At 37.7% G+C, this 72,089-nt stretch overlaps 1 protein-coding gene across 1 annotated transcript; it reads right to left on the bottom strand.

Moving 5' to 3' along the window:
• Nucleotides 1-35,087: 35,087 nt before the first annotated feature.
• Rpe65 (retinoid isomerohydrolase RPE65) lies at nucleotides 35,088-55,929 on the bottom strand. Its single transcript, XM_006996780.4, has 14 exons — nucleotides 55,800-55,929; nucleotides 54,704-54,786; nucleotides 52,563-52,713; nucleotides 49,462-49,569; nucleotides 49,229-49,370; nucleotides 47,593-47,740; nucleotides 45,708-45,789; nucleotides 45,373-45,505; nucleotides 45,137-45,276; nucleotides 44,249-44,378; nucleotides 37,922-38,036; nucleotides 37,736-37,830; nucleotides 37,521-37,632; nucleotides 35,088-35,831 (listed from the first exon to the last, which is right to left on the bottom strand). The coding sequence occupies exons 1-14, from the start codon at nucleotides 55,808-55,810 to the stop codon at nucleotides 35,680-35,682; spliced, it is 1,602 nt and encodes a 533-aa protein (XP_006996842.1). The 5' UTR covers nucleotides 55,811-55,929; the 3' UTR covers nucleotides 35,088-35,679.
• Between the last annotated feature and the right edge of the window lie 16,160 nt (nucleotides 55,930-72,089).

Below are 72,089 nucleotides of genomic sequence, written 5' to 3'. Positions count from 1 at the left end.
TGGAGCATTGTCCGTTTTAATTTATGCAGGTATACCCATGATGGCCATAACATCTAGCAAATATGTGATTATTGAATCAGCTTTTTCAGAACTCAGAGCAATTGCCCATTGAAATCCTGAATAAGTATCAATGGTGTGGTGTACATATTTCAAATTTACAAATTCTGCAAAGTGAAACACATCCAATTGCCAGATTTCATTCCTCTGAGTATTCTTTGGGTTACATCCTGCTGGTAGTGCAGTCTGATTGTAAAAAGAACAAACGGACATTTTCTTATAATTTCCTTGGCTTGTTGCCAGGTTATGGAAAAATCATTTTTTAAACCATTACTATTCACATGAAGGTTTTTTTAAAGTGAAATTCTGAGGCCTTCAGCACATTTCTTATCAATATTTTATCAATCTCATCATTACTTTGTGCTAGAGGTCCTGACAGACCCATATGGGATCAGATATTAGTTATATATAAGGGATGCTTTCTATTCCTGATTATATGCTGTAACTGAATAAATAACAAAGTTAATTCTGACTCATGTGGGACAAATTCTGCAGTCTCAATATGTAAGACCACTCTTTCAGCATACTGAGAGTCAGTAACTTTGTTGAGAGGTTCTGAAATATCCATTAATACCATCAGAATAGCATATATTTATGATTTTTGCACCGAATTATAAGGGCATTGAAGCACTTTACTTAATGTTTCTGATTTGTAACCTGCCTTTCCTTGTTTGTTGGCATCTGTATAAAATGTAGGGGCTCCAGATACTGGTGTTTCCCATACAATGAGAGGCGGATCCAATCAGTTCTCTTTAAGAGTTGAATTCTATTGCTTTGGGGATATTTTCTGTTACTCTCTCCCAAAAATTACTGCAAACTCTTTGCCAAGGTTCACTTTCTGCTCACAATTTGTCAATGCCATCCTCAGTTAAAGATACTACAATTTCTGCTGAGTCTATTCCTGCTAATTGATGAAGTCTCATTTTCTTTTTAAAATTAAGTCAGAGATCTTTTCCTCATAAGTTTTTAATTTTTTACTGTGTTTATCTGGTAAAAATATCCATTCCAATATAATATCTTCCCTCTGCATTAAAATTCCTATAGGAGAATGCTTAGAGGTTGAAACAACCAACATGCAATCAAGCTTTGGATCCACACAGTCCACATGTGCATCCTATATATTCTTTTCCACCAAGGTCAATTCTCTCTCAGCTTCAGCTGGTAATTCTCTTGCACTATTTATGTCCTTGTCACCCTCTAAGGTTTTGAACAAATTACTCAGTTCATCATTTTTAACCCTAACAACAGTCTGTTGATGGAAAATGTCTCTGAATAATCTTTGAAAGTCATTAAGAGGCTGTAATCAATCTCTCCTAATTTGCATCTTTTCGGATCTAATTTTTTGTAGACCTATTATATATCCTAAATAATTAATAGAATCTCCTCTTTGAATCTTTTCAGGAGCAATTTGTAATCCCCAACAAGGCCAAATTTTCTTTACTTCTTCAAACACTCTTTCTAAGGTATCTGCATTTGAGTCAGCTAGTAAAATATCATTAATGTAATGAAAAATTATAGATTTAAGAAATTGTTTACATATTGCTTCTAATGGCTTTCATACAAAATATTGGCACTGGTTGGGGCTATTTAACATTCCCTGTGGGAGGAACCTCCCTTGATATCTCTTAACCGGCTGAGAATTATTATAAGTAGGTACCATGAAGGCAAATCTTTCTCTTTTTCTTATAAGGGTATTGAAAAAAAAAGCCTTTCAAAATTGATAACTATAAGGGGCCATCATTTAGGTAAGAGAATAGGCAAAGGAATTCCAGATTGTAGAGAGCCCGTTGGCTGAATTAACTTGTTAATTGCTCTTAGGTCTGTTACCAATCTCCATTCACCAGATTTCTTTTTAATAACAAACATAGAATTCCAAGGATTGGTTGATTCTTCAATATGCTGAACATATAACTGCTCTTGTACCAGTTCTTCTAAAGCCTGCAATTTCTCTGTTGTTAAAGGCCATTGCTGAACCCATACAGGCTTCTCTGTTAACCATTTTAAAGGTAGAGCTTTTGGTGTCTTTGAAAGATTAGCAGTTGTTGTGCCCTGTTCTTGTACAATCTGGATGGCTGGTGACTGTTCTTTATAACAATATCTCCTAATATTTCTCTCAGAAACATGTGTTAGTTTATGGTTTGTTTCTGAGGTTTGAGGAATGTTAATTTGGTATTCCATTGTTGTAATAGATCACAGCCACATAAATTCATAGCTATATTAGCCACATATGGCTTTCATTTTCCTTTTTGTCCTTCTGTCTCTATACATTCAAACTCCCTTGCACTCTGTTTCACTTGAGATAATGTTCAACCCCTAACAGCTGAACATTTACCTCTTGAAGAGGCCAATTTGGATGCCAGGATTCTGATACAATTTTTATTATATCTGCACCTGTGTCTATAAGACCCTTCATGAGTACATGATTTGTTTGTATTTTTAATTTTGGTCTTTGTTCATTTATAGAAGTTTGTAAAAAATATGTTTTATGGTTTCTCCTGAATTTTCTGTTCTCTTTGCTATAGATGTTCTATCACCCTGAGCAGTATGGTTTATTACAATAGGCATTTGGTTATTTAATTGTTCTGAGAAGGGGTTTCTTCTACAGTAGCAGGAAAGGATTGAACTAAATTTGCCATTCAGGCCTGCAAGAGGCCCCTCAGAGAATTTCTTGATGGCAAAGGCAAAAATACCTTGTCTGTCTCTTGTTGATTTACATTTTTTAGTTCAATATTTGCCTTTACCACACCTTCTGCACAATCCAGAAGGGAGGGGTATAACTGTGTGTCACGTTGGGTGCCAAATGTAGCTGTGAGGTTATGACATGAGTGTGTGGGTTTATGCAGGTCCATGGAATGAAGACTCAGAGGCATCTTAAGAATGTATCTAGCCTTTCATGGCTGCAGGGGGTCCAGCCTCAAAGGATTGAAGCACTATCCCTTTGCCTAGGGCAGTTTTATTTCTCACCAACACAGTTTAGCCAGTTAATTTCCATATTTTCAAAAGAACCCAAAAGGGGGCTCCCAACAATACAATGTCAAGTGCAAATTCCTCGATTTGTCAGATATCATGCTTTTTCAGGTTTCCTGAATCAATTTTCACATAGGCTTTTGTATCCTTGGGAAACTCAGAGAGAAGATTCACACAGAGGTAAACAAGGGAAACAAAAGATGGATTAGGGCTAGGTGCTACTCTCTGGAGCAAGGCCAGGTGCAGCTCAGCAGGAATGCCACCACAGAAGGGTGTTCTGTTGTCATTGTTCCTTGAAGAAACATTGTTTCTAGGAATGCCCTGTTTACAGTCCCTTTTTAGGTGGCCTTGTTTACCACAATTAGAGCATCTGACATTATTATTTGTCTTCAAACCTTTTTAAATCACCTCTCCTATTCATTTATCATCATGGTCATGAGATTTAATATTAATTGTATCTCCAATCCAATCCTCCAAGGGTGCTGATCTTGCCTTGAATGGCCTACTCACCCTTTTGCATGCTTCATTAGTGTTCTCAAAAGCCAGAGATTCAGTTATTATCTATCTAGCTTCTGAATTTGGTAACATTCTATTTCCTGTTGAAGACAGCTTTTGTAAGAAATCCATGAAGGTTTCTTTTGGTCCCTGTATAACTTCCATAAATGACTCAATTATCTTCCCTGCTTCCTCAGTTATGTTCCATGCATTCATGGCTTCCATGCAGCATGAATTAGGGTGTGGCCATTGCCGAGGACAATTTTAAGAGCCATGCCATATTGCCTGCCTGAGTTAAGTTTCTGTTGTCCCGTATTGAGCCACTAACCATAAACTTTTGACATGCCTGGATAAGTCCTGAGTTATTAGAAAATAACTTAACATTTCCTTATTTTTCCTGTACAGTGACCATTAGTAACAATGTTTTGTGGTTAGGTTGCTTGGTTGTGTTGCATGGCAACTCAACAGTCCCCTGTTCTTTTCCCAAAGAAAGTTTCCTGGTCTGCTTCTATAAAACTCACCTGAGAAAAATAAAATTTTGCAGCTTGATCAGAATGCTGTCTTGCTGTCAATTCTTTGTGTCTCCTGTCCCTTCATTCACCATTCCCCCTTCTAGGGTCTCTGCTGAAGATCCCGCTGGCTGGGACAGGCCATCATATAAAGATTGTCTTTGTATATCAGCATAATCTCCTCCAAGAAGTTGATCCTGTGAAATTTCCATACCTCTAGTCCTACATTGTTGTCCTATAGTTTTAGCTCCCTCTTTCCATCAAGTTCTACATTGTATCTGTGGCCCAGCCTCTAGGACTGCTGTAACAAAATCTTTCCAGTCCTGAGGGATAATTCTATTACAAGTTGACCACAAGTTTAACATCTGCTTTACAAATGGAGAATGTATACCATATGAGACTATAGCTTCTTTAAATTTTCTCAAATCTAACAGTTCCACTGGAGTTCAGTTAGCTTGTACACAGGCTGGAGCATTTGAGTGTTCCTGTAAGGTTACTGGGTAGATTAATGTTTGTTGTCTGATAACCTTAGGCTATTTCTCTTTTACTGTATACTTCAATGCTGAGATAGGTTCACCTTTAAATTCTTTTGTCTGGGTCTAAATTTCTCTATAATTCATTTTAACAAGTTGTTTCTAAAACTTTTATCTTGGCACAAACCTTTATAATGCTAAAATAAAAATGATCAAACAAATAATATTCATAATTGACATTATGCAAATTCAACCAATATTAATTATTCTCTCATTTAATTGTTCTATTTTCTGACTGCCTGATGTGTTGTCAAACAGAGATCAAATTACCTCCATTGTAAAGATGTTTTCCATTTTTTGATGTGGGAAAAAAAACTCTTTTAGCTAATTTCCTCCCTTTAAGATATCTTAGTTGACTCACCAAGTCTGCTAACTGCGTACAACAGTCAAGTCTGAGGGAATTTCAAGGCAGCTACCTAGAGTGGTAGTAATCTGAGATGGAAATCTAGAGAGAGTCCACCACCCACCAGCAGAGAAAAAGCCAAGAGACTCCTGACCATGTGGTGTGGAGATCTGGCCACATGCAGCTCCAGCATGAGTGGGGCCCTGCAATGCCACAACTGGCTTTTTAGTGAATTCTTGCCACAAATGTTGGGCTGCCAGATGTAAGATAAATTACTAAATGGTATTATTAATAAAAACCCAGATCCAGATATTGGGGTTAAAACTGAGAGATCAGAGCAACAGGACAAGCCACAGCCAACCTTTCCTTACCAACAACTCAGTCTCCATAGAAAACTACTTCCTGTATACCCACACTTATATACCTTTCTGTTCTGCCATCTCACTTCCTCTCTGTCCAGCTCTGTCACTTCCTGTCTCTCTATGCAGACCTCCAGTCCTTTATGGTTAACTAGTGTAGAATTTAAGGCATGTGCTACCATGCCTGGCTCTGTTCCCAGTGTAGTCTTGAACTCACAGAAATCCAGATGGATCTCTGCCTCATGAATGCTAGGATTAAAGGCATGTGCTACCATTGCCTGACTTCTATGTTTAATATAGTAGTTGGATTTTCCCTCTGATCCTCAGAAAAGCTTTATTAACATGTACAATATATTGGGGGAAACAATATATCACCACACATTTTAAATGTCGTATGATGAAGATCTCTAAGAGATTAAAGGATCACAGTCTGTTAAATACAGACACAATGGAGAACACACACTTAATTCCTAGTTGCCTGATTCAGACTCAAACCCAAAAACACACATAGGAAACTAGAGGATGAAGCATATTTCTAGTATTAGTTTGTACTCTATATGACCACTAATATCACAACAGAAAGTTTATATATACATAATAATCTCATAGATTTTGAGATAATATTTATATCTTAAAAAATGTTTAAAGAGTCAAATGAAAACCAAAGGATGCTGAGATTAGTGGCAATAGAACAGTCCTTTAATTTTTATATTCTGTCCCATACCAGGTGTCTTTTCTGACATGAGACAGAGATTTGGGATTTCCTTTTAGCAAACATGCATAGGTTTAGAGAGGAAGAGAACTACACTCCAGCTCCAAAGCCAGCTTTAATTTTAATTAAATTGGGACCACAAAATACCATTTGATTTTATGTCTGTGGAGAACAGCAGAAACAAGTATTTAGAAAAATGTATGAAATTCTGTCCTGTTGGACATGGGCTATACCATTTGGCCAATTTATTCTTTTTCTTGGGACATTTTCTTTTTATGATTCATTGTTATTCTTCAGATGTCTCATGTGTCCAGTGGTCTTTACATTCCTTAGCTGGATGCCTTTATTATCCTGGAAAGAAAAAAAAAACCAAATCCCTGACCCAACCCTAACTTTGGGGAGTTCCTTTTTCAGCAGATTTTTTTGTTGTGGTTGAATAAATAACAAATTTAATTCTGAATCAACATATGCAAAACAACTGTTTCTGCATATTGAGGTTCAGTAACTCTATTAAGAGGTTCTCAAAAACCTAATAATGCCATGAGAATAGCATATAATTCTGATTTTTAAATGAATCATAAGGGCTTTAAGCCACTCAACTTATTTTTCCTGACTTATAATCTGACTTTCCTGATTTGTTTCCATCAGTATAGAATATAGGGCCTTCAGAAATTGGTTGTCCTCTCACTATATGAGGGAGCATTCAATTAGTTCTATTTTTAAAACGAAGTCTCTTGCTTTTGGAATATTTTGTTGCTAATCTCTCCCAAAAATTACTCCAAGCACTTTGTCACTGTTCATTTTCTGCTCATAATGAGGCAATGTCAGCATTAGTAAAAGGCACTGCAATTTCAGCTGAGTCTATTCCTGCTAAATGATGAAGTTTCATTTTTCTTTTTAGAATCATTTCAGAAAACATTTCTATATAGGACCTTAATGTTTACTCTGTTTGTTTGCAAAAAAAAATATCCATTCTAAGAGATTATCTTCTATCTGCATAAGAATTCCTATGGGAGCGTGAATAGAGGTAAGATAACCAGAAAATAATCAAGCTCTGGATCTAAGAAATCTACATGTGCATCCTGTAATTTCTTGTCTTCCAGAACCAATTCTCTCTCAACCTCAACTGATAATTTTCTTGTATTGTTTAAGTTCTTATCACCTTGTAAGGTTTGAAATAAATTACTTAGCTCTTTAGTAGTTATTCCAGTTGGGGGACGTAGCCAGTTAATATCTCCCAGCAATTTTTGAAAATCATTAAGAGTATATAACTGATCTGTCCTGATTTGTACTTTGTGTGGTTGAATTTTCTGTAAACTTATCTCATATCCCAGATAATTAATAGAATCTCCTCATTCTATTTTTTTCAGGAGCTATTTGTAATTCCTAACAAGATAAAATTCTCATTACTTCATCAAACATTTTTCTAAGGTATCTGTGTCTGAATCAGCCAGTAAGATATCATCCATATAGTGGTGAATTATAGATTGAGAAAACTGCTTACAAATTATTTCTAATGGCTGTTGTTCAAAATATTGATACAAAGTGGGCTGATTAACATTCCTTGTGGCAAGACCTTCCACTGGTACCTTCTAACAGGTTGAGAATTATTGTAAGTGGGCACTGTGAGGGCAATTTTTTTCTCTATCCTGTTTCTGTAAAATTATAGAAAAACATTCTTTTAAATCAATCACTACAATAGACCTTCCTTTAGGTAAAAAAGAAGGTAGAGGAATTCCAAGTTGTAAAGAACCCACTGGCTTGATCTCCTTATTTACAGCTCTCAAATTTGCTACCATTCTCCATTTTCCAGATATCTTTTTAATGACAAATATAAGAGAATTCCAAGGATTGGATGATTCCTAAATATGTTGAACATTTAGTTATTCCTGCACAAGCTGTTCTAGTGTCTGTAATTTTTCTGATGTCAGAAGTGTTGTTCCACTCACACAGGTTTGTCTGTTAACCATTTTAAAGGAAGGGCTGTTGGTATCTTTAAAAGACTAACAGCTGCTGTGCTATGCTTATGTATAGCCTGAATGGTCTGTGACTGTTCCTGATAATACCTTTTAATACTTTTGTCAGAAGCATTCTTTATTTACTTGTTTGTTTCTGAGATTGGAGGAATGTTAATCTGTATTTTCCATTGCTGCAACAAATCACATTCCCACAAATTCATTGCTATGTCAGCCACGTATGGCTTTAATTTTCCTATCTGTCCTTCTTGCCATATAAATTCAATCTACTTTGTACTTTGTTTCATGTGAGATGAAGTTCCAATCTCTAAAAGTTGAATATTTACCCCCTGAAGAGGCCAATCTTGATGCCAAAGTTTTGGTGAAATTATTCTTACATCTGTTCCTGTGTCCAGTTAATCTTCAATTACAATGCTGTTGATTTGCATTTTTAGCTTTGGTTTTTGATCATTTATAGAAGTTTGCCAAAATACTTGTCTTATGGTCTCTCCTGAATTTTTGTTTTATCTACTGAAGCTGTTCTGTCCTTGATTACTTCCAGGACACTTTCTTCTTTTTCTTTTTTTCTTTCTTTCTTTCTTTCTTTCTTTCTTTCTTTCTTTCTTTCTTTCTTTCTTTCTTTCTTTCTTTCTTTCTTTCTTTCTTTCTTTCTTTCTCTCTCTCTTTCTCTCTCTCTCTCTCTCTTTCTTTCTTTCTTTTTCCTTCCTTCCTTCCTTCCTTCCTTCCTTCCTTCCTTCCTTCCTTCCTTCCTTCCTTCCTTCCTTCTTTTCTTCTTCTTCTTCTTCTTCTCCTCCTCCTCCTCTTCTTCTTCTTCCTTCTTCTTCCTCTCCCTCTCCTCCTCTGGATAAGAGCCCTGGATGTCCTGGAACTCACTTTGTATACCAGGCTGGGCTTGAACTCAGAGAGATCTGCCTGCCTCTGCCTCCCAAGTACTGGGATTAAATGTGTATGCAACCAACTTCAGGAATACAGGAGCAGTGTTTTTCTTAACAATTAAATATTTTAATTACTTTGTGGATGAGTTTTTCTCATGCTAACAGGGAATGACTGAACCAAATTTAGTATTAGGTCCTAAGGAAGGCCCCCAAAGGTATTTCCCAATAGTGAAGGGTTACCTTGCCTGTCCGTTATTGATCTGTATTCATGAATCCAATGAAGGCCTTTGCCACACGTTCTACATACTCCAGAAGGTAGGGGCCTTCTGTCTGTATTATCTCTAGAAAAAATATTATTTCTAGGAATGCTTTGCCTATAATCCCTTTTAAAATGGCCTTGCTTGCCACAATTGAAACATCTAACATTTTAATTAAAAAAATCTTAGATGCTACTTCTCCTATTAGAGTAGCATCATAAGCATCAGATCTAATATCAGTTGTATTTCTAATCCAGCTATCAATTGGTGCTGATCTTGCCTTTAAAGGCCTAATCACCCTTTTGCATTCTGAACTAGCATTTTCAAAGGGCAAAGATTCAATTAATATTTGTCTGACTCCTGGGTCTGATACTATTCTATTTACAGCTGATGCCAATCTTTGCAAAAAAACAAAAAAACAAAAAACAGTGAGGGCTTCTTTTGGGCCTTGTGTAATTTTAGCAAGTGACTCAGGCCTCTTTCCTGCTTCTTCAACCATGCCTCATGCATTCAAACTGCTAAATGACATAGGGCCAACATATGATCATCAAAATCAATCTTCCTTTACAATTTAGATTACTGGCCTTCACCTAGTAACTGATCTCGGGAAATATCAATACATCTAGTCCTATTTCATTGTTCTATGTCCCTAACTTACTCTTTCTACCATGTTCTCAAATGTAACTGAGGACCAGCTTCCAATATTGCTGTGACTAAATTTTACCAGTCTTGAGGGATAATTCTGTTCTGAATTGCCCATGAATTTAACATCTATATCATGTAGAGTGAACATATACCATATGGAATGACCATTTTCTTAAATCTCTTCAAACCTAATATTTCCATAGGATTCCATTTAACTTGTAGGTACCTGCCATATTCTGGTACCTGCCATATTCTGGTACCTACAAGTTAAATGGAATCCTATTGAAATAAATGGAGAAACTAATGTTGGTTTTATAACAACCTTGGGCCACCGTACTTCAGTTTCATCATGAGGTTGTAGAATGAATCCTAATTGATTTTAGTAAAAATCCAAAGTGAAATTGATTTCACTGAAATTAGATTTCAGTGAAAGCTGAAGCAGCCAGCACTGGAGTTCTTACCTCTACCAAATCCTCAGCCTGAAAGAGATCTGAGATCCTATCTCTACCCACCTTATATTCCTGTCTTCACCTTCCTAGTGCTGGGATTAAAGGTGTGGGATACTACCAACACCTGGATCCATTTCTCTTTCAGACTGGATCAATCTTGTGTAGCTTAGAGTATTCTTGAACTCACAGAGATCCATCTGCCTCTGTCTCCTGAGTGCTAGGATTAAAGATATGTGCCACCACTCCCTGGCCTCTATGGCTAACTAGTGGCTTAGCTCCACACTCTAATCTTCAGGTAAGCTTTATTTGTTAGATCACAAAGAAAATATTACCACATGTGGTGATATGGAAGATTCTTATCTAAATTTCTCTGTCTGTATCTGCATATTTTCCTTAATAGGTCTTTCTAAGGCTTATATCTTATCAGTCAACTTTCCATATTTGGTACAATTATCAGACCATTTTTTATATTTGGCACAAGAAATCACTATGGCTATTAAGGATAAAATGAGAATTATCAGACTGATAGTATTTAAAATTGGCATTATATCAATCCCAGATATGTCTCTCCCCTTATTTATTGTTTCCATGTTCAAGCCATTCATAATAACACTGTATGGGGTCCTAGAGAAATATCACAAAAAATTGTCATATTTCCCATTCTTAATGTGAAGAATATTCTTTTTATTATTACTTAAACTCTCTCAAGGACTTCCCAGATGTCCCTCATCAAATATGCTGACTTTTCAGTTTTTCTGCAGCTACACTGGTAGATGAGAAGGCTAGCTGCCCCTGGCTCAGGACTTTCTGGTGCTCTGGGCCAGGGTGCATGGCAGCTATACACAGGGCTAGGGTGCATTGCAGGAGGTAGGCTAGAGCAGTGGCAGCACTCTGAACAGAGTCTCCTATTTGCATATGTGGAGGAGTGGCAGCAGCAGAAGCCACAGTGCTGCCTGGCAAAAGCTCATGCCATGAGTGCCAAATATTTTTTTTAATCTAAATTTATACCTTATGATTTTACCAATAAAGACTCAGGAGTTAGAGGCTGGGGTAAAAACCTGCTAAATCAGAGGTTGAGAAGCAACTCACTGACCTTCCTCCTTAACCAGTGTCTCAGCAAGAGGTCCTTTTCCACCATTCCAGTCCAAAAGGGACTGTCAAACTCTTAGTCCCTCCCATCTACTCCCTGTGCACTTCTGTATCCATCTTCCCGACTCCTTCTTTACTCTCTATGGCTACTTCTTGTCTACTAGTGACTGTCTCTACCTCCTGGTATAGGTGAAATTATTATGGCCACTCCACGTAGTTAAAAGGATATTTATTTAATGTTGTAACTCACAAATTAAGTGATAGGTAGGTCGCAGGGTCTGAGAAAGTTGTATTGCAGTCCAGCAGTGTTCTCTGGAGCACTGCTCGGTTCACCTCCACAGCTCAGGGTCCCGGCACAGAGAGCACACAGAGAGAGGGCTGGCCCATCCAGCTCACAGGTCTCCAGGCACCTCCCCTGGCCCTACCTCGTAGACATGACAGTTGCCAGAGTCTCAATGGGGGTTGGAACTTCCAGATACAAGCTGGAATGGCTACCCACTACATCTCCCCTTTTTTGTCTAAATAAGAAGGTTCTAAACTAATACAAGACGATATACAAAGGAATGGTTATCACATATTGTCCAGGAATAATGGGGGATAATGACCTAGATAAGATGGAATTACAACTGATGCAAAAAATATCAAGCAAGAAACACATACTAAAATCTAGAGAAGTATAGAGCATAGGTAAATGGCGTGTTATAAAGATCATTCAAAGGTGTCCTATCCTAAAGAACCTGAATCTAATACTTAATATGTTCTATCTAAGATATTATATATACTAAGTTCTAACTATAACTGCTAGTCTTCAATCCCATCAAAGACCTGAGAAGGAACATAATGGTACCTAAGAAATGGTAGATGGATACAAGCAACTTTTGGGAATCTTGCAAGAGTAGAACAAGTCACCTGGCAGCTTGGACAGTCACCTAATGTTTCTCAGCATTGTTGGTGCATTCAAATTGGCTACAGGCCTAGAGTATCTGACAGACCATTTTCAGAAGCAGGAATTCTGAAAGACCATCTTACCCTGTCTTGGCAGAGTACAGTGGTTGCTTTCCTTGTGTCCTGCTTGTCCAGAAAGGACAGCATTGCATTTGTACTGTCAGCCATCAAGGCAAGGGCAGTTCTTTGCCCAGTAGGCCATTTTGTGCCAAGAAGACAAACTTCCAAATGGAAATGTCTTAGAAGCCCAACATTCTCTCGGGATCAAATTGGTGCAGCCAGGAGCAATTGTGTCTCACATCAGCAGAATTCTAAGTTATTTAAATGCCATATTCTCAAGGTCTATGAAGTGTTTGAAGATTACCTGTCCATCTGACCTATGTATCTGTAAATCCGGATAACCTAACTAATGTAACTATAGAGATGACAGGCATAGGTGACTATAAATCTATAAGTCTTATTTACCGAAATAACCTAAGGACTAAGGCTTCACATAAACAAGGTAAACAGTCTATAAGCAAATGTATGGTGAAGAACAATGACTTCAAAATTGTGACAATACACAAGAAATTTGTAACAGAGGTAGGAATATATAGTGCGATATGCAATATGACAATAATCTTAAATATATATCAATATACTGAATATCCTAAACAGAAGTAGAACATACATAAAGTATGACAGATATAAATTTACATTTGTATCAATATAAAAATGTTTCAAATAAGAGTAGAAATATATGTACATTATAACAAATATAGTTCTGTATTTGTATCAATATACAAATTACCTTAAACAGGAGTATAAAAATAGTTTACACTTGTATTAACATATAAGAATCCATAACAGTACAAATTACAGTGCACATTATCTAAGGTTGCTATTTTACTAAATTTGTTTACTAGTATATACAATGATTTACCATCATATCTTATACCTATCTATTCCATTTCTTCTCCCCACCCCCCCTTTTTTTTTTTACAATACTGAGTCTAATATTTTCTTCCACCCCCAACCCTATAACCATCATCCATAACCCTGAGAATTATGAAACATTAGGGAGAAGGGGCGTCATTTTCTTAGAATTGCTTCCTGCCGTTTAGGGGGTGATGTTATCTCTGTTGGGTACTGTGAGAAAGCTCAGATAGTTAAATCTCAGACTAACTGTAGATTCTGCAGCAAGTTTTAGAGTAATGGGTAAGATTGTCTGAAATTCTGGCATGGAATGTAGTATGATGATGATTACCATGGCATCCTTCTGGATTGGGTAGAGTTGTTGTTCTTGGGGCCCCATCTTCCTTCTGGAGACTTCTGAGATTGCTATTGGAAAAACTTATTTGTTATGGAAAATGGGAGGTTTGGATTTAAAGAGGACATAGCATGTAAGAAGGGATTCTGAGAAATCATGAGTAAGCATAGAGATAATTAGAATTTTGAAGACAATGGTCCCTTTTTATTGGTTTCCTTCTGTCTCACACCAGAGGGCTCTTCTGATACGGGACTGAAGAATCTCTCAAACTTTTCTTTTAGCAATGGGCTTGGGTTTAGAGAGGGAGTGAGCCAATTCCATCTCCAAAGCCAGCTTGGCTTATAATTGAATTGGAACCACAACTTTTCTAGATTGATAGAGAGATAGATGTTAGACAGTGAGATTTTACCATGTGTAGATTGGTACCAATAGATTCTTTCTTTCTGCTGTAAACATCTGGATATCCAAGGCCTTATGAGTTTTGGAAGATGGGTATTTCCATTATCCTGGAAAGACAAAAACCGAACCCTACCCCACCCTTTGATTGTTAAATTTTTCTTACAACTAGTAGAGATGTCACACTGGTGGATGATCTTTTACTTCTCTTCATCAAGGGGTTTTTCCTGTTGGAATCAAATTTTTATTAATTTTGTTGGTATCCATAGCTTTTCTTCTCCTGCAGAAACAAAGGCAAAACCCCTTCCCCAATGTAGAACATTTCCAGGTTTCCATTCTGAGGTCAGAACATCCTTGAAATAAACCGGTGTTTAAGCTCAGGATTTTTGTCTGTCGTCCAATGTCTCTCCGCAGCTGTCATTCCTTTGTCATCAGCATTGAGAAAATTCAAGGTTAATAAAGCACTATGCAGTCTATTTCTAGGAGTCATTGCTACCTGTTGCTGTTTATTTAGCATATCCTTTAAAGTTCGATTGGATCGCTCTATGACTGCTTGGCCTGTGGGATTGTGTGGTATACCTGTAACACGCTTTATATTGTAATAAGCAAAGAATTATCTCATTTTATTGGAGACATATGCTGGGGCATTGTCTGTCTTAATTTGTACAGGTATTCTCATGATGGCCATAACTTCTAATAGGTGTGTAATCACAGAATCAGCCTTTTCAAAACTCATAGAAGTTGCCCATTGAAATCCTGAATAGGTGTCAATGGTATGATGTACATACTTTAATCTTCCAAATTCTGCAAAATGAAACACATCCATCTGCCAAATTTCATTTCTTTGTATACCTTTGGATTACTCCCTGCAGGTAATGGAGTTTGGTTATAGATGGAACAAGTAGGACATTTTTTTTTTTTTACAATATCCTTAGCCTGTTGCCAAGTGATGGAGAAATCCTTCATCAAACCCTTGCTATTTACATGGTATTTCTTATGAAATTCTGAGGCTTCTAGCACATTACCTATTAGTAACTGATCAATCTCATCATTACCTTGTGCTAGAGGTCCTCGCAGATCTGTATGGGATCTGATATGTGTTATATATATAGGATGCTCCCTTTTTTGATGATTTCCTGCAATTGTATGAATAATGAAGTCAATTCTGTATTATCAGGAATAAATTTAGCAGTTTCAATATGTAAAACAACTCTCTCTGCATATTGAGAGTCAGTGACTATATTGAGGGGTTCTGTGAAGTCCATCAGTACCATAAGAATGGCATACAGTTCTGCCTTTTGTACAGAGCTATATGGACTTTGTACCACTTTATTTAATTCTCCTGATTTATATCCTGCTTTCCCTGATTTATTTGCATCAGTATAGAATGTGAGGACTCCAGAAATTGGCTTTTGTTGTACAATGTGAGGAAGGACCCATTCAGTCTTCTTTATAAATTCTATTCTCTTGCTTTTGGGATAGTGGTTGTTAATCTCTCCCAAAAAGTTACTGCAGGCTCTCTGCCAGTATTCATTATCTTTCCATAATGACGAAATTTCCTCATTAGTTAATGGTACTACAATTTCTGCTGGGTCCATTCCTGTCAACTGGTGAAGTCTTAATTTACCCTTTTGAATCAAATCAGAGATCTTTTCTATATAAGTCTTTAATTTCTTATTTGGTTTACGTGGTAGGAATATCCATTCCAATATAATATCTTCCCTCTGCATCAAAATACCTGTTGGGGAATGTCTGGAGGGGAATATGACAAGAATGCATTTAAGTTCTGGATCCACACAATCCACATGTGCTTCTTGAATTATCTTTTCTACTAGAGCCAATTCCTTCTCAGCTTCAGCTGATAATTTTCTTGGACTATTTAATTCTTTGTCCCCTTCTAGAGTATTAGTCAAATTTTGTAGTCCATCTTTGGGTATTCCCATGATACCCAGCAAGTTGGAAATGCTTCCTAATAACTTTTGAAAATCATTAAGAGTCTTCAATCTATCTCTCTTTAGTTGTACCTTTTGGGGCCTAATTCTTTGTAGCTCTATCTTTTATCCTAAGTAATTAATAGAATCTCCTCTTTGTATTTTTTTCAGGAGCAATTTGCAGTCCCCAGCGAGGCAAAACTTTTTTTACTTCTTCAAACATGCTTTTTAATGTATCTAACTTTGGATCAGCTAATAGGATATCATCCATATAGTGATAAATTATGGATTGTGGAAACTTTACACGAATTATCTCTAATGGTTTCTGCACAAAGTATTGGCACAAAGTAGGGCTGTTTAACATTCCCCGTGGGAGGACCTTCCATTGATTTCTCTTGACTGGCTGAGAATTATTATAATTAGGTACTGTGAAGGCAAATTTTTCTCTATCATTTTCTTGTAAGGGTATGGTAAAGAAACAGTCTTTTAAGTCAATAACAATTATAGACCATTCTTTGGGTAGCAGAGAGGGCAAGGGCATCCCAGTCTGTAGAGAGCCCATTGGCTGAATTACTTTATTAATAGCTCTCAGATCTGTCAGCATTCTCCAATTACCAGTTGTTGTTTTTTTTTTTAATAATAAACACAGGAGAATTCCACGGGCTGGTAGATTCTTCAATGTGTTGAGCATTTAACTGCTCTTGAACCAGCTGTTCTAAAGCTTGTAGCTTCTCTTTTGTTAAAGGCCATTGTCAAACCAAGACAGGTTTATTAGTTAGCCACTTTAAAGGTAAGGCAGGTGGTACTTCTGAGAGTTCAACAACAGTCATGCTCTGTTTGTGAACAGCCTAAATAGTTGGTGACTGATTTTTATAGCATGTTATGATATTATTCCTAGAAACATGCATTGGTCTGTATTCCTTTTCTGAAAGTGTAGGAATTTTAATCTGGGTATTCCACTGTTGTAACAGATCTCGGCCCCAAAGATTTACTGCTACATTTGCTACATTTGGCTTCAACCTTCCTCTCTATCCTTCTGGCCCTATGCATTCAACCCATCTCGAACTCTGTTTTATCTGAGATAGGGTGCCAATCCCTAGAAGTTGGACATCCATCTCTTGAAGAGGCCAATTCGGATGCCACGAATTTGGTGCAATTATAGTCACATCTGCACCTGTGTCTACCAGGCCCTCCAGAACCAGGCCATTAATTCTAATTCTAAGCTTTGGTCTTTGTTCATTTATGGAAGTCTGACAAAATATTTGTTTTATAGTGTTCTTTGTAAACTGTGATCCATCTATCAAAGCTGTTTTATCATCCATTGCAGTATCGGATTTTACATTAGGCATTGGTTTATTCAGTTGTCTTGGAGAGGAATTTCTTCCACAGTGGCTGGGAATGTTCGTACTATGTTTGATTTGGGGGCCTGCAAGAGACCCCCTGAGGCGTTTCCCGCCAGTAAAGGGTTGCCTTGTATATCTATTTTTGATCTGCACTCACTGGTCCAATGTCGGCCTTTGCCACATCTTCTACATAATCCAGGAGGTGGTTGGGGTCTCCTGTTAAGGCTCTTCCTAGAAGAAGTATTACTTCTAGGAGTACCCCATATATAGTTTTTGCTTATATGACCTGGTGTACCACATTTAAAACATTTGGTACTATGGGGCCATCTTTCACCTCTGGGATTTGTCTCTCCTATCCAAGCCTCATTACTGTAGTTAAGAGACTCAACACCATTAGTATATTGAATCCATTCTTCCAAAGGAGCTGATCTGATCTTTAATGGCGTAAGTATTCTCTTACATTCTGCTTTAGCATTGTCGAATGCCAAGGACTCAGTTAATACTTTTCTTAATTCTTTGTCTGACACAGCTCTTTTATAGCTGTGTTCAGTCTTTGTAAAACAGCAGTGAAGGGTTCGTGCGGTCCCTGAAATATCTTTGTGTATACCTCAGTTGGTTTTCCAGGTTCTGGAATTTTTTCCTAAGCATTTAGAGCTGCTGTACAGCATAGGGATATTGTATGCTCATCATAATTGGCTTGTACATTCCTGTTAGCGAAACATCCCTCACCAAGTATTTGATCTTGGGAGATCACAAAACCTCTGATTTTACCTTGTTGTTCTAAATTTCTTGCCTCTTCTCTCAACCAGATTTTCCACTGTAACTGCTGGCTATATTCTAGAACAGGCGAAATTAACTGATGCCAGTCATCTGGAATGATTCTATGTGAAGTAGACCACGAATTTAACATCTGTTTTACGTATGTGGAGTGTATCCCATATGTAACTACTGCTTCCTTTATATTTTTAAAGTCCCTTGTTGAAATTGGTTGTAATGTATATGTCATATATGGCCCGGGGTTTGTGTCATCTGTTGGCTTCTCATGGACGATAACAGGATAAGCCATTGTATGAGAGCCATTTGGAGATGTTACAACCTCTCTGGTCTTGACCTTCTGCTTATTATTTCCCTTGTCATGTTTACTGAGAGTTTCTTCTAGGGCTTGCAAACGAGCACCTACGGTCTGTTCTAGGGAGTGAACCTCCTCTCTTGCAAGGGACTCCAGATTTCTCATGGAATCACAGAAGTTTTTATTTTCCTCAGAAACACATGATTCCATGGACCTTATCTTATCAATTAACAATAATCTTTCTTCCTTATATACTGTCTGAGTAGCCACAACTTCACTCTGGAAAGTGAGTGTTCTATCCATTAAATATTCATATTTTTTATCAATAAAATCAATTTTGGGTACAAGCCTGTTTGATAAATCCTGATTAGCAAATTCTAGAGAAAGAATCTTTTTCTGTAAGCCTTCATTGCTATCTTTTAAAGCAGATTCCAGAGAGAGAATCTTTTTCTGTAAACCTTCATTGCTATCTTTGAAAGCCTGTAAATCCTGGTTAGCAGATTCCAAAGAGAGAATCTTTTTCTATAAGCCTTCATTGCTATCTTTTAAAGCCCGTATCAGTCTCAATAATGACTCATCTTTGTTATTAAACCAGTTTTTGAACACTGTGTGAATTATTATGATGAATGCCAAAATGGTACAGGCCAGATATGCCTTAGGAATGTCATATATTTCCAGGAAGATGTCATTCATCATACAGGCAAAAAGGTTTTTAAATTCTTGTGAGGTAATGTTGTCAGCCATATTACACGAGTTACTCAAAATTTTTTAGTCAATTTTAAGGTGTAAAATTATCAAGTACCTTTACTTGAAACAATATTTCGTGATTTTGGGGGCATGTAGTAGCACTTTTCAGCCAGCAGGTGGCATTGGTACAGCTCCAAAACAGGGCCTGCTGGTGATCTTGGCTGGAGTCGGAGATGGTGGAAATCGGAGTCAGCATTCCCCTGCCTCTTTCACTGGTCTCGGGGCTAAGCTGGGGAACTGAGATTCGACTAGCTGTTCCTTTTTTCAGGAATGGAACCATGTAGGCGTTCCCTGGCTATATGGAACTTTGCAGGTGGATTTAGGTACCTGCCAGCTAGGGAGAAAAGGGCAGGAGCCACCCAGGCCTTTGGAATTTGCCCCACGTGAGTGCTAGATATTGGTGAAATTATTATGGCCACTCCACGTAGTTAAAAGGGTATTTATTTAATGGTATAACTCACAAATTAAGTGATAGGTAGGTCGCAGGGTCTGGGGAAGATGTATCACAGTCCAGTGGTGTTCTCTGGAGCTCTGATCAGCCCACCTCCACGGCTCAGGGTCCCGGAACAGAGAGAGCGCTGGCCCATCCAGCTCTTGGGTCTCCAGGTGCCTCCCCTGGCCCTGTCTCGTAGGCGTGACAGTTGCGTGAGTCTCAATGGGGGTTGGAACTTCCAGATCCTAGCTGGAATGGCTACCCACTACATCGTGGCCTCAGGTTTTTATTTGATTAATCTTGGTGTTTACAGAATGATCAAATATCCTTCAACACACCTCCTCCAGCAAGGTCACACCTCATATTTCTTCCTAAATGGTCCACCAATTGAGAACCAGGCATTCAAATATATGAGCACATGGGCCATTCTCATTCAAAGCATCACTCTGGTACAATTGTTTTGTGATCAACTAACCACTTTATCATTGTATTTAAAGCCTTGTCTCCAGGAAGAATTACATACCAAGTACTGTAAACCTGGTAAAAACTGAAAGCTGTGGATGTCACAGGTTTTTGGAGATGGTAGAACTTATTACTGATATTAAGGTAAGTAGATATATAGCCAAAGTGCCCTCTAAATATTTATATTTGTATCCTTAGACTGGTGCTACTATCTGCCTTGGCCAAAGACTTTTTTTGCAGTGAGCAATACAGTACAGAGACTCACAACTAGTCAAAATGATGAGAACAAATGGCTGTTAAGTATTCAACTCTAAATAGGACATCTGTATCACCTTCTTCAAAATACAGGGAACAATATAGAAAATTGGACAGAAATATTTTACGAGTAGTGGATTGGAAATAGTCCTATGAAACACTGTCTTCTGGAAATGATAAGGCTGATTTAATTAACAAATATAACACAACTTCGGAGGGGCCGGGCGGTGGTGGCGCACGCCTTTAATCCCAGCACTCGGGAGGCAGAGGCAGGCGGATCTCTGTGAGTTCGAGGCCAGCCTGGGCTACCAAGTGAGCTCCAGGAAAGGCGCAAAGCTACACAAGAGAAACCCTGTTTCGAAAAAACCAAAAAAAAAAAAAATAACATAACTTCTACACCTAAGGCTGAGGGAACATCACAGAAAAGGGGGTAGAAAGACTGTAAGTGTTAGAAAACCAAGATGTCTCCCATAAGATATTGTCATAGCGATCTTACCGCTGTGTAATAAAATCTCAACAATGTGATCACTTAAACAAGATCTGCACAATGGCAGCACCAGTTGACATATCAACGTGGATAGGAAAAATTTCACTGGGCCTCCCCTATAGATAAAGAACTGCAGGCAATTAATGATTGCTGGAAGATAGGGATTCAACTTTCTTTAGGGATAAGCTCCACAAAAGATTATATAATCCAAAGTGGTCAGCTTTAAAAACACAACCCTGAACAGATTTAGCAGGATACATATTCAATAAAAAAGTCATTTGAGAGGGACTGGAGAGGGCATACAGGAGTTGGAGGGGAGAATAGGAGGAGTAGAAATGGTGTGCATACAGTAAACATGTAAGAAATTCTCAAGCTAGTTAACAAGGAAGACCCAAAGAGGGATGCATGGATCACCCTGGGAAGGGGAGATAGATGAGATCTCCATGAGTGAACTGGGGGTGAGGGTGGGCAATGGAGGGTAGGGGATGGGGGATAAGAATGTAAGAGTATAGGATGGTTGAGATGGAACAGGGATGGAGTGGGAAAGCAATGAGAGAGATACCATGATAAAGGGAGATATCATGGGGATAGAGAGACACCCGGTGCTAGGGAAGCTGCCAGGAATCTCCAAGGATGACCCCAACTTGGACTACTAGAAATAGTGGAGAGGTTGCCTGAATAGAACTGGCTTGCCCCAGTGATCAGATTGGTGAATACCCTAACTGTCATCATAGAGCTTTTTTCCAATGACTGATGGAGACATATGCAGAGATCCACAGCCAAACACCAGGCAGAGCTCCAGGAGTCCAGTAGGAGAGAGAGGAGGGATTCTATGAGCAAGTGCATCAGGATCATGATGCAGAAACCTGCAGAGACAATGAAACCAAATGAGTGGGGACTCATGAAAGTTGGATCAATGGCTATGGAACCTGTATGGGACTAGACTAGGCCCTCTGCATGGCGAGACAATTGTATAGCTTGATTTGCTTGGGGTGGGGGCGGTGGTAGAATCAGAATCCATCCCTGGTGCATTAGGGGGCTTTTTGAAGTCCACTACCTATGATGGGATATAGCATGAATCTTAGAAGGTCTTATTAATAAAAAACAAACTTGGAGCCAGGTATTGGGGTTAACATTGAAAGATCAGAGAAACAGAACTAGCTAGAGCTAACCTCACCTTACCAACTGCTCAGCCATATGGTGGTATTTTATTTGTACTGAAATGTGATTTTAATTGTATGTTAATAAATAAAGTTGCTTGGGGGTCAGAGCTAATAGCAAACCATAGCAGAGCTGGGCATTCGTGGCACATGCCTTTAACCCCAGCACTTGGTAGAAGAGCTAGGTAGATCTCTGTGTGGTCAAGGATACAGCCAGCATTGGAGACACACACCTTTAATCTCAATACCATGGAAGACCTGGAGGGCTGTACATACAGGCAGTGATGAGGCAGTCATGTGTTTGGGTTTACAACCAATGAAAAGGCAGAACAGAAAGACTATATAAAGACAAACACACAGGAAGTAGGTCCTTTTTTTGGAGAGGTCTCTTGGCTAGCTACAACAGGCGGGTAAGGCTTCTTAGCTCTGATCTCTTGGCTTTCTTCTTTGCATTGGTTCTGTGTTTCTTATTTAATAAGACAGTTGGTTACATCTACACGGCCAATCCTGTTTCCTCAAACTGGAAGCCTCTGAGTCCTCATCCAGAATGAATCTCAGCTGAACTGCTGTTCAAAAGTCTAAAAGTTTAATAAGGGCTCTAGTTCCTGGTCTTCATGCCTTGTATACCTTTCTGCTTCCTGTCATCACTTCCTGGGATTAAAGGTGTGTGTCACCATGCCCAGCTGTTTCCATCATGGCTTTGAACTCACAGAGATCCAGATGGATCTCTGCCTTTGGAATGCTAGGATTAAAGGTGTGTGTGCTACCATTTTCTGGCCTCTATATCTAGTGGCTCTCATGTTCTCTGATCCAGATAAGTTTATTAGGGTACACACTATATTGGGGAATACAATATCACCACAATGGGACACCTTGTGTAGCCTTGAGGCAGGGGGAAGGGCTTGGAGTTGTCTCTACTGGATGTGCCTCCCCATGGAAGGCCTTGACTTCTTGTGGGGGGGAGTGGGAGGTGGGTTGGGGGGAAGCTGGGGAGGTGAGAGGAGAGAAGAGGGGATCTTTGATTGGTGTTTAAATTGAATGAAAAAATTTTATTAAAAAAAAAGAAATTCTCAAAAGAATATCTAAAAACAAAACAAAGTGATTTCTTGAAGGCATTTCTGGAATTGGCCAGATCCCAATCATTAAAGGCTCAAGGGCATGAAAAAGTACAAATCTGAAAACTTCCCTTAAAAATGTTTGTTTTTATTATATTGCCTATTACCACACATATGACTGCATGTGGAGGTCAGAGGATATGAAAGATTTGGTTCTCTCTTTTCACTTTGTGGGACTCAGGAGTGAACTAAAATCATCAGGCTAAGCAGCAAGCACCTTTACCTGATGAACCATCTCACCTGCCATGAAAGACTTCCCTTTGAGAAGAGGGAACCTTACCTGAATAGGCTGCCTGGGAAATTGTTTTCCCATGATTGAGTAGTTTAGCTATTCAAGCATTCAGACATCAAACAATGTGGTTATGGCCCAAAGTGCCTTGACTGCTGCTTGAGTTCGTGGCATATCTTGCTGTGATATGTATGATACTGCTTTTTCAGGTATAGAAAATCGCAGGAGTTAAAAAGTCATGATTTCTACCAGCTTTCAAAGGCAAGTCTGACAGTTCATGCAATATGTATCAGGGTTCTGTACTAGTCCTCTCATATGTGTACTTAAGTTGTAATGATGAGCAGAGTATAAAAGGTTCATGACGTAGGAAGGGCTTAGCATGGGCAAGTAAGGCCCTTACCACTTAGTTCATTTAGTCTCTGAAGCTAAATGATAGAAAACAGCATTAAATATTTTAAGTACCTAATACAGTTTCTAGCATAAAATAACACCATTGATAAAGGCTGTTGTTAATTGCTATTATTTGTTATTGTTAGTAATGTAATAAATGTGCAAAATAATAGAACCAGTAACTGAATGAAAAAGTTAGGTTCTAGCTATCAATTCCAGGGAGAGAGAGAGGAGAGGAGAGGAGAGGAGAGGAGAGGAGAGGAGAGAGAGAGAGAGGGAGGGAGGGAGGGAGAGAGAGAGAGAGAGAGAGAGAGAGAGAGAGAGAGAGAGAGAGAGAGAGAGAACACAGCATGTGAAGTGTTTCAATTTAATGTTTCAGATTTGGAATAACTTCAAATAATGACATAGTTTTAGCAATCTAGGATGCATGTGGGCAATATATATGGGATACGTGGGATGAAGGTCACTGATGTGGAAAACAGCAAAGGAGTTGTGGCTAGAGATTAGGTTGTTCATCTTTGGCAGTGGGCATCTTCCTGGATGACAGCACCATTAGAGGAGATAATTTCAAGTGGTAACATCTCTAATAAAAGTAGAAAATACCCAAGCCTTTGTGGGCAGGTTTTCACATACCTAGATGTGGCTCTGGATCCTGTGGCTTCAGCAGATGGCCCAGAGTTCCCTTTACCCTCTACCTGTAGGAAGTGTCTTTTCTTGGGAAAATACCAGGTGCTTGTCATGGGGTACACTTGATCATGAGTTTCCTGTTTAGAATACATGTGCTGGATTCTTTCAGTCCAGACAAACATCCCTGGTTTCAGAGAAAATTCTTGGGAGCTACTTCACCAACTATCCTAAAATCTGTCCTCATTTCTAATTGATAATGCAGAGATTTGTGTGGTGACTCATACATTTGAAGTGCTCAGCTTAAGTAGGAGTGATCTCAACAGTGATTTGCTGATGAAATCTGGAAAATGAGTCATCTTTTTTATGGGCTTGTCCTTGGGAGTCACCAGTCCTTAATACCTTCTGAAGAAATCACTGCTATCAAAGAAAGAATGAGCCCTCCTGTGGTTGTATTTTAGTAACTACAAACATTTAAAACATTTTTTAAAAATAGTGTCGTCTTCAGTTCCTTTTATATGCATCTGTGGTTTGTAAAATGATTCTGTGTTGTGATGACTCTGGTTAATGAATCATGGAGAGAATGATGTTTTCAGGACCGAAGTGGATATGCATTTAGTGAACCACAAATAAGATTCATTATTTGGTAATTTCTGGAGACTATTTTATCTTTCTTTCCCCCAGGATTTATTTCTTAGCAAGAAGTAACAATTCCTTAGAAAAATTAATATTTCTAAATTAATTTTATATGATGCTTAGAGGAAATAATTAAAAGTGAAGATGACTTATTTTTTTATTTATTTTTAGCATAATATTTTTGATCATTTTAGAATTTTACACAATGCACCCCAATAACCATTACTTCCCAGTCCCCCCAAATCTGTTCTCCAAACCTTGTGGTCCCCCAAAAAAGGATTTAAAAAAGACCAATTTGTGTTGTCCATATAATCACTATAGTATGGTCAAACTCCCGGTGGCCAGCCCCTTATGGAAAAGTGAGTCCTTCCCCACCCTTACCCCTGCCAGTAGCCATATTCTGAGAGTCCCAGATATCAATGATTAGTGTATCCCAGTAACAGTGCTGTGTGGAAGTAAGATATATACCCATCCCCAAAGATGGGTATGATAAGGCACTCCTGTAATCTCATCATGGAGATGGAAGCATGAGAATTATGAGTTTGAGGCCAATCTGGGTCTGCATAGCAAGTTCAAAGCCCAAGTACATAGTGAAATCCTGTTTTCAAAAAAAAAAAAAACAAAAAACCAAAAAACAAAAAAACAAACCAAGAGGTGGGACGATGAGATGGTTCAGTCAGTAAAGGCACTTTCTGCTAAACCTGGTGACTTGAGTTTGATCTCTGAAATCTACCTGATGATTTCTACAGGATTGACTTTTACAAATGCCCTGAGGTACAAATAATATCCCCATTCACATAGATAATAAATGTAAAAAAAAAAGGAAAAAGGTTTGAGAGTGTAGCTCAGTGATAGAACATTAACCCCAGCATGCACTAGGCCCTGAGTTTGATCATTAGTACTGAAAAACAAAACAATAAAACAAACAAACAAAAAACAGTATCCCAAAGATCTACCTAAAAAAGGAGGCTAACTATTTGGCAAAATTGTTTATTTTTACACACTGCATTCTTGTGATGATTAATCTTCATAGTCAGCTATCTATGTTTAAAACCATTAGGAAATATACATCTGGACATATCTATGAAGACATGTTCAAAGAAATTTGACTGAGGATGGAACACCATTTTGAATGTGGGCAGCATATTCCATAGAGCTGCAGTATTTCATCTACCTCTGCTTCCAAGCTGAATGCACAGGGTGACCTCATACATTAACCACACCTATCTCACCATAATGGATTTTGTTTTCTCAAACCATGAACCAAAATAAACCCTTTCTTAAGTTGCTTTTGTTAGCCATTTTGTGGAAGCAATGAGAAAAGTAACTATTACAAATCTTCTGAGCTTCCCTAACAGCTTTTGTACTCAGAGTAGAAGTCTATATAAATGTTCAATTTCAATACAATCTGATATATTTGTAGCCCCATTCTCATCTTTTAGGGTTTATAGCCAATATTTGTTGTTCCGGGAACTGGTATAAACATCTATTAATATTTTATAATTACAACAACTTTAGGTGGTGAGTATTTACTTGCTAACACTATTTCTGTTTTTATGTAAAGAGAAATCCAAACCCAGATGTGTTAAATAAATTGCAGAAACTTACCCAGCATAAAGAGAATAATACAACACTGAAAACCAGGAAGCCTGGCTTCAGAATTCAAGCACATTTTCTGTCACTCATCCTGTGCGCTTGTGAATGTTTTTCTTTTTTTAACACCCCTGGCTCTGGGTGTCCTGTTTAGTCACTCAGCTTTCTTCTTGTGGTAGACCATCCTCACAACTATCAGCATCAGATAATATTACTGTCTGCTTCAAATCCCTCTAATGAGTTTCAGTCTTGCTTAGAATAAAATCCAGACTCCTGTAAATTTCTGCTTATGTAATGGTCTTATTTTTACTCTTTCTTACCTGTTCACCATACTCCATTGCCATTGTTCTTCTTCCTCTCCCTGAGACTCTGCAACTACTTCATATCCCCATTACTGGGAAATCATTGCCTTCAGTGATGCAGTGATTCCTTCTCTGTCATTCCTTTTGTTTCATCAATGAATCTTACCCAATATCAGTTATCAAAGGGACTTTTTCTTAATTCTGTCACTGAACAGCCCATATCCCATTTCACAGCACTTAATACTATCTCAAATAATTCAGTAATAGCAGACAATTTGGCACCTTACTGCTTTATCTTGAGCTCATATCAGTACCTGGCCCACAGTAGACACATAATACATATTGGCAAAATAAGTAAATGAATAGGTGAGTGAGTGAGTGAATAAGGATATTTAACATTAAAAATAAAACAGATAATTTTAGTACAATGTGAAGATATTTATGAATGTATAGAAGAAGGATTTCTATGTATTTATAGAGAGATGGGAAGGCTGAGTTTTGACAAAACAGCAAGAGATATACAGGATTAAAACATGTAGAAAGGGCCTTCTGATGACAGAAAACAAGAAGCAAAGGTTTATAGTATATGAAACTATCCCAAACAGAAAACAAACTATCATAAGTATGTTTTATTTTAGTATAAGTTACTGCTATACTGTTTCTTATATGAAGGTGAACATTTAGCACTTGAAGTTTCCAATAAACAATTATGTGAAAATTTTAATTTTTTGATTCCTAGCATTGCATAAGCTGGATCTAATGGGGTATATCTGTAATCCTAGCACTTTCCAGGTAGAGACAGAAGGACCAAGAGTTAAATCATCCTTGGCCACATAGAGAATTTGAGGGGAGCTTAGGCTTCATGTGACTGTCTCAAAAAATGTCAAAAGTTAATTGTATTCTGAGTTTTTTTTAGATCTTGAGATAGAACATAAACATACACATATAATATTAAGGCCTTAAAGAATATTTTGTTGTTTTATTTACTTTAAGTAGCAGTGCTATATGGTTTTTTTTATGTAACAGGAGCTTCTGCCTACATTACTAGCCCACCTAAAAATGTATAATTATAATACAATTGGCTCTATGCTCCTTGCTATGCCAGATCTAATAAAAACTGACACCAAAAGTTACAGTTATAATGATGATCTACACGGAGCCATTCTACATTCTCAGCAAAGAATAAATCAACTATCTTCTAAATATGTTACCCATAATGGAGATGAACCATGCTAGTTTCCTGGAGACTGCATCACTGTAATTCAACCATTTAAGAAAGAATCAATGTCTCTAAACATTCTATGCTAGCCATAATGCAATTATTATGACCTTGTGGGTCCACTTAAAGATGTGATCCTGAAATTCTCAAGTAAAGTAGAAAGGATTGAAGTCATGTAGAGTAAGTTCAATGTGCTACATAATCATTTGAAGATGCATGCAAAATAACAACAAAGGAAGAACACAGCAAGCAGGACAAATAATTATGAAAATAGAAAGTAGTGAATAGAAATGTATAGAATTAAATTTTCTAAAATTTATGTTAGACAATGGTGGCTCACACCCTTTATCCCAGTACTCAGAAGGCAGAGATTGGCATGCTATCTATATTAATTGACTTGTTGCTGCAACAAAATACCCAATAAACCCAATTCATGAAATAAACAGTTCATTTTTGGCTTAAATTTCCAGGGGATATAGTTCATTGTGACAGGTAAGGCATGGTAGCTATAGTAGAGGAGGTGCTTAGTCACATTGAATCCACAATCAGGAAGCAGAGCTTGATGCATGCTTGTGCTCAGCTCTTTTCTTTTCATTCAGGGATTCCAGCCCATAGAATTAATGTGACCCACAATGGACAGGAAGGTCTACCCACTTCAACTAATCTAATCTAGATAACCACAACAAGTCATGCAAAAAGGCCAATCTCTCAGGTGATTCTAGATCTTTATCAAGTTGACAAGTGAGATTAACAGAGTCTCACTAAGCCGGGCGGTGGTGGCGCACGCCTTTAATCTCAGCACTTGGGAGGAAGAGCCAGGTGGATCTCTGTGAGTTCGAGGCCAGCCTGGACTACCAAGTGAGTCCCAGGAAAGGCGCAAAGCTACACAGAGAAACCCTGTCTCGAAAAAACCAAAAAAAAAAAAAAAAAAAAAAGAGTCTCACTAAGTTGTCACTTTGTGTGTATTCTGTAGAACAGATGAGTAATGAACTTGTATGATCCTTATGCCCAGCTTCTTGAAGAGCTGCAATACAGGCCTACACTACTAGGTCATTTTGTTTGAGCTACTTACATTCATTTTGCAAGGTTGGCGTTTCTAACACATCATAGGAATGGGTTTAAAGCAATTTGAATATCGGATTCTCAATATCCTACAATTTCTCCTTGGTTTCCTCTCTATGTTTCTGCTTTATCTTCATGAATTTACTAGGCCTATCATGTTATTTTGCATGTTATCAAATACACATATGTGGTGTGTGTGTGTGTGTGTGTGTGTGTGTGTGTGTGTGTGTGCTGTTTTTGAAAGAGCATGTAGGTTTTTTTTTTTTTAACAATAAGTGTTTTCTTTTTGACTTGGTATCAGTTGAATCTTCTAGCATTAGTTATTTCAACAAATACTGTAATTATTTCATGTCATTCATGTACCAAGCTTATGTTATCAATAAGACATAAACAACAAACAGAAAAGTTGTCCCTTTCTTCTATTTAATGTCCTTTGAGTAATTTAATGTCCTTTGAGACAGTCTTAAAAACAACTCTGAGTGATTTTTTTAATGAAAAGCAAAGCTATTTTTTTAAAATATCTTTTAAACAGTTCTAACAATGAAATACTATCAAATAACTTTATTATTTAATCTTAGAAATAACTTGTTTTGAATAACCTTATTAGTCTTAGGAACATGTTTTATTCCTAATGAATAGTTCAGAAAAACATCATGATAACATTTTCTGTTAAAGCTTAAGTTTCTCCTCTGAAGAATGTTCTTTATGCTTCTATGGAGCTAAAGAAGACGGCAAGATTTAGAACTGAATAGGTCCAATCAACCTTTGTCATTCACAAGTTGCTTAGGTTTTCTGACCCTTAGTTACCTTTATTAGAAAATAAAAATGGTAGAAACCTCCATAGCTCATCAAGAGAATTAAGCAGTCATTCAGATATAAATCCTTCTACAAAACCAATAAGGAGGAACTTGGTAAATGGTTAATGTCATTATTTATGGCACTATAGGTACTTAGTCACATATTATGTATTCTCTCCCTGTCTTCATCATTTTTAGCCCCTACCATGATTTATTGTATTCTTTACTTCCTTTGTTCTTATATTGTATTTTGGCATTTGTTTATGTATGTATGTATGTATGTATGTATGTATGTATGTATGTATGTATGTATATATGTTCATTCCCTCCTACAATGTACATATTTGTGTTTGGACAACAGGTGATTCCTGTGATTGTTTTCTAGAATAGTAAATAATGTGGCATAGATCTTAAATAAACACTCCCAGACAACAGATCTTTCCTGTAGCTGAACCCAGGCTCTGTGATGACTACATTTCTCCATGCAGCTGTTCCCCCCAAATATTCAACATCTGTGGTTTGGCAATAAATTCTATACCATGATTTTGGTTGTGATATATCTTAAATGGTATATCACAAATGTGAGTTTTAGTTATTTCCCTACTATAAACAGTATAAAACTATTTCTTGATCCCAGAAACAATCCATAAGAGACTGTAGGAACATTGTTTTCAGCTATAGAGCTACAGCCAAAGAAAAAAGTAGGTATGGATTTAATAATATTATAATCAGGAAGTACATGGTGAAGTCAAGAATCCCAAGAAGTTATGACCTAGATCTGGCTCTGTGAGTAAATAGATGGATTTTAGGGAGCTTGTTCTACACTAATCTAGTCATCAGACACATTAAACAAAGGAGCCAAGTCCAATAGAAATGAAGAGAGTCTACTCCACAGAGTTGTTGTGGGGTTGAGTAGAATGAATGAAGAATGTGTAGAACAAGGTCTGGTACACTGAAGTCAGAAATATTAGCTCTTCTTCAGACTGTTGTGAAAGTGATCAAGAGAGTATCCAGTCATAGGGTTAGTAAAATTCCTGCAGCCACTATCAGCAAGAATGATAGTTTCTGGATCTTCAGAGGAAGCCTGCCTTTGTCAGGGGTCCTCACTTCCATCAGTGGGAGGCAGGTGTTGAACAGTGCTGACTCTGGCAAGATACCCAGAGGATACAGTGTATCTCTCTCCAAAACACTCATAACTTCACTACCATTCAATCCTTTGTATGTACTAGAAATCATGTCACAGTGCCCTTTATAACTGCACACACTACCTTTTCTGTCTCATTTTTTAGTCTCTAATTCTGTAAGAATCTAGACATTTTTGTTTTTATTTTCTCCACTTGAGAATCATCAAGAAAAACCCCTTCCATTTTTGATTTTTATTTTCTTTAGCTATATCCTGATAATATTACATCTTTAAAGCCTTTTGAAATTAGTGATTGTTTCTTTTTCTGAGTCCCTTATATTATGGGGACTGGCCATTTTTCCCTGCCATTTTTTGTCTCTTTTAGGAAAACATTCAGTTCCAATCTCAGTGTCTCAGACTTTTTATTCTCTCTCTCTTCTCTCTCTCTCTCTCTCTCTCTCTCTCTCTCTCTCTCTCTCTCTCTCTCTCTCTCTTCTTTCCTCCCTCCCTCCCTCCCTCCCTCCCTCCCTCCCTCCCTCCCTCCCTTCCTCCAAATCTTAGTGTTTCTATTGCTATGAAAAGACAAAATGACCACAGCAACTCTTATAAAGTAAAGGCATTCAATTGGTGTGACTTTCATTTTCAGAGGTTAAGTCCATTATCATCATGGTGTGACATGCTGGTGTGCAGGTAGACATGGTCATGGAGAAGCAGCCGAGTGTCCTACATCTTGACTTGCAGCCAACAGGAAGTGGTCTGTCTCACTAGGAGTATCTTGAGCATAGGAGTCCTTAAAGTTCATCTCCACAGTGACATACTTCATCTAACAAGGCCACACCTACTCTAACAAAGCCACATCTCCTAATACTGCCAGTCCCTTTGGGGATCATTTCTTTCAAACCATCTCTCTCTCTCTCTCTCTCTCTCTCTCTCTCTCTCTCTCTCTCTCTCTCTCTCTCTGTGTGTGTGTGAGAGAGAGAGAGGGGGGGGGGAGGGATTGATTACTGGTGTCCGTGTGATAGTACCTATGGAATTCTAGAGACACTCAGAATTTATTTAAATAATTGCATATCCTCCATTGTGATAACTTGACTTTCTCTTTTCTACTCTTTCTTGGCCATGCATTTCTGTGTCCTTGCCTTGATCTTATCATTTTTCCCTACTACAAACCCTATGAGATTCAGACATTCTATCTTGCAATTACTACTTTCTTTCTTGGACCTATTATTAGTCCTCCTCTCATTTGGCTTATTATATCTTTTGACATAATTGAACACATTTTTAAAAAATGTGTTGGCTCCATAACTCTTACTTTGATTTTTTTTTTTCTGCTTACAAATGTCTGCTCTTCTTTGTGAATTGCTACCCATATCCCTGGCTTGCCCTACTACTGTTTTTACATGTGTTGGGGAGTCAGGGATAAGGGGGGAGGGATTGTGCTCAGATTTCAAAAGTTTTAGTTTATTTTTGTCCTGCCTCATTTTGTATCATGGATTTAAATATCATTTGTGTGATGTAGAAACTTAGCCAATCTATTTAATTTTGCTGAGCTTCAAACTTTCCTTCAAAATAAAGGCACAGAGTATAAGAGCAGGACTTTGTAGAGACCCAACATAATAAAATACTTGGAGCAGGGAAGCTATTATTCAAGGATAGTTTGGACTCATAAGTCAATTGTAGGATTGAATGAGCAGCTAACATTTTTATCTGTACTCAGACTTGGTGACTAAGTAGTATGACAGTGGTTTTATTTGAAGTGAAATTTAAATTAATTAAAATATTTTGAGTGTTATCAGAAACCAAATATCCTAGGAGAATGTGTTTTATTTCAATGTAGACTTTAGCCGATGCTTTATTACTCTTTAAGAGAGTACCTAGGCATCACTGTCTCATCTTTATACCATAAGTGTAGGAATGAAAGAGCTTAGTTCATAGTAGGCACTCCGTAAGTGTTAATTTCTTTGTGGCTGCTTTCAGAGATTATTTCCCATCAACACTGAATTTTAATAGATTTTGTATTATTTAGAGGATGTGTCTAGATTATTCCTGTCTTAGTCAATATTCTATTACTGTGAAGATACACCATGACCACAGCAACTCTTATAAAAGAAAACATTTAATTGGTGCTGGCTTACAGTTTCAGAGGTTTAGTTCATTGTTATCATGATGGGAGGGAAGTATGGTGGTACACAGGCAGACTTGGTGCTGAAGAGATAGCTGAGAATTCTACATCTGGATCTATAGGTAGCAGGGAGAGAGAGAGAGAGAGAGAGAGAGAGAGAGAGAGAGAGAGAGAGAGAGAGAGAGAGAGAGAGAGAGGCTGGACCTGGCTTGGGCTTCTGAAATCCCAAAGCCCACCCTCAGCGACATACTTCCTCCAACAAGGCCATACCTATGCCAAAAATGCCATACCCACTCTGTCAAAGCCACAATTCCTATTCTCTCTCAAGTCCCACCACTCCCTAATGACCAAGCACTCATATTGGAGCCAATGGGAGCCATTCGTATTCCAACCACTACACTTCCTGTCAGGCCACTATAAAAAATATGGTGTTTCATTCCTTAGTTAAATTGTGGAATACTGGAGTCATACTGCAATAGGATTTTAGAAGATGGATTCTCTCTGATATCTGTTTGTATTTTCTTTTTTATAACGTAGTATAATAGATTTTTGTCAAGATTGTTTATGAGACAGTTATCAGTTACTAATTACCTCTTCCTTCCTTTATCCCCATTCTTCCTTCCTTCCTTCCTTCCTCCCTCCCTCCCTCCCTCCCTCCCTCCCTCCCTCCCTTTCTACCTTTCTCTCCTCTCTCTGTCTCTGTCTCTCTCTCTTGGTTTTTATTTTATATATGGTCTTCCTATATAGGCTAGCTGCCCTCAAATTCACTGTGTATGCCAGGTTGGACTTGAATTTGTGATCCATCTGCCTCAGCTTCCTAAGTGTTATGATTACAGGTTTATACTCAGCCATCAAATAACCTCTTGAACATCAGAAGTTTTATTGTCTTTTCCCCATTGGCTAAGGTGAGCCATAAGATACTCAAAATAGAAAAAAAAAGACCCTTCCTATCAGCAGATGTTATTTTAAATATAACCGTTCATTATCAGGCAGACTTACACTAAGTCAACTGAAAATTTCCTCCTTAAAACAGATTCATTTGTTTCTAGAAATGTCATGGTTCTCTCAGTCTCTCAAGTAGGTAGCTTTTTCTTAAAAAGAAGTTTCTTTAATTAATTTATTATGAATTTATGTGTTAATTCCCTTTGATTACTTCTATAAATGCTGTTCCTTTAGAGGACCCTAATATACTACATACTATCATATAAACTTTCTCTAATGATATAAGCCTTTAATAGTTAATTTAATCTTTGAGACATTATTTGATTGGAGGCCTCAGTCATTGATACACAGGTTTTCTAATTGAAAAATCAAAAATAATAATTGATTACATTAAATTGAATAAAATATAGTATGGAAATATAAAATAAGAAAGTTAAAGTTGATGAGCTTGAGAATTCTTTAGCAACCACACACACACACACACACACACACACACACACACACACATACACACACACACACACACACACACACTAATTACTATGTGGTCCTGGATGACATTCTCAGGTCTAAGAAAAATGTTTGCTTTGACAGTAAGTATACTTTCTCTTCCTTGACAGAGTAATGCTATATACAAATGAAGTATATAGAACTTTGTTTCTTAAATGTTAAAGAGTAATGTGAAGTATATAGGCAGATAGCTTACTAAAAACAACTTTTATTATAGAAAAGGAAGTTTTGAAAGTCTACATTCCTTTCTCATTTGATTACTAAATGCCTTAAATAATGCAGTTATTTTCAGTTTATATCTGTCTCACAGAGAAGGTATTATCATATAAATAAGTACTTAAGTTTTAATAGGAACTACTTGTTCAATGTCGTGGTAATGCCCGCATTACCGATACCCGTTTACCATGTCTGAGCGAAGGGCTGCGGATTAATCCCAGTAATCAGCATACCTGGAGAACTTACCGACGTCACCGCTCCGTGTGTTGAGTTCTGAATCCTCTTCAACCCCTTACCTGGTGTCCTAAGTTTTCTTCCCGGGTTTCGGCACCAGTTGCTGTCCGAAATTACCTTCCCGGGTTTCGGCACCAGTTGCGGCGTGCTCCTCGGCCAGCGAGGAAGAACAACCACCACGTGAGGATTCTTCTCAGATCACACTTTATTGGAGTGCCTCTTGGTTAAGGGAGAGCGGGAGGTGAGGGGCGGCCAGTGAGGACTAAATGCACCTGCTTATAAAGGGAATCAGGCAAACATGCCGTACTGTGATTGGGTCCCGCCAGAATGCTAGCACAGGGAGCCACGGGATAGGCTGAGGACATAAGGCCAATTACCATACTTGTGCATCATAGCCAAATATGGAGTTGTTTACAGCTAGGCTACCAGGAAGCCAGCGCCATCTTTGAATGGCGGCTCCCTACAGTTCAACTCAGTGATTTCTGAAAAGCACTGCAAAATTGTGTTCATCTCCATCTTAAAACCAGCAAGACAGCAAGCTAAAATAGGCAAAATTTGATTGTAGATTGGGGGCTAGTTGGCCTTCTTGGTTTTGTAATTAAAAACATGTTGATGATTTTATTTAATTTTTAATTAAAAATTACTTTTATTTCTTACACATGGACATGTAGGTGCCATGGTGTGTGTGTGTAGAGGTCAAAGTAAAGATTTCAGTAAGTTCTATCTTTTCACTATGTGGATCCCAGAGATTGAACTCAGGTTTCCAGGCCTGGCAACGAGTAACTTTACCCATGGAGTCAGTTTTGCTGATCTGGAATATGTTCATGATCTTTTGAACAGTCCATGGAAGGTAACAGGGATATTAGTCTCCACTTCAGCCCTGGCAACTTCACTCAAGTCTTTGGCATTCAGAATCAGGAGGTATGCAGGCTTTTGTCCAGCTCCGGGGCTCACCACCACGCTCAGAACCACACCTGTTAATTAAGGCAGTTTTGAAATTTTGAAATCAGATCTTAATATTATTTGGCATTGAGATTATATAGACAGTAAGGTGGTATTACATTAAATATAGAAAACCATGTGACTTAGCTTGTTCTGGCTCTTCAATCACCTGTCTGTATGACCACTTGAAGGAGTACTAGATCTAAACTCTTTCTTCCTGATTAGCACTGCCCCAGGAAGGGGCTGACCTTGTCTTTGTCTCTTACAGCTGCAACCACAGTATCTTAGTACAATGACCAAAGTACAAACTCAATGTTGACTAAGTTAGTGGATCTATGTTCTTATCTGTAGTATAAGACCATAGTCTTTGCTCTATTTACTAGAAAAAAGTTATGATAAAGTAAAAATGTATACTTTAAAACTTTTAAAGCAGAAGAGTCTGTTATAATTATAATTTTCAAGACCTATATGTAAGTTTACTTCTTTCAGACAAAATGAAACATACCTTTTACACTTTTGAATTGTGGGAGGCCAGCTAGGAGACTAGCTCCCACATTTTACCCCAGGGATAAGAGATTTAGATAGAAGGATAGAGGGGAGAGAAACAGAAACACAGGATAGCCTTGGGAGAGACTGGATCCCTATCCACCAGCCCCTTCTGTCTCTTCTAAAGGGCTATTTATAAGAATGCCAAGGGGTGGAGCAAAAGACCTCCCCCCAGCACAGCCAAGTGCAGAACTTTTCCAATCACTGGTAATCATGCACATGGTCAAGTAATCTTCTAATGCAGCTCTGCTGGGTAAAGCAAGTTCAGATCTCACCAGGAAACCTTTGTGGGCCTCCACATTGAATAAGTGGTATGAATGTAAAAACTTTATGTCAGAAAATGGTCCCATAATTATTTATTTCATTCTTCTACAGTTTCCAATATTTTATTAAATTAATCATTCAGACTATAATATTTCCCTGTCCTTCCTTGCATTGATTTTTAAAAGTTATTTTGTTATTTTTATGTGTATGAGTGTTTTGCCTGCATGAATGTTTTGTAGACCTGTATGTCTGGTACTCATAGAGGCCAGTAGAGGGTGCTGGATCACCTGAGTTATAGCTGGTTGTGATCTATAATGTGGGTACTGGGAATTGAACCCAGTCTTCAACAAGAACAGTGCTCTTAAACACTGATTCAGCTCTCCACACTCCCTATCATTAATGCTTAATTGAGACTGATGCTATGTAATGCAGTTTTTCAATTATATGCTGAGGCTCTGAATTCTTCCTTAGCCCCGACTTATTAAAACAAAGAAACAAACAAACACGAGTTCCAGAGCTGCACATTCATTGATCAGCTAGAATATTCTATTTCTCTTATTAGAACTCTATCTGCTTTTTTTAGAAATATATTTTGGTCAGGAAAAGCAAATACCTAGAATTCTTGCAATCACACCCTTTTCTCATCCCTTCCATTCAGAGCTCCACCATGACACAGAATGTATTTTGCTGTGGTTGTTGTTGTTTGTTTGTTTGTTTTTTAATATTAGCAATCAACAAGACCTGACTACAGATGAAAGTCACTTTCAAAGGAATTCAATTCTTGAGTACCATTCACAGTTTAAGAATCACTTTTGAAAATTAGCGAATAATCAACCCAACCCCTTTCCTAATATTAAACACATGTGTTTCAGCACAAAAAGAAGTTCAGACACATGAATTGATTTCATTACCATCATCCTCTTCTAGGGCTTCTGGATGAGAAACAAAGATGGGTTCAGATGGGTAAGAATCTGGCTCTTGCCACATCCAGATTTCTTTAGTTTTGACATTCAGCTTACAGAGCTGCTTGTGCCCAAGAAAAAGCAATTGGTTAATTAATGAGCTGCTTTACTTGACTAGCACATGATTCAAAGTTCTATTGGGTGTTAGTAAGGTGTTTCATTACCTTGTCTGGTACAAAGTGATTCAACCCAAGTCCATACGCATAGGTATAAGGTTTTCCTCCATATTTCTGATAGTTGATTTGAGGAAATTCAAAGGCTTCAAAACAGAACACAGACATAGGAAAACTCAGTCTCTTTAAGTGGAACATCTGTTCCCTTCTCAGTGATGTTTTCTCTATATTACTTACCTTGACGGGGCCCTGAAAAGAGAACCTCAGGTTCCAGCCAGATGGTCTCATCACTGCACAGAATTGCTGTGGCAGTTGTGTGGGCAAGTGTGACTAAATTCCTGCCTGTGTCAGCCTTAGGAAGAAGATAATAGAGACTTCAGTGAGCAGGGAAGAAAATCCAAGCATCTGTAAATGCAGACTTCTTAAATTTTGCCTCCTCTTTCAGGGCTCATCATGTGGGGAGTAATAACAAAACAAAAAGCAGTCTAGGAGCCTGGCTACTGTATCAGATTTGAAAATCTCTCAGATACCATATTGGTAGGTTATAAGTAACCCACTGGAAACATGCTGTTTAGGGTTAAATGTTTGCCTCTACTTGAACGTGATAGCCATATTGATTAGCTTAAAATCCTGGATAATGGTCTTAGACTTCAGAAAAGGTGGCATGTGACACTGTCCTTTCCTAAAACTCAATTCTTCTATGTAGCCAATCAATCAGGCAAATCTGTTTCTTAACAACTTACTTACTTCTGTGTGGAGGTCCAGCTTCCACATTTATTTACCCCATGGACTCTTGAGGAGTGAGGAATAAGAGATAGAAATATAGAGGAGAGAGACAGACAGAAGCACCAGATAGCCTCGGGAGGGCCTGGGTCAAAACCCACCAGCCCCTTCTGTCTCTTCTAAAGGGCTTTTAAAGGAATGCCAAGGGGTGGAGCAAAAGACCTCCTCCAAGCAGAGCCAAGTGCAGACCATCCCAAACACCTGGTAACTATGCATGTGGTCAAGCCATCCCCAAATGCAGCCCTGCTGCATAAAGCAAGCTAATAACTCACTAGAAAACCTTTGTGGGCTCCCACACTGTATGCTAGGTACCATGCTAGGTGCTAGGAGGGCAAAGGTTATTTAGGGATTCTCCAAATAAATTCTCTATTACAAATGCAATTAGCATGACTGAAAACATCTTGGTCATTTGATTACTTCATGAGCACTTATTAAGCATCTCCTGTAGAACATGGATTATATTAGGTGTTGGGGAGACAGCTATAAGAAGGGCTGAAATGGCCACATGGCATGTGAATATAGAATTTGAGAAAACACATGAAAGCATTACAATCCAGGACTTTTGTAATGCTCTAGGACAAAGGAGAACATAGGTAGCACTTGCTTGTGGGTAGGAAGAACAGGGCATTACAGTGGGTTCAGAACATAAGGCAGTTAGTGTGTCCCATGGACAAATGGGTGGAGGAAACTTCCTGTCTGTTTTAAGGAGTCAAAAAGACAAGGCCTAAGAACAACCTGAAGTTGAAATTTGACTTCAGATTAAAACAAGAACATGACCTTAAAACTCAGGAAGAAACAAGGATTGTCCAGGGAGTAAGGGTGATATAGAGCTAGTTAGCATGCTAGGGAATTGTGAATGAGCAGGTATGGCTAGAAGATTGTACCTGTGCCAGTGAGAAGCAGAAGTTTTGCAATCCTGGTAAGACTGGAACCTAAACCAGAGAAAGCCAGACTGTGGGGCTGGAGTCACAGTCTGAAAGCACTGAGATGGCTTCCTGCTTCTACCCACTCAAAGTTTCTGAAGGCTCAGAAGTTTAGGAAAGGTGACATGGCTCCATACAGGAGAAGAGTGAGGAAGAGAGCAATTGAGGAAAGGTCAGCTCAGAAATGGCTGAAAAGATACTATGTATACAATGGTAAAGCCAAACTGAGTGAAAAGGAAAATGGGACTGAGAACATGAAGGAAAGGCAATAGGAAAGTGATGACACCATACACAGAACTATCATAATCACATCCAACATACACTGTCAAAGGGGCTAGAAAAGCAGCCAAATAGTCTCTCACATCTCCTTTTACCACTGATCTGAATACAGAACACTGATACATCACCATGACAATGTTAATGAACAGTATCAGCAGTTTTTATTTAGATGCCCGACACTGTGCAATGCATTTGGCATGGATCATATACATTTAGTCCTCACAGCAGGTAAGTCCTATCTTTACCCCATTTTACATATGAGGAAATTGAGCCTCAGATGAAGGTCTATGGCAAGAGCACAGAGCTAGGGTGTGCCTCCATCCCAATTTTAAACCACCTGCTTGGCCAGAAGCTAACTTAGGATCCTAGACCCATGGAGAAGTCACATAGGATCTTAGGGACTCAATTTGTTCATCAGTGAGATGAAGCTGTTCTCAGAGAAAATTAAGGGTTTTGAGGAAGGACTGCTGTGAAAAAGTAGATTAAAAAATATATAGTTTCTGAAGAACAACCAAGATGTCAGCTTCTCGAGGATAAAGACAATTATTATCTTCTAGCTAGGATACATGAAAATGACATGCAGTTATATTGTCAAATAGAAAAACTACTAGGCCTGATTTTTAAAAAGACATTTATCTCTTCACATGTGCATATAATGATATGCAAACATATGTACACAGCTCTTTAAATGATTGCATGAAAACAGTGGGAAACACTCTTGGATCGTATTTTACACTCTCTTCTAGGTACAGAGGGGAATTTCCCAGGAGCAGTGAAGCTTGTGTTCTATTTGGAGATTAACAAATATACTTAATAAGGTATACAGTGTAGCATGAGTTTAGGAACAAAAAATAGAAGAGGGATCCAATGTGTGAGGGAAATTTGTGGGTTGAAATTTTAACACATAATCTGAGTAGGCCTCTTTGTAAAAGTGGCATTTGATAAAAAACTCTTAGATGAGGAAACCTGCAATGCATTCAGGCAGGAAGAAAAAGAAACAAAACAAAACAAAATAAATCTTCCAAAGAAAACAAAAACTGCCCAAATCTTGGAGAAGAATGATGCTGAGTATGTTCCAGAAGCACCAGAGATCAGCATGGTGGTAATTAAGAGAGATTTGTGGGGAGCTAGTGGGTTTAGATTGTGTAAGGCACATGGGTTATAGTGAGGACCTGGACTTTCACTGTGGATAAATGAGGGGAAGCTACAGAGAGTTTTGAGTAGACAAGGAACACACTGTGATTTATTCTTAAAGAAATCCCTCTGGTTACTATGCTGAGTGTAGAGTCAGGTACTTGTTTTGTAAATGTGGGTAACAGTGAAAGATTGGACTCAGCAAAACCAGTTTGTTTAATAGTAGTCCAATCTAGAGAAAATTATTCTAGCTAGACTGGTAACATTGGAGTCAGTGAGACAGGGTATATGGAGTTGACAGTTTTCTGGTGAATGGTGTTTGAAAGTGAGAGAGGCATTAAGCTCAGCACCTTGGTATCTAATCTGAACAATTAAAGGTTAGTATTGTCTCAGTATGTGTGAAATTGTTATAGGCTGGTGTACTTTTTGGTGGGGGCAGATAAGAAATTCAGGTTTTGTTTCTGAATATTAAATGGCAAAGTAGAGGTGGTGGTTATCTTGAATCTTGAGATTCAGAAACAGGGAGAGATGTTATGCAGGCTACTTTAATATTAAAATAATATGTCAAAGAAGTGAGGACACAAAAAGATAGTATGGGAGCCAAAGACTGAATTATAGGGCCTTCTCGCAAAAGGAAGGTATAGTGGTAGCTTGTTGAGGTAAAATATGTTAAGAGGACTTGGTATTAATTATGGTTCATTAAGACTAGCAGTGAAGGATAACTGAGAGGGAGAGAGGGAGGAGGAGAATTGCTGGAATGATGTATCTACTGCAAGGATAAGAAAGATTATTTCTGGTTAGGAAGATGGATATTCAGGATATAGGTATAGGTGCTGGTGGGTAGTATATGAGGCAGCAGGAATCTGTGATTCTTTTCTGGTTAATTTGTTTCAGATAAAAAAAAGCACCATCAATATTCCACATGAAAGTGGGGTGGGAGGTATAAAAGTGAGGAGAGGAGGTGGAATATTTAACTAGCAAAGTAAAATGATATGTGAAGTTAGGAAACGAAGCAGTAAGATTTGTGGTCAGACATTTAAAGTTGAACCAATTAACATGATTGTGTGTTTGCAGCACTTAAATTTAAACTCAGAGGTACAAATACAGAGAGGATAGATAATCTAATTAAACTACAGTATGATTTTTTTATAAAGAGGTGAAATAAATGATAATCTACAAGGATGTTCATAATCATTGACCATGAAAGATAAATTGAGTGAAATGGGAAAGTGACATTTTCAGGGTAATAAAGGATAGTAAGTGATATGTTCAATGGAAGAAAATTTATAGTAGAAGTGATAGGTAGCAGGGCAGGTAATATTAAAATATAAAAGGTACAGCTAGAGCATGGAATGAATGGGATTGAAAGAGCATTGACACTGCAGAAGAGCATTCATACTCTAAAGGGGATTATAGCTTCAGACTGTCTACTGCCCAATCTGTTCTCCATGCCATTGCCAGAGGAACCCATGTCATATACACATCTCACACCCTTGAACTCCCTAAGTGAGCCCTTACCAATTATATGCTACCCAGAGTCTGATAAAGCCCCTGTACAGTCTCACTCCAATCCATCTTTCCAGCTTATAACTGGAAGTTTTTCTCCCTGCCCGCTGGTACCCAAATAATCAGTCAGAAGCTTAATATTAATTCCAAACTGTTTGATTTATGGCTCAGGCTTACTGCTAACTAGCTCTTTTATCTTAAATTAATTCATTTCTATTAATCTCTGTATTGCCACATGTCTCATGGCTTTACCTGTGTTCCATTACATCTTGCATCTTGTTGTGTCTCCCCCCCCCCCCCCCCCGCCCCAGTACTTAGCATCTCCCCTGACTACGCCTTCCTTCCTTCCTGTATCTTTCCTTGGATTTCCTACCTGGTTATAACCTGTCTTGCCATGGGCCAGAGCAGCTTCTTTATTTACCAGTGGCAGCAACAGATATTCACAGCATACAGAAAGACCATCCCACAGCACCAGCCTCTTCTCTGCTCACAATAAAGCATCCCAGGGACTCTGTTATACATCTATGTTAAGTCCTGTTTGCTTGTTTTTTGTAAGACTCTTTGCCTTTGAAGTTCTTTTTCCTATCTACAGAGCCCAATTTCACCCAACTATCACTCTTTATCAGCTTACTTTTATCAAGTATATTAAGATATGCTTAAAGGCAAGATGATCACCTTCTAAGCAGGGTTTGCTTTCCTTTGCCTCTGATTTAAGTCTTTAGCTTAGTGTATCTGCCTCAATTCCTTTTGTCCAAGCAGGAGCACATGGATAGAAAGGGTATGTTATATGTTCATGTGTTTACATATATATATTTCTTGATTTTTGACTGGTATTTCTAGTTCATTAAAAATTCTGGATGTTTCTGATATTATTCTGAAACACTGAAGAAAGAGTCCAAAATGTAGAAGTAAAGAGATGGTTGTGTGGATTCCAGAAAGCCAACCCTCCAAACATTCATAAGAACCATGTTTTCTATTCTAGATCTGTCATTCTTTCAGTCACAAAGTCCCTTTAAAAGCATACTCTCTTAATGGCAGTATAGACCTACTGATTCCTACTGTATTTCATAGATGGATAATAGCAGGTTCAGAGTGGGCTTCCCTCCAAAGTCACCTTGTCTACTTAAGCAGAGTCTCATAGTTGCCTTCAAACTTTTCATTTCCAAAGAAAAGACAAAGTTTTCACATCACAGAGGAAGACACACCTGGAGCCCAGAAGACCTTTATTTCAGATGCCATCTACTCTCCACATTATTAATTTTTTTCTGAAAATCACTCCTCCTTTATAATGTTCACAGATTCCTACTTTATTTTACCTTATCAAGAGAGTATTTAAGACTCAACTTTGAGTTTCATGATTTTTTAAGGGTTCTTATTTATGTGTTAATAAATTTGAATGCTATTATCGTGCCAGTGTGCCTACTGCATTTATTTCAGTTACCAAAACTCTAGAGGAATATTCTAAATTCCCTCATAACTATCTAACATAATTATTATTTTTGTTGTCTAATGGGCATCTTCAGAGTTATAGAAAACCAAATTTCCTTTGTCAATGAACTGAGTCCCTACAAGAATGCTTTCTGATCTTACATTCTCCATAATTTAAAATTAATTAGGATATTTATAAAACTGACAAAGGATTCTAGGAATCACTGGAACTATAGTCATTAAGTATGCTTTCAAGGGGATTTTGTGACTGAAAAAGTCACAGATTTAGAATCAAGAAAATTACATCTCATCTGTGTTCTATGGAAATCGTCTTTTCTAAATTACAGCATTTTTTCCAGCTTCAGTTTCCTCATTTGTAAAATGAGAGGTTTAGTTAGTATTTTTAAAGCTTCTCTCCATTCTGAAATTTCAAGAGTATATGTATAAACATGACAGTTTCCAAGAGAGATAAAACACACTTTATATGTGAAATCCTTGTAAAGGAAGTTACCTTGTTTATTGTCAAAGGAAGTACATATCTCCTCACTTCAGGCTGAGGTGCCTTCATGGCATTTCTTTTCACTTCTTCCCAGTTCTCACGCAAATTGGCTAAATATAAGTAATTATAAACAAATTCAAACCTGTGAAAACAAGAAATCAAGCATGAACACAATTACAAAGAATTTGTCTTGTTTTGTTTTGAAGCAGGGTCCAATGTAACACAGGCTGGCCTTGAACCTAAGATCTTCCTGTCTCTTCCTGCTAAATGCTGGGATTTAAGGCATGTACCACCACATCTAGCCAATTACAAACAATTTTAGAGGTAATTCATGACTTTGAAAGCACATATGTCTGATTGTTATTTAGGCAACAACCCAGACTGCTATAGATAAGAAGAGTTTTAGAATCACTTCCTTCTCTTATTCACTGAGGGGAAAATTAAGAGGTCTGCCTCATGGATATGTTGCAGTAACAGCAGCCTATATAATTGTTGTTCTGCTTCATTGTCTCCACTCTGTGTCTTCAGGAATCAATGCATTTTTAATTTATTCTCTATCCTGAGAAGAGCATGTCTGCTTCTCTTATTCAGAATGACGGAGGGAGGGTTCAAGGCATCTTATAGGCCTTGTGCAGTTTAAAGGTACTTTCCAAGTCATAGAACCTTCTATTTTCAGATCTGGTTCAGATCCAGTTGGTTTTTATTATTTAGTATAGTTCTGATGTTCAGTCTATTTCTGATTTTCTAAATTCTGATCATTATCAGTTACACTTTTTACTATTTCATACCACTCCCCTTTGCCCCCTTTCATATTAAACAACAAGGGCTTGCACCTCTATTAAAGTATTTTGTTTCCAGAAGAAACTGGACATAAGGCATTTATCCAACATATTTTCTTACCCTTTCCAGCAACAGAGATCCACAATCAGAAACCCATTGTCTTCATAAGTATTGATATGATGAAAGAGATTGAAAGGGGAGGTCCTGTATTTATTATTGAAGTATTTTCTTCTTTTTTTGTCAGCAACATGAAGCCAAACCTAGAAAAGTAGGAAAATATTTTGATAAATTTATAAAAAATAAAATATTTCCCTCAGTATCACAATTTAACAAATGAATAAATGAGTCAGACATACCCCCATGCTTTCATTGGACTCAAAACAATCCATGTAGTTTGCTCCCCAAAGACTCCACGAAGAAAGGAACTTGAAAAGATTAATTTTGACTGGAGTCTCCACAAAAACAATATAGTTTGGAGTCAGACCAAAACTGTTCAGAAACACAAATGGGCTTGTAAATGAGAGGGTCAGTTCTTGGTTACAAAGAAATAGGTCTATATAAAGTATATTTAGTTACTCAGATCTACAATACTTATATGAAATAATTAGCTTTAAACTTAGTTTTTTACAAGAAACTGTCCTGATCATGTAGACAAAGGATAAATTTAAATTTGAGCCGTTCTTTGAATTACCTGTGTACATAAGATGGCTTGAACCGATCACTGCAGGGGAACTGTACAACAATCTCTGACTTGTTTATTGGGTCTTCCTTGTCTGAAATAAAGTGGTTTTTAAGGCTTTTGATCATCATCATCATCATCTTCTGCATCATCATCATCATATTTAAAACAGCTTATACAAGCAAAAATACATTTTCAGATGTGGATCTTTTTTCAAAGCTTGTTTTCATCTCCTCAGTCACTGGGCTATCTTAGTAGAATTTTGTTGTTAAGGGGGTCTTGAGTAAGGGGTGGTTATCTCAAGGTCCCACTAAGTTCCTTTTGGGGTAAACACGAAAATTTGTACATCTTACAAAGAAGATTTTATGGTGATATTTTATTTGTACTGAAATATGATTTTAATTGTATGTTAATAAATAAAGTTGCCCTGGGGTCAGAGCTATTAGAGCCATAGCAAGAGCATGGTGGTTAGAAGAGTTAGGTAGATTTCTGTGTGTTCAGGGATACAGCCAGTATTTGGAGACATACGCCTTTAAGACCTGGAGGGCGGTACTTACAGGCAGTGACGAGGCAGTCATGTGGTTGGGTTTACAACCAATGAGAAGGCAGAACAGAAAGACTATTTAAAGACAGACAAACAGGAAGAAGCTCTCTCTCGGGGAAGCTAGGAGCACTGCAGGAGGTAAGATTTTATCTCTGAGCTCTGACCTCTCGGCTTTCTCTTTTACATTGGCTCTGTGTTTCTTATTTTAATAAGACGATTGGTTACATCTACAAGATTTACTCAAGAAAGTGAAGTGAAAGTTGGAGAGCAAGGAGACATTTGACATACGGTTAGATAAAGAACTGAAGCAGAGGACAAGAAAGTGGCAGCTGAGGGTCCTGGACAGAAAGTCACAGGTACAGACCTGAGGGCATCTGATGGGATGGAAGTAAGTTATAGATTGACAAGAAAACAAAGATACACCAGCCACAGATTGAATTAAAGAACAAATATCCCAAACTAAATTTTAAAAGACAAAATTTCTCCTATTGAAGGCACAGGAGAAGTTCACTTTTTATAAGCTCTTGGGGGTCTCCTTCCCTCAGGCTTCCCTCTCTTTTCTGATTGGTCCTAGCCCAGGTATCCTCCATTCAATAGGCTCTTTTCCTTTGGCCTGTCATTTACAGTCAGAAACAGTTTCTGTCTCTTCCAGGGAGGGGGAGCTTCTCCCACCCTGGAAGCATCAAGTTGCTCTTCTTTGAGAGGCCCATCTTGTTTCTCAGATCCATTCATGTTCTGCTCACTTCCCTTCACTGTGAAGATACCCTAACCTAGGAAAATCCTAACAGCAGCAAATTTTTAAAACACATAAGGAAGAGTACTATGGAGTCACATCTTAGAACAAGTGGAAGTCAGGTTTAAATACAGAGAAGTAAATTAGTGTTTTAGTGTGGGCAAAACCCCCTCATGGTATTGCAAATTTCCTTAAAACCATAGTATGGATGAGCAATATCAACAGTTTTGTCCAATAAGTATTATGCATACTAAAGTTCATGCATGAGAAAATAATACAAATGACTTCTTAAATCATGGCAATGAATTCACTCCCAAAATTTCTCAGTCTACCCAAAGAGTAACTCAATATTTTGCTTGGTATATGAGTAAGTGCTCAATAAATGTTTCATAAATATAAATTCAAATTACATTTAAATACACATATGCACTAGATCTTGAAATATTGTAGAATAGAACTTAGCCCCTTGTTTTATGGATTTTGAAGCCATCATTGTCTATTGTCCTGCTTCTGGACATTAGTCATCTAGGATAGGAATGAGAGAGAGTCTTATCAAGCCCAATAATAATCCTGATACTATAATCTGTATCCTATATTTCTAGCATTTTTGAGTGACTTACTTGCTTGCAGTGGAGGAATCTTAACAATGTTGTAGGCAACTGAAAAATTTTTCCCAAAGCAGTTGCCAATATTGTAAACAGTTCCATCACTTTCAATATGTGGATGAGCAGTGGCACCATTGACTGAGACATAGTTGCAAAGATCAACCTGTGGAATGAGAAATAAGTCTTGGGGGTCCTGTCAGCTTCAGTTGTACACTATGAGCAGGGCACTGGGTATAGTATTGGCATTGAGGTTGTCAGTAAACTAATGGCAGGATATCCAAACTCCTTTCTTCTATCTCTTTGAAAAAAATTACATTAATGTTATTTATAGTCCTGAATTCCATGACTGATCTCCTAGACAGCCCTTATCTCCTTTGTACTCCCATTTCCAAATAAACATTTTAAAGTATAACTGTGTATATAATTTCTTTTAGCAAAGACTTTCAGTAACTTTCCATTAGGAAAACAGTTCATTTCAAATTTCTAGCCTATTATTTAACCTTTCAGATTTACCCAACAGCATGCCACGGCTCGTTTGAAACTATTTACACTTCAAGATGACTAGTTCTCAGTTTAAATATTGCCCCCTACCTGAAATATCTGAGCCATTTTTGGCTCAGATCTAAAGACATTTCTCGTATTTAGCAGACAGGGTCAGGACCATCAAGCCCCTACAGTGTATGGGACAGCCCTACAGGGAAGGGCCATCTCCTGCCCAAAGCTTCCACAGAGAACTGTGACAGGTCTAGTTTAAAAAGATTATTCACAGTCTCTGCAAACATATCCCTTATTTTTCCATCTCTGTATCTTTGATAACACAACCCCTTATTCTAGAATGTTTTTTGATCAAATTTACTGAAGCTACATGTATTCAGAAAGTATATAAGTTCAAACTTTGATCTCTTTCTCCACCCTAAACAAGTACCTCGAGACATATTTCTGTATCTGCTTTCCTTAGGTTTACATTTTCTTAAAAGATTCACCACATTATGAATCCTTCTGTTGGGTGCCTATTTGATTTCCCCATCTAGAAGTTAAGCTTGCTAAAGACAAGCACCTTGCAAAATATGTTAACACATACTGGTTGAGACTGTGTGTCTATTTTAAGAAATAGTCATGAAGACTGCATAAGTTCTCAGCAAAGTGTGTCATTTTCTAATATTTTGGTTAATACTATTCCATTTAAAATACAACTTTATTTCTAATAAAAAGTGTCTACAAAGGACAAACTGGTGCAACACAGTTACCTACAACAATCAGTGGCAGGTTTTCAATATTAAAAGCTATAATTTTGAACACTGGTATTTATATCTTATAGGTCAGAGACAGTACTGTGTTACTCATTGATATATTCCTTGTATCTTACAAAAGTTTTTGATACATGGAAAAGTCTCAGAAAATATTTGTGTTACAACTGAATGAATGTTAGCTGTTTTAAGTGGTTTCCTCCCATCTATGTAAGTATTTAAAATGTCATAGATTAAGAAGTAAATTTTACCATACATATGTTATATGTCTAGCAGTTGGTGACCAGCAAGAAGTTGAAACTTAATATGCCTCATGTTCTTTCTGTTGAATTTATCCTAATGTTTTAATTCCCAGTTCCCAGTTTTATGTGCTTGAGCAATATTCCTTGAGCACAGTCTCCTACCTGCTTAATTGTCTCCAGGGTCTCTGGGTTAATTTTTGTGATAAAGTTAGTCTCTGTACAGGCATAGTAATCTTCTCCCACTGGGTAGATATTTACAAGGGCATTGTCAGTAACCTCCACTCCTCGAAAGTAAGAAAAAAACCTACAGAAGTAAATGATTTTTCCAGTTCAATAACTTTTAATCTACATGAACAAAAAAGGGCTGATATAAAATGCAATTTGGTTTTATTAACCTGGAAAATATATTCTTGCAGGGGTCTGGGAAAGCACAGGTGCCAAATTCTGTTATGACAATCCTCTTCTCAGTCATTGCCCGAACATAAGCATCAGTGCGGATGAATCTGAAGGACAATGAGAAATGAGGAAAGGATACATTCATACAGGACACATGAAAATACTCAATGTGTTTTCATCTAATTGGAAACATAAACTCAAAAAGAATAGGGAGAACCATCAGCTCCTTTTATTTGGATAACCAACAAAGGAATGAGTTAGGAAACTCATTTTATTGATAGGAAACTGAGTTGCCAAAACTTAAGTGGCTGATACATATGTGATTACAACCATGGCCAGCGTTAGAAAAAGTGAATGTGTCATATCATACCAGAAACCCACAATGTGGTGGGTAGTTTTCATCAACTTGACATAAACTAGAGTTTTTGGGAAAAAGTGAAGTTTAATTGAGAAGATGCCTCCATCTTCCTCCAACCCTCCAAATTGCCCATAGAAATACATGGGACATTAATTTTTTTATTAATGATTGATGTGGAAGATTCCAGCCCACACTTGGTGGTACCACCACTGAATAAGTGGTAATAGAAAGGCTGAAGGCTGGAATGAAGGTTTAGTCATTAAGATCATTGGTCACTCTTCCAGAGGAATGGATTCAATTCCCAGGACCCATGTGGTGGCTCACAACTGTAATTCCAGGGGATCTGACACCCTCTTCTGGCTTCTGCAGACAATGCACGAATGTAGCACATAGATATACAAGCAGGCAAACATAAACATGAAATAAAATTTCCAAAAACTTTTTTAGAAAGAAAGCAAAGGGAGGGGCAAAGAGGAGGAAGAGGAAAAGAGAGAGTTGAAAAAGACAGGGAAGGAGAGAGAGAGAGAGAGAGAGAGAGAGAGAGAGAGAGAGAGAGAGAGAGAGAGAGATATGCAACCAATAGGCAGTATTCTTCCATGGTCTCTGCTCCATTTCCCCAATTATTCCTGACATGGCTTCACATTCTGACAAACCGTAAAGTGTAAGATGAAATAAACCCTTTCCTTCCCAAGTTGCTTTTGGCCATATTTGTTTTTATTACAGAAATAGAAAACAAACTAGGACACACGGGTACTTCACACACGTTACTCATCACATTATAGGACACAGTGTGCTGGGTTATGTTCCTTTCATTATCCCTCTGACTTTGTGTTTCTCTTTAATTTTAGAATTTATTGTATACTTTAAAACTTAGTTATTATTGAATTTTATCTCTTCCACAAGCTGATTGGCTGAGCCATTCCCCAGACTACCTGGCAAATGCTGCCTAAGGTTTATCACATGAGGGCAAAGTAAGTTCTGATTTTGTGTGTTTATGACAAGGAGTATATATGAATGTACACACTAGAAGGTATATGAAAGCTTTGCCTGAAGTCCAAAATTGCTTTGCTAGAAAAATTTATGCTTGGCAGGCCCTGCTTCATTTTTGTCACTGTTCAAATCCTATTTCCAGTTTCCCCTTACTCTTCCTTTGATGTCTCTTCAAAATGCTTGAAATTCATGGTGACCATACCACTAGCAGGCTGGAACATTCAAATAGGAATCAGGGTATTTACTGTGTTGGTGTGGGGGCTTTTTGGAATGATGGCTTTAGCAATAACTATTGTTGTTATTATTATTAAAATTATTATTTCTATTATTATTTGTGCTGTGGGATGTCCTGTATGCTGTAAAAATATGTTGCTATGATTGATTGATAAATAAACGCTGATTGGCCAGTAGCCAGGCAGGAAGTGTAGGCGGGACTAGCAGAGAGGAGAATTGGGGGAATAGGAAGGTGGAGTCGGGGAGACGCCAGCCTGCCATCCAGGGAACCACATGTAAAGGCAACAGGTAAAGCCACGGAATATGTGGCAACATATAGGTTAACAGAAATGGGCTGAGTTTAGTGTAAGAGCTAGTCAGTGGTAAGCCTGAGCTAATGGCCCAGCAGTTTAATTAATATAAGTTTCTGAGTAATTATTTTATAAGTGGTTGTGGGCTCCGTGGTGCTGGGCAGGACTGGAGAAAACTCCAGCTACAATTATGTGTATTATATTAGGCTTGCATGGATGTCTGTGTACTACATGTATGCCTGTTACCTACAGAGGGCAGACAGGGGCATCAGATCTCCTTGGTCTGGGTTTGCTGCAGACTGTGTGAACTGCAGCTGCTAAGGTATGAGAACTGAATTCTGGGTCCTCTGTCAGAGTGGCTGCTGAACCATTGCTCTAGCCCTTTAGCCAAAAACTCTTGTTAAAAAATTTTCTGTCTCTGTCTTTCTCTGTGTTGCTCCTCTCTCTACCCCTCACATGTCTCTTCTCTGTCTCTCTCTATCTCTGGTATTTCTGTGACATACTTGGTCCCTTCTTCCTTTGTGGCACCCTTTCTCTTTCTCAGTTCTTAAAAAATTTTAAACACTGGTGTGTGTGTGTGTGTGTGTGTGTGTGTGTGTGTGTGTGTGTGTGTGTGTGTGTATACATGTACACTGGAACATATGCATGTGCCACTGAATGCATACAGAGTTCAGAGACAACTTGCTGGAGTCAGTTTTCTTCTACTATGTGGGAACTAAACTCAGGTGGTCAGACTTAGTGGCATGTAAGGCTTACCTACTGAACCATTTCACAGGCCACTTTCTCAGGTCTTTCTGATGATTAAAAAACCCAAGATAAACAGTAGTCTGATAATTACAACAGTAATAGCAGCTTTTGCTTCTACTACATTCTTGCTACTCATTTAGTCATGAGTAGATTCTACTATTTCTTTCATTTTATAGATGACAAATAAAAGAATTAAAAGCCAATTTCTTGCCAGAAGTCATCAGTGAAGACAAGCAGTGCCTGGTGGATTCAGGATTTGAAAAAAGGCATGTTTGGCTCTGAGCTCTTGAGCCTATCTTGTTTTAGCATATATATGGACCTTGCAGATATACAGACATCCACAGACCATGAAGAAAAAAGAAAGAAATGAGTTTGGAGGTTTGCTCTGTGTTCAGGAAGATGAAAGTTCACACAAGGGGAAAGGTTCCAATAAGACAGGCTCCACTCTGGTGAGGACAGCCATGAAACAGTGCTGACTTACCTCCTATGGTATGTGACTTGGCCCTCCTTAAAGTCAAACTTGTGCAAAAGAGCTTGTCCATCAAACAGGTGATAGAAGGGCTCAGATCCAACTTCAAAGAGCCCTGGCCCACATCGAAGGAGACTGCCAGCAAGCCAGAGGGGAATTCTACCTGCAGCAAAGTGAGATAGCAAGTGGTGCCACTTACTAGATTCCCCAGGTGCCTGTCCATTTGTCATTTCTCTGCTTACCTTTGGATGGAACATCAGGCTTTCTTATGCACTTTGGTGGATTGAAAAGCAGAGGGAGTAAGGGCCAAAATATTATAACTAGGAATGTTGATATGGTGGCAGGAAAAGTTTTTTTTATATATATATTTTGAGACAGGATTCCACTGTGACACCTTTGATGGCCTGTATACAGTTTATAGACCAAGCTGGCCTCAAACTCAGATTCATCTGCCTCTATATCTTGAGAGCTGAGCATAAAGGTGTGCACCACTGTACCTATGTAGAAAAACCTTTTAAATGAAGCAACAGGAATGCTGAATTTTTAAAATCTAAAACTCCCATTTCTCTTGGGGTGTGAATCAGCACCCTTGATGAAATTCATCCTCTGTGGCAGAAAAGGTACAAGGCTAGGTGTAGGGTCTGAACTCAGATGAGAAACAATCCTGGGGATTTCCATCTTCCACAGTGAGGCTTGGTCAGTCCTCTTATCACTAGAAAAAGTACAACATGTTTGCTAATTTCTTACCATGTCTTTATTTTCAAACAAGTAAGAATGAAGACTACAAATCAAGGTCACTAGCATACAGGACATCAGATTAAAAACTGAAAGCATGCACATTTTGATACCAGAGCTAGATTGTTGGCACAACCATCCAGCTGAGGAGCACTGACTTCTCTTTTATAGAGCAGGAAGCAGAGAAAAGATTTGCCCAAGCACTGACATTTCCCCTAGCATCCTGTTATAATCAGCAAGGCCTCTATGAGTCACATGGGGTCTTCAGACAGAGTTGACAATAGTAAAAGTGACTGCTGTCTATTGCTTACTTGGTGTCTAATACTGGGTTAGTAATTCTACTTAAATTACCTCTTAGTTTTCACAATATCCCCACAAAATAAATGTTGGTCTTTAGAAAGTGAAGGAATTGAGGTAAAAATAATCAAGCCACTGATAGGAACCTCAGATAGTGAAATAATAGGGTTGTAACAACACTGCCACCTGCAAGTGCTTCTGATGTAATAGGCATGACACCACTCTCTTTCAATGAAAAACTATCAGACACTTGTCACTAGACTCTCATTTAAGACCTTTGTTGGACAGACACTTATAAAACATTTTCTATATGGTGAGCATTGAACAAGGGACTGTTAGATTGAAGATGACAAAGATATAGTCTTCATTCTCAAGGAATTTCAGTTAAATAACAACTATCTACACTGTGGAAGTAGAGTGGAGGTAAATGAGAGAAGAGGAATTCTTATTATTAAAACCTGAAGTTCAAAAACAACATCAGAAGCTATCCTCAAAGCCCTGAATGTCTTAAATTTCTTCTTTCCATTTTACTCTTCATTTTTCTTCCAGGTTCAGATCCCTCCAATTTTTAAAAAAATTATTCACTCTGTGTATATGTGTATGGGCATGTGCCAAAGCAAGTATTTGGAGGTCAGAAGGCAACTTGGAGTTGGCTTTCTACATGTGGGTTTGGAGTCAAACTCAGGTTTATCTAGTTTGGTGGCAAGGACCTTTAACTTTACCTGATGAACTGTCTTACCTGCCTCGTCTAATTTTTTTCTAATGAATTAACAAGTCTTGGGCCAGTAAGAACTCACTAGTTACACTAGAGTGGTATTCAGGTTTATTTGATTTACTTTTACTTAGTAAAACATTTTAGAGAAAAACAAAACAAATGAGCTCTGTATTCCCTTTCCTGTATTGTGGAAACAACCAGCACTGAGAGACCTGAATAAATATGAAACCTGAAAAAAATGGTCTTGACAGAATAGAAAGATTTCAGAAGAGCTAAACTGTGGTGGCCTGAACCCAGTACTCAGAGGCTAAAGCAAGGGGGTGTCATGTTTTACACCAACCTAGGCTATACAGCAAGACTACAGTTTAGAAAACACAACAAGAAAGCAAAGATGAATGAAACTAACCTGTGACATGAGCTGTTAGTGGTGAGGACAGTTCCTCCACAGTTTCAAATAGCTTCTTATAGCCACCAGCAGGATGTTCAATTCTGAAATGTGGGGGTAATAGAAAGAAGCCTAGGTTTATTCTCAAAGAGTCCCAGGGGTCAGAGGTAGTGCTCTTGGAGAATAGTGCTTTAAGGACAATTTCCAGTTTGGCTGCAGCCCAGCCTATTTAGGGTTTTATGAGATGCCCCTCAGGCCCTTCCTTTCATGTCAAGGAGAATATCCTCACTTTTAATAACAGTGGTCATATGGTTCTAATCCCACTTTCTGCAGTTTTTCATGCTCTAGTCTTGCTGTGCTCTCTTCTCTTCCTGAATTGTGGCACCCACAAGGTTCTTCTCAAGAATTTAGAGACACACAACTGAGGCATCTCTGACCTTCTCATGGACTCATTCAGGGTCAAGTGCACCACCCTTAGTTATTTATCATACTATGCTATTAGTTCTTCCCAACATCTCATGTCTCTACCAATTCTCAAGAGCTATAGTACTTTCAAAAAGTAGATCAAAAGATTCAGGTCCTGTACTGTTTTGTGTGGGCCGATTTCTTATGTCTTATCTTTGCTTCTGTTTTATAACTTCTTAAAGTGCAGTCCTGACTAGACCTCCTAATTATAACTACTTTTTATCAATCACTTATCATTAAACATTTTACAAAAAGAATCTCATATTGTACTTGAGCATTTGAATCTTTCAACACTACAGTAGGGTAAGTAGCATTATGATATTACTTCTGAAGTTGGAAAAATTTTTAAGAATTAAGTAATTTAGACTTAAAAGCACATGTAATTTGCCAAAGACACACAGGTATAAAATGACCAGACAAAGCTTATCTCTGTGTTCACAACTGCCTTCCAGGCCCATTGCAATTTGTACAGTCTTACCACCATCTGAATGTGAACTTTGTATATTCAGTTCACTGCAGGAAAAAGTGTCTCCAGCTAGGCCCAAGGGTCTTCTTAAGCAAGCCACCACCCAATACTATCTCTCTAAAACAACCTGAAATACTCCATTTACTACCACAAAGGCACAATACAAGCTCTCTCAGAGATACTTACTGGATAGACATTTTCTCTCAGTGAAGACTATAGAGAGTTCTGGCACCAGCTTTAGGACAAGGAAACAAGTCCTTAGCCAGGACTTTTTTTGTATTCCATCTAATCCCCGGAAGTGCCAGTAGCTCTGGGAATCCTCTCCACCCCTCAGCTGATACAGGGTAACAGAAGTGGCTTTCAGCACTTTAGATACTTGCACATTATTTGGACTTGGTGTTTCCATAACAGTGTTTTGGCTGTTTTCCACAGACCTGGATCCTTCCCAAGGACAATGAGAAGTGGGTTGGATAGAAAGGAGCTGTGTGGGAATGACATGACAGTCCTGAGCTGACTTCAGTCACCACACTTTTTTTGGTATCCACCTCTGTCCACTAACTCTTTGCTATCATCTTCACCCTCATTCATTTACTCAATTATTAAAAAAAAATCTTTTGTATATGATCCAGAACTTGTTAGAGACAGCACAGTCATTATCCTCATGTTGTAATTGTCATGGTGACCAGGTACAGTTTAATAAAATTTGCTAGTGCTAACATTGGAGGTGTATGGGGTGCTATCATCACATGTTATATCCTTCTTTAGCACAGTTCAGTACCCAGGTCCCTTCAACAAGGCTGTGGACTTTAGCTGTTATTTATAGTTGAGGAGGAAACACTACATGCTCTTGCTTATCACCACTACTTACCTGTTGCCCATCACTGTCTGTCCTGACTATTACATTACTCTTTTTTCTGTACTCAGAAACTAAACAATGCTGTTTTATTCACATGTCCACATTCATTTTAAGTTACTGTTATTATTAAGGACAGACATGTACTGTTTATTGGAGCCCTAGGAAAACAGACAAGATAGAGAGAGCAACAATAGCATTTTTTTTTCAGGAAAACTGAGAAATAAATTTAAATTTAACAAATGGTTATCACTACCCACCCTTCCACAACAAAGCTGTAGAACAGTCAATCTGACTACTCAGAAAGATACTAGGAACTTTCCCAGCTTGCTTGCAGCATGGGCTCTGGCCCAATAAGAGGCAGAATGAGAAGGTAGTGGTATCACCTAGTGCTTGGTCTTACTGGAGGTTCTGCTCATCCATAATAGTCATTAGACAACTTAAGACACTGTGTAGAGGAGCTTAGGTAATAACTGGACAGTTAAGTCTCCAAGTTCCATCTTTTAAATATTCTATAGATTATGCTAGCTACCTAACATTTAACCTACATGTACACTGCTCTACATAGTTAAAGTTGGTTTCACTTTTTGCAACTAAGTGTCCAGTTTCTATAAAATTATGGTGGTACTCAGGAAGAATGTCTCTATTTGTTTTAGGAAGTCCTACAAGAAAAAGAGCAATCTGAGCTAGGAAGACTATATATAAGCCAATGAAAGTACAAGCAATACAGAGTTCAGGCCAAGCTTAGAATATTTATAAAGTTTAGATGTGAATGTAATACAGTGAACTAGAAAGAGGTATAACTGGCTGGAAAGGTGGGTTGTGTGTGTGTGTGTGTGTCTGTGTGTCAACTTGATATAAGCTAGAGTTATCTGAAAAGAGGAAACCACAACTGAGAAAAGGCATCAATAAGATTGGCCTGTAGTCAAGTCTGTGGGGCATTTTTTGTGATGGATGAGCCTAATCCATTGTGGGTTATACCACACATGGGTATGTAGGTAGTCTTGGGTGCTATAAGAAAGCAAGCTGAATGAACCATGGGGAGCAAGCTAGTGAGCAGCTCTCCTTCATGTCCTCCACTTTAGTTCCTTGCCTCCAGATTCCTGCCTTGATTTCCTGCCCTGATTTACTTCAGTGATGGAATGTGACCTGAGAGCTGTAAGAGTAAATAACCCCTTTCTCCCCAAGGTTTTTTTTTTTGTTGTTGTTGTTATGATGTTTCATCCTAGAAATAGAAACCTAACTAAGATACTGGTCTAGAAAAAATGGTACGTCAAGCTTTGTAGAATATTGTCTCATGTAAGAATATCAATAGTTTGTCATGGGAAAAGGCTTCACTGAAGAATAACATGATCTACTTTGCATTTTTAAAGGCCATTTATATTATGGTTGTGATACTAGAATGGGAATTTTGGATAGATAAATCAAAGGGAGGAAGATATCAAACAAAGGAAAATGGCTCTCATGGAAGCATACACTGGTGATGGGTATACATGGTCAATTTAAAGAGTTGTTTTACAGGAGGCCTGAACAAGCTTTGTGATTAGTACATGTTCTGGCAAAATAAAAGGCCAAAGAGATGAGCACTAGTATAATTCATTGGGGCAAAGAAAGAGCAAGAGAAAGAGGGGGGGGGGCAGGTAGGCAGGCAGGTAGACAGACAGACAGGCTGAGAATGGTTTGGGTTTATTTGATAAAAACAGACCACTGAGAGATCACTCAAGGGCACTACATGGAAACAGATTAGTTTGATGGCCTATTGAAGAGAGATATAAGACAGGGAAGATGATGGTAGTATAACAGAAGGTAAGGTAGTAAGAAGTTGGAAGGACAGGTTTCAAGACTATTACTTTTATTGGATATATTTTTCTCCTGAGGCTTTCCTTGGATGTAGATGTATGGTTTATTTCATAACACTGTACACTTCCCAACTTCCCAGAAAATAAAAATTTTAGTATTCCTGGTGCTCCTCCCTGCCCCAAATGTCTTTCTTTGGTAGTTCTGGGTTGCCTTTGTTGTCTTAGGATTGAAACCATGTCTTTAAAAACAAGAACTAGCTGTTTTTTCAGTGTGTATGTGTGTTTGTATGCTGTTTTGAACATTTGTTATTCTTATTTTTACGTGCATAAACTCTAGAAATTAGCACCTTGAAGGATGTGTTTTCAAAAGTAAAAATCATGGTAAGTCATTTATGGAAGGTTTGAAGGTTAAGAGCTCATGTATGTTAAGTTAGTATGCTTCGATAAAATCTAGATGAAAATTGGTTTCTGACCAGGGCTGGTGGTGTAGGTCTATAATATTAGGCACTCAAGAGACTGAGGCAGGAAGATCCTAAATTCAAGTGAGCCAACTTAGTGAGACACCCAAACTCAAATTATAAAGTAAAAGGGACTGGGGATGTAGCTTAGTGGTAGATTGCTTGTCTAGTATGTGTGAGACCCTAACTTTAATCCTCAGTACCTCAAACAAATAACTAATAAATGAAAACAAATATATACACATGCAACCACCACCAACAACAAAACAAACAAAAACAGGAGAACAAGAACAGAAACATCAATTACCTCCAATTTCTGGGGATACTGCATTGAATCCTGAGTCAACTGGGTGTAAGCATGAAAATATTTAAAACGCTCACCCAACACTGGAGATTGAACTAGGGCCTTGTGGATTCTAGACAAGAACTTACCACTAAGTTATGTCCCCATCCCCAGATCTTCAAATGTACTTTTTATTTAGTTATTTTAGCCAAAAGTGATAACATAAAGATCAAGTAATACCTGCTAATTTCCACTTTCAGGAGATTTGATTTTATATCTAGTATTTTGTTGATGATCCAAGTACACCTATATTGTCATTGGTGTAAAGTTAAAGGTCAGGTGTACTCACCCTTCCACAATGTCATTTTGGCCTCTTTGCCCATAATACCCAGATGCAGACTTCTCTGAAGACCTAAGTTGATCTTTCTCCAATGAATTACTATTTTTTCTACCCATCTTCTTCTCTTGTTAGCTCTCTTAACTTTTTATCACTTGGTAAAACCAGATATTCATGTTCAACTATATGAACTATTTCATTTTGATACACTTTGGTACATTTACTAAAACAATATTCCCTGAATTAAAGTAGAAAAGCATTTCCATGAAAGATGTTTCTATACTTCCTGGAAGAAGTCATTATTACAAATGCAATTGAAATTGCTACTTTGTCTTGGCTCCAGGCCTACTTCACTGTGACCCGTAGTGGGGAGTGAAGACTGTATTCTGAAAGCAGGAATGATGCTAGAGGGTGTTAAGTAGAAAGACTGAGGCAGTCTTTGATTTGTGAACAAGCCACTCACAAATATTTGTATCTGAAGAGAAATAAAAGGATCAGACTACAATGAAACAATTCACATAGGAAACAAGCTGGTGGAATTGAGATGCTTTTTAGGTTTAGACTACAGACATTGCACCGTATGAGTTTTAGAAAAATGGGGTGAAAGACATATGACTTCTCTTTTGTCAGTACTTTAGCACAAGTTAAATATCAAATGTCAGTGCCATCTAACAGTAAGAGGGGCAGTTGGCTGTGTGGATCTGCTGACATAGCTGGACTTGCTCTTAGAATCAGAATTTGTGATCAGCTGTTGATTGATCAGGGTCTTAGTGAAATAGGTGGTGTGACTCCACTTTACTAAGTGTGTCTCTACTGCAAGAGGCCAGCCTATTTATTCTTGCCTAGTAGAGATAAAATGAATGGAAACACAAAAATATCATTTAAGATCTAGGCTCAGAAAAGATCCATTCATGTAGGCAGTGTTGTGTTTAGAGCATTACCACAAGTACTCAACTTTTTTGTTGAATGTAGTTAGTAGAGGCCTCTGAAATATTGCTTTCACAAACTAAGTAGGCAAGAAAAAAAATTTGTTTATAAATGAGTGCTCAAGAATTTGGCTTTCTTCTACTAAAGAATTTGAAATATCTTACTTAAAGTCTTGATTATACTTTGATTTTAATTAATCAGCTCTTGAGTCACATTCATGAAAATCACTAAAAACGGATTCTGAGTCAGCCTTGTTGGATTAATGGTGGCTCAGCCATGAAAAGCCTGTGGTACTCTTATAAGTTTTCAGGTCCTGCCAACTGGGTGACAGAACTGGTTCATAATATGAAAGAATTTTAAATACGGATTAAAGTTACTTAATTTTCTTCTGGAGGCATCAAACAAAGAGTTATTCTGGTAGCATTAAAAATCTTGGTGGTGCTGATACAGTTTATGGAATTTTGTATTGATAGCTCTTTGTTACAAGTAGAAAACTGGATTACCAAACAAAAGATAGAAGTTAACAGAGTTGTGTATGTTCATTATTTGTTGTTTGTTCCTTCACTTAGAAATTTTCCTGATGACAGTGGCCCTGCTATATGTCACTGTAGCAAAAACTGCATTACTTAATAATAATTACTAGATATTTTAGGATACTATAGATGACCTTGCTTTTTATTTTGAATTTATGCTTATTGGATACTAGTATACTGAAATAAAGTTGACTTTTAAGTATTCATCTTTTAACCTGTACTCTTTTGAAACTATTTTATTAGTTTTTATTCCTTTTTTGTAGATTCCATCAGAGTACACACAGATAGTCTTGTTCTATAAACAAAGACAGATTTACTTTTTCTTTTCCATTACAAATGTCTTTTATTCCTTTTGTTTCATTGTCTTATTGCACTGACTGGAAACTCTAGTATAGTGATGAGAAAGGACATCCCTTTTTTATTCTTGACCTTAAGGTCAAAGCACTGAGTCTTCCATCACTATATCTAATGTCAGCTTGTTCTTTTCTAGATATGCTCTACAAGTTAAAGAATTTTTTTCTCCCTATTGAGGATTTTTAATCAGGAATATATGCTCTAATTCTTTTTTTGAGTATATAAAATACAATTATAGTAAATATTTTAGTGTATCTACATGCTAATATTAACATATTAATTCTAGGTCACCATTCATTGATTTTTATCAGTTCTTTATATGTTTAAGAAGTTTTGGTTGGATGACAGATATTTCAATTTTTACTTCATTAGTTTCTGAGTTTAATCTGTAATCCTTAAATAGGTTTGTGCTTCTTTCAGGGACTTTGTGTTATTTAAAACAGTTTGAACTTTAAGGCTTTTACTTTAACAATTTGTTAGGTGGAAATAGAGTAGTCCTCATAATATTAATTTTCCTAATACTGTATTTCCCCTGAGATTCTTGTGTACTCAACCAAATTGTCCATGAAATATGGAGCTTTTGTTCTTTAAAAAAAATCAGGACTGGAGAGATAGGTCAGCAGTTAAGAGGACTTATTCCTTTTCAAGAGGACCTGAGTTCAATTCCCAGCCTACATGTGGTGGTTCACAACCATCTGTAACTCCAGTTCTGGGGGATCTAATTTCCTCTTCTAAAGTCTATGGGATCCAGGCACAAATATGGTACATATACATACATTAAAGAAAACACTCATTTATAAGATAAAAGATGAATAACTCTTAATAAATATTAAAAATACTTTCTTTTTGTTCTTTTTCTTTCTTGCTAATTGGAACAGGTACTATCAAGTGGTACACTGTATAAGATCTCTAAAGGTTTGCTCTCTATTGTAGTCTTTTCAATAATTTCTTATAGTTTTTTCCTGCAGATTTTAAATCCATTTCCTTATCTCAGACAGTCTATTCCTTTCTGAGCCTATCATCCAAATGCTTTCCTGTTACTAATGTGTCAAAACTCAGATAGGAATGATAGGCATATGTGTAATTCTAGAACTCAGGAAGCTGAAGCTGGAACATTATGAGTTTCAGGCTAGTCGAATGTTTGAAACTAGCCAGGATTATATTGTGAGGTCATGTCTCACCAAAAGTAGACAAGAAATATGATTATCTCATTGAGGAATTTACTTTGATTGGTGATCATAGTTATTTATGAGCTCATGACTAGTACATTGAAGACCACTGTCATTCTTTTAAAGTGTTTCAGACAAGAGAATGGGTATGGCGTCATGGTAGGAGCCTTAAGTTTTCCAATTAATAGGAATTTTTTTAAAAATACATTTGGAGATCTGTATGAGCTCCCAGATTTATACAGAATAGGTTTTTGCTGTCAGTTATTGGCAGAAGGTATTTTGACCATCTTTGGAAGTGGGAATTGAGATTATGGAGTTTCATGACTGAAGTCATTAGGTGTGATTCAGTGGTAGCAGAATTTCTACAGTATAGAAAGATAAAAGAAAACAAAGCAAAAATCAACTAAGAATGATCATTAGACTTGTAAACTACAAATGGTCACACACAAAAAAACCCACATATACACACAAGGGTGGGAAGACAGAGGGGGGAGGGAGGGAGAGGAGAATAAAAAAGTCCCTCCCTTCATCAAATATTTTCCTAGTAAGGGGATAGAAAATAAAGCCAGCTAACCAAAAAATACAACATATGATATATGTTACATTATGCATTGTTTCACTGTTACAATACTTGCTATATTATTCTAAGTGATTGATTTGTCTTCTCCAAACAGTCTGGCAACTTTTGTAGGACAAGAGCTAGGGGTTCTTATTTAGCCTTTCATCTGCATTGTCTAGCACAGTACAAAGCATATAGATGGATCAGTGAATGAAAAAATAAATGAATGATAAGTAGTTTGTATCTTTTGTTCTAAGAATAATTGTCAAGAGAGTTATTTTGGATTGAGTAGCCAACATATTCTCAATTCTAACAGAGGGTGGTATATAATAATAATAATTAGTGTAGTAGTTAGTATAGTTGGAAGTTTTCCTGTGTCCCAGCCGGCCAGTGGTAGGGACAAATCTCTCCCACTTGTGTCCCCCAAGTAAACACACAGAGGCTAATATTATTTATTACTGTTTGGCCATTAGCTCAGCTTATTACTGATTAGCTCTTACACTTAAATTAACTCATAATTCTTATCTATGTTTAGCCACATGGCTTGGTACCTTTTCTCAGCTGTACCTTGTCATCTTGCTTCCTCTGTGTCTGGCTGGTGACTACTGACTCTGTTCTTCCTCTTCCCAGCATTCCTTTAGTCTGCTCTCCCCACCTCTACTTCCTGCCTGGTTACTGGCCAATCAGCATTTTATTAAACCAGTGTACAAAAGCATTATCCCACAGCAATTTTGTATATGTTTTGCTGTAAAGTGATCTCCAAATGCTCATGTTGAAGGCTTAGTTATACTGGTAGCACAGTTTAGAGGTGATTGGATACTGAAGGTACTACTTTTGTAAATTATTTAACTCATTGATGAGTCCAAATTTAATGAGCTGTCAGGATGCAAAACTTAGTCTGAGGAAGTAGATCACTGGGGGAGTGCTTTTGCATCTTATATTGTCTCTGGACTCTTTGGACATCTCTTTCTGGCTGCCATGACATGAACAGCTTTTAGCCTCTATGCCCTTCTGTCATGATGGTTCTGCCTTACCAAAGGTCTAAAAGCACCAGAGTCAAGTTATGATAGACCTCTGAAACAGTGAAGTAAAATAAATCTTTCTTCCTTAAAGTTGATTTTCTCAGCATTTTGTCACAGCTGGGGAAAGTTGTTTCTTCAAGTTTTAATATTAACCTTGTAATGATGACTTCAAACTTTTTTAAATTTACTAATTTTACATTTATAGAAGTGAAAAGCAGAATTTCCTAATTTTACACAGAAAGGTTAATTGTGTGTCCATATGTGTAGTATGTTACAATATAGTTATGGCATGGTGAAATAAAACTCAGTAACAACTATTGTGGACAATGATGACAACAAGGTCCTTGCCTATTCTTCTAGTATCTAGAACTGCCTGGAAGTGAAAAAATAGATGAGTTAACACCTTCTGTGTCCTTCTCAATGTTAATTCACTGTGAGCAAAACAATGAGAATATAACTGGGAGAAAGAAAAGATAAACTATTTTTATGATACCACCTATATCATATGAAGGTAATATTATTTTGGTTGATAAAAAAGTTGTGGGCAGTTTATATTTTAGACTTGGACCAGCATAGAGAATGCTCAAGAACTTTTTTTTTTAGGTTATGTGGACTATCTTTTGCTCAGGCGAAGCTATTCAAACCATGATTCAGTACACAGAATTCTAAACAGGTTTCCCAAAGAATTTAGTTTGGAAAACTCTGCAAAAGTAAGTTCCTTCTTAGCTGTAATCAGTACAACACTACTTAGGAAAGGAGAGAAAATCATGTATAAGTTATAGGAATTTATTGCTATTATATAATTAAACATCTAATCAAATATTTGTTAAATTTGCAAATGTAATTATGAAAAACTAAAATAGCAGAAATAGCCCAGACTCAAGTCAGACTTGTTGAATTAGTTGATTTTAGAATCTGTTTACCATGCATACAAAAAAAAAAAACCTGATAGGGGAAAACAGATTAGTAGGTTTTAATAGCTTACCAAGAAAACTTGTTGATTAGTGCCCAAGTGCTGAAAATAGCACAAAATGGCTTTTAAGCTGCAAGACATTCCAAGTAACTGCTGTAATGTCTGTTTCTGGCATCTATCCCTGTATGGATAAATTCACATTGAATCAGAATTATAGTATTTCTTTGTTTTGTAAATCCTACATAATCTTACTTTGCTTTAGTTAATCAAAACAGCTCAGGGATTACTTAGTGAGGCATTTATCCAAAGAATCTTGTCCCTAACAGCACTTTGATCTATTGTGTTTGTACTTCTAAATAAATATTTTTATATGATGTTTCTCCTGTTGAGTCAACTGCCATTTTATTATTTTGAGAATAAGTTTCTGAGATTCTAATGTATTATTATCACATTCATTATTTAAAGATACTTTAACAAGAAATTATTTTCAAAACTAGACTTAGAGACTTTCAATTGCACTGATTCTGCATTTTAACTGTTATTTTCAAAAGACCTACCTTAGAAATAATCAATAAAGTTAAGAAATGGAGTAAATGTAACAGAAATAAGATTTCTTTGAAGAAACATTACATCAGTGTTGGTAGTTAAACAAGTTAAAAAAACATTCATGCAGTTACTAGATCACTAGACTCTAGAGTATCTAGGAAGAGAAGCGAAGAACAGAGCATAAGTTCCAGCATCTTCCTCCAATATCCAAACTCTCATTAAATGGAAATCAGTAGTTGAGTTAAAAAAAAAAACAAATTGATTGAATTAACGAATAATATAGTAACAATATATAAGTCAATAAAAATTTCAGTCATTGGCCTCCCAGCTGAAATGCCCCAATCTCCAGACCTTAAGCCCCAGGTCACATCCTATGCCCCTCCTCCTCCATCTGAGCCCCAGCAAGGCAGCTGGACCCTGCTCCAGGGCAGTGGAATTCTCCCCTGTGCAGTCCCCACCAGGTGAGAGATCTGCCTCCAGGCTGTATCACCAGTGCTGCCATGCAATGGATTCTGTTCCCCGAAGACCCAATCTGCTGCCCAGCCCCACCTATCTCATCATCCTTTCTATGGCCAACCATTCCCCACAACTTCAAAAGATTCTACAGGCATAAGCACAACCCATACCAATTGGAAGAACAGACTCCATAGGCACAGGTACAGCCCATACCAGCCAGAAGAATAGAAGGATATGCTGGATCTAGGTACCCAAACCCCCACAAAACTCAGGTAAGACAACCCTATTGGACCTGAAGATTTGTCAACCATCAGAACCCTTGGTCATTCAGGAAGATAATAAAGGAAAAAAAATAATAAAGAAACAAAACACCCACTCAACAAAGACAACTCAAGAATCAACACCTGTACCTATAATCATCCCAAACCTAGATGCCTAATGCCACTGTAAGAATACATTCAACAACAGAAAGGGCATCATATCACCATCAAAATCCAATGATTCTACAACAGCAAGACCTGAACATTTCCACAAAACTGAAGCACAAGAAAATGACTTTAAAAATAACTATATGAAAGCACTAGAAGGGAAAATCCAATCCAAAGAAGCTAAACATATCCATGAAAAATCAAGCAATAGATAATCCCACACCAACATACACCAAAGAAGGACAACACAACACAACCACAAAAAATAACAGGAATTAACAATCACTGGTCATTAATATCCATCAATATCAATGGTCTCAACTCACCTATAAAAAGACACAAGCTAACAGAATGGATAAGGAAACAGGACCCTTCCATCTGCTGCATACAAGAAACATACCTTAACTTTAAAGACAGACAATAACTCTGAGTAAAGGGCTGGGAAAAGACTTTCTAAGCAAATGGACATAAGAAATAACCTGGTGTAGCTATCCTAATACCTAATAAAATAGACTTCAAACTAAAATCAATCAAAAGACATCAGGATGGACATTACATATTTATCACAGGAAAAATCCACCAAGATGAAGTCTCGATTCTAAACATTTATGGTCCAAATACAAAAGCACCCACATTCATAAAAGAAAAACTACTAAAGTTTAAAATGCACATCAAACCCCACACATTAGTAGTGGGAGATTTTAACACACCACTCTCATCAAAAGACAGATCTACCAAACTGAAACTTAATAAAGAAATAAAGGACCTAACAGATGTTATGACTCAAATGGACTTAATAGACATCCACAGAACATTCCATCCTAACACAAAAGAATATACCTTCTTCTCAGCACCCTATGGAACCTTCTCAAAAATTGACCACATGCTTGGCCACAAAACAAATCTCAACAGATACAAAAAAATTGGAATAACCTCCTGTATCTTATCAGACCACCATGCCTTAAAGTTAGACTTCAACAACAACAAAAATTATAGAAAATCCACAAACTCATGGAAACTGAATAATGCCCACCTGAAACATCAATGGGTCAAGGAAGAAATAAAGAAAGAAATTAAAGATTTCCTAGAATTCAATGAAAATGAAAGTACAACATACCCAAACTTATGGGACACTATGAAAGCAGTGCTAAGAGGAAAATTCATAGCTCTAAATGCACACATAAAGAAGATGGAGCAATCCCATACCAATGAATTAACAGCACAACTGAAAGCTCCAGAACAAAAAGAACAAACTCACCCAGGAGAAATAGATGCCAGGAAATAATCAAATTGAGGGCTGAAATCAATGAAATAGAAAACAAGAGAAAAATACAAAAAAATCAATGAAACGAAGAGTTGGTTCTTTGAAAAAATCAACAAGATAGACTAACCCCTAGCCAAATTAACCAAAAGGCAAAGAGAGAGCACCCAAATTAACAAAATCAGAAATGAAAAGGGAGACCATAACAACAGACAAGGAAATCCAGAGAATCATCAGATTATACTTCAAAAACCTGTACTCCACAAAAATGGAAAACCAGGAAGAAATGGATAATTTTCTGGATAAATACCACATACCAAAATTAAATCAAGACCAGATAAACCACTTAAATAGACCAATAACCCCTAAAGAAATAGAAACAGTCATCAAAAGTCTCCCAACCAAAAAAAGCCCAGGACCAGATGGTTTCAGTGCAGAATTCTACCAGACTTTCAAAGAAGAACTAATACCAATCCTCTTCAAAGTGTTCCACACAATAGAAACAGAAGGAACACTACCAAACTCTTTTTATGAGGCTACAATTACCCTGATAACCAAACCACACAAAGATGCAACAAAGAAAGAGAACCACAGACCAATCTCCCTCATGAACATTGATACAAAAATACTCAACAAAATATTGGCAATCCGAATCCAAGAATACATCAAAACAATTATCCATCATGACCAAGTAGGATTCATCCCAGGGATGTGAGGATGGTTCAACATATGAAAATCAGTCAATGTAATACACCATATAAACAAACTGAAAGAAAAAAACCACATGATCATCTCCTTAGATGCTGAAAAAGCCTTTGACAAAATCCAACACCCCTTCATGATAAAGGTCTTAGAAAGATCAGGAATACAAGGAACATTTCTAAACATAATAAAGGCAATTTATAGCAAGCCAACACAAACATCAAATTAAACGGAGAGAAACTCAAAGCGATACCACTAAATTCAGGAACAAGACAAGGCTTTATTTATTCAATATAGTACTAGAAGTCCTAGCTAGAGCAATAAGACAACAAAAGGAAATCAAAGGGATACAAATTGGCAAGGAAGAAGTCAAACTTTCACTATTTGCAGATGATATGATAGTATACATAAGTGACCCCAAAAACTCTACCAGGGAACTCCTACAGCTGATAAACTCCTTCAGTAAGGTGGCAGGATACAAGATCAACTCAAAAAAATCAGTAGCCCCCCTATATACAAATGATAAAAGGGCTGAGAAAGAAGTCAGAAGAACATCACCCTTTACAATAGCCACAAATAATATAAAATACCTTGGGATAACACTAACTAAACAAGTGAAGGACCTTTTTGATAAGAACTTTAAATCTCTAAAAAAAGAAATTGAAGAAGATATCAGAAAATGGAAGGATCTCCCATGCTCATGGATAGGTAGGATTAACATAGTAAAAATGGCAATCTTACCAAAAGCAATCTACAGATTCAATGCAATCCCCATCAAAATCCCAACACAATTCTTCACAGACTTGGAAAGAAAAATATTCAACTTCATATGGAAAAACAAAGACCCAGGATAGCTAAAAGAATCCTATACGATAAAGCAACCTTTGGCGGCATCACCATCCCTGCCCTCAAACTCTACTATAGAGCTATAGTAATAAAAACAGCTTGGTACTGGTATAAAAACTGACATACGGACCAATAGAATCAAATTGAAGACCCTGACATTAATCCATGCACATATGAACACCTGGTTTTTGACAAAGGAGCCAAAACTATACAATGGAAAAAAGAACGTATCTTCAACAAATGTGCTAGCATAACTGGATGTCAATATGTAAAAGATTACAAATAGATCCATATCTGTCACCATGCACAAAACTCAAGTCCAAGTGGACCAAAGATCTGAACATAAATCCAGTTACACTAAACTTAATAGAAAAGAAAGTAGGAAGCACTCTTGAATGCACTGGCACCGGAGACCATTTCCTAAATAAAACACCAACAACACAGACCCTGAGCACAACAATTAATAAATGGGACCTCTCGAAACTGAGAAGCTTTTGCAGGGCAAAAGACACAGTCAATAAGACAAAAAGATAGCCAGCAGAATGGGAAAAGATCTTCACCTACCCCACATCTGACAGAGGATTGATCTCCACAGTATATAAAGAACTCAAGAAACTAGACATCAAAGTACTGAACAGTCCAATTAAAAAATGGGCTAAAGAGCTAAACTGAGAATTCACAAAACAAGAACTACAAATGGCTGAAAGACATTTAAAGAAATGCTCAACATCGTCAATCATCAGAGAAATGCAAATCAAAACGATTCTGAGATACCACCTTACACCTGTCAGAATGGCTATGATCAAAAATACCAATGACAGCAAATGTTGAAGAGGATGTGGAGCAAAGGGAACACTCCTCCACTGTTGGTGGGAATGTAAGCTTGTACAACCACTGTGGAAATCAGTATGGCGATTTCTCAGAAAATTAGGAATCAAACTACCTCAAGACCCAGCCATCCCACTCCTGGGCATATACCTAAGGAATGCTGATTCATACCATAAAGATACATGCTCAGCTATATTCATAGCAGCACTATTTGTAATAGCCAGAACCTGGAAACAACCTAGATGCCCGTCAACGGAAGAATGGATGAAAAAAAAATGTGGTACATATACAAAATGGAGTACTACTCAGCAGAGAAAAACAATGAAAGCATGAAATTTGCAGGCAAATGGATGGAACTAGAAAAAAATCATCCTGAGTGAGGTAACCCAAACCCAGAAAGACAGTCATGGTATGTACTCACTCATAAGTGGATTCTAGATATAAAATAAAAAACAATCAGATTATAACCCATAGAACCATGGAGGCTATATATATAGCATGGAGGTCCCTTGGATGACTGTGGGTTATAATAAATTTCGGTTTTACTAAAAAAAATAAATAAAACCTGTATGGCGTGGCAGGCCTCCTGTTAACTGTTCCTATATCTTAAAGTAACGCATTTCTACAAATCTATACCTTGCCACGCGGCTCATGGCTTACCAGCATCTTCACATGCTGCTTGTCCTGGCAGTGGCTGGCAGCGTCTCCTTCTGCCTTCCTGTTCTTTTATTTCTCCTCTCTGTTAGTCCCGCCTATACTTCCTGCCTAGCCACGACCAATCAGGTTTTATTTATTGACCAATCAGAGCAACTTGACATACAGACCATCCCCCAGTACAGCCAAGTGCAGACCATCTCAGACACCTGCACTCAGGCCCATGGTCCTAATCATCCTCTATGCAAACCTGCTGGGTAACGCCACAAGGAACCCAAGAAGGGCTCCCACAGGACATACATTAACATCCCACAGCACTATGAAGATGATAGAGGCCCTTAAAGAGGAAATGAAAAATTCCCTTAAAGAAGTTGAGGAAAAGACAAAAAATTGGAAGAAATCAATAAATTCCTTTAAGAAAGCCAAGAAAAAACAGTCAAACAGGTGAAGAAAATAGTTCAAGATTTGAAAATTGAAATAGAGGCAATAAAGAAAACACAAACAGAAGGAATTCTAGATATGGGAAATCTGGGTAAGCAAACAAGAACTACAGATGGAAGCATCACCAACAGAATATAAGAGATGGAAGACAGAATCACAGACACTGAAGATATGATAGAGAAAATAGTTTCATAGTTCAAAGAAAATGTTAACACAAATTCCTAACACAAAACATCCAGATAATCTGGGACACCATGAAAGGACTAAACTCAAAAATAACAGAGACAGAAGAAGGAGAAGAATCCCAGATCAAAGGCACAGAAAATATATTCAAAAATGTCATAGTAGAAAAATTTTCCAATCTAAAGAAGGACATATCTATAAAAGTACAAGAAGCTTATAGAACACCAAATATCCTGGACCAAAAAAAAAGTTCCTTCACCACCTAATAATCAAAACACTAAACATACAGAATAAAGAAAGAATATTAAGAGCTACAAAGGAAAAAGGCTAAGTATCCTATAAAGGCAGACCTATCAGAACTATACCCAGCTTTTCAACGGAGACTTTAAAAGCTGGAAGGTCGCCGGGCGTTGGTGGCGCACGCCTTTAATCCCAGCACTCGGGAGGCAGAGGCAGGCGGATCTCTGTGAGTTCGAGGCCAGCCTGGGCTACCAAGTGAGCTCCAGGAAAGGCGCAAAGCTACACAGAGAAACCCTGTCTCGAAAAACAAACAAACAAAAAAAAAAAAAAAAAAAAAAAAGCTGGAAGGTCCTGGACAGATGTATTGCAGACACTAAGAGACCTCAGATGCCAGCCCAGACTATTATAACCAGCAAAACATTCAGTCACCATAGACATAGAAAACAAGATATTTCATGACAAAATCAGATTTAAACAATACTATCCATGAATTCAGTCCTACAGAAAGAACTAGAAGGAAAACTCCAACCCAAGGAAGTTAGCTGCACCCATGAAAACACAGGCAATAGATAATCTCACAGCAGCAAAACTCAAAGAAGGGATACAAAACTCAAAGAAGGGATACACACACACACACACACACACACACACACACACACACACACACACACACACACACACTAC

The sequence above is a fragment of the Peromyscus maniculatus genome, chromosome 6 (genome assembly GCF_049852395.1).
Source record: "Peromyscus maniculatus bairdii isolate BWxNUB_F1_BW_parent chromosome 6, HU_Pman_BW_mat_3.1, whole genome shotgun sequence".
NCBI lineage: Eukaryota > Metazoa > Chordata > Mammalia > Rodentia > Cricetidae > Peromyscus > Peromyscus maniculatus.
The sequence above is the reverse complement of the archived record's forward strand: the minus strand, read 5'-3'. Positions and strand labels throughout refer to the sequence as shown.

Coding starts and splice junctions, on each gene's coding strand:
- Rpe65 (XM_006996780.4), bottom strand. Junction 44,379..45,136: donor GATCTCTGTTGCTGGAAAGG/GTAAGAAAATAT, acceptor TTGTTTTCACAG/GTTTGAATTTGTTTATAATT. Junction 37,831..37,921: donor CTTTTCAGGGCCCCGTCAAG/GTAAGTAATATA, acceptor TCTGTTTTGAAG/CCTTTGAATTTCCTCAAATC.